This window comes from Pleurodeles waltl, chromosome 6 (assembly GCF_031143425.1).
Source record: "Pleurodeles waltl isolate 20211129_DDA chromosome 6, aPleWal1.hap1.20221129, whole genome shotgun sequence".
Classification (NCBI taxonomy): Eukaryota; Metazoa; Chordata; class Amphibia; order Caudata; family Salamandridae; genus Pleurodeles; species Pleurodeles waltl.
In genome coordinates, this window is record NC_090445.1 from 1151341092 (window position 1) to 1151413180 (window position 72089).

General features: G+C 43.6%; 1 protein-coding gene across 1 annotated transcript; it reads right to left on the minus strand.

Moving 5' to 3' along the window:
* Window positions 1-27809: 27809 nt before the first annotated feature.
* Window positions 27810-59411, minus strand: SCD (stearoyl-CoA desaturase). The gene is made up of 6 exons (XM_069240366.1): window positions 58717-59411; window positions 52677-52941; window positions 47948-48078; window positions 44779-44984; window positions 36684-36916; window positions 27810-30711 (listed from the first exon to the last, which is right to left on the minus strand). The coding sequence occupies exons 2-6, from the start codon at window positions 52921-52923 to the stop codon at window positions 30512-30514; spliced, it is 1017 nt and encodes a 338-aa protein (XP_069096467.1). The 5' UTR covers window positions 52924-52941; window positions 58717-59411; the 3' UTR covers window positions 27810-30511.
* Between the last annotated feature and the right edge of the window lie 12678 nt (window positions 59412-72089).

A 72089-nucleotide genomic window follows, 5' to 3' on the forward strand; every position in this document is an offset into this window, starting at 1 on the left:
TTTTACCAGTACCATGGGAACCATCCATTCCATGGAAGAGATGGAGAAACATTTTTACCACTTACTTATTGGCAATTGGAGGGGATAAATATAGTCCTCTTAGGAAACAAGCAATCTTACTGCATCATTTGGGAACTGAAGGCAGAAGAATTTACGACGATTTGCCAGAAGTATCCTTGGGTATTGGTGAGGGACAACCTATAAATCTTTACGATATCTCCTTACAGATGTTGGAAAAACATTTTACACCAAAAATTAGTGTCGTATTTGAACGTCATAAATTCTTTTCACGTGTTCAAGGGTTGGATGAAGATGTAATGACCTATGTGGCTGCATTAAGAGGTTTAGCAGTAACATGCAACTTTCAGGTTTGAACTGATTCTCTCATCCGCGACCAAATTGTTAGATGTACTAATAACAAAAAGGTGAAAGAGAGACTGTTATCTATTGATCCTTCATTGGAGGAGTCAGTACAAATAGCGAGGAGTATGGAGCATACCGAAACTTGGATGAAAGGTATTGAATCTAAAACACATATGAGAGAATCAGCTAAAGAAAGTGCAATAGAGGTGGAACAACTTAAAACGATAAAACATGAAAAAAGTACTACTGGTAATGTGGGAGAGAAGAAAAGTTTTCACATACTATGTTATAGGTGTGGTTGTCCAGGACACATTGCTTCTAATCCTATATGTTCTGCACGTACCATGACGTATAGAGCATGTGGTAGGCGCGGTCATTTGGCCAAAGTATGTAGAGCGAAAGGTAAGGTGTGGAACAAAAGTGTTAAATCAATAGATAATGTACGAAGTGAACTTGAAGAAGAAATTGTTTTAACTGTTAACAGCACATTGGTGAATAACTTTTGTGATGTTAGATCTGAAGACGGTGTATATCTACAATGTGAGAGCCAAGGTGAGCTATTGAAGCCCCATTGTGATGTAATACTTAAGACTGAGGTTGTGAAAATGCTGGATGATTCTGGGAGTTTATATACCTTGATATCTAAAGATGTTTATGAAGGAATTCTGTTGGAAAAAATTGAAGATTTACAAACCACGGATGTGGAAGCTGTGGGGTATGGTGGTAAAAGAATTGACATTCTAGGAATGAGATGGATGGACATCATATTTAAAGGGAATGGTGTGCATGGAAAAGTATATGTGACTCATCAAGGATCAAACTTATTAGGATGGAGACATCAGAAAGACTTAAATATTGTTCTCAATCCCAATGCAACTAATCCAGTCATAGTTATGGAGGACTCAAAGGTAGAATATATGAGAATTCAATGTACTACTGAGGAATGGAAGGAGAAGTTATTGAAGAGGTTTTCAAGAGTTTTTACTAAGAAACTTGGGAAGTTGAAGAAATTCACACATCGAATAATTTTAAAGAAGAATGCCATTCCAATTGTTCACAAAGTAAGATCTATACCGTATTTGATGAGGGAACCCCTTCAAAAAGAAATTGATAAATTGTTGCAAGAGAAAATAATTGAACCTATCGAGTCATCAGAGTGGTTGGCACCGATTGTTGTTGCGCCCAAGGAGGGAAACAAAATTCGTTTGTGCATAGACTCGAGAGATCTGAATAAGAATATTTAGGTCGACAGGCAGCCTTTACCAAACATCACGGAGATGCTAAGCATGATGGGAGGAGGCAAAATATTTAGTGTTCTGGACATGTCGGCAGCCTACCATCAAGGTAACCTACATCCAAACTTGCGTCCGTTGACTTCTTTTGTAACACCTTTAGGTGCTTATCGTTACTGTAGAATGCCATTTGGATTAGCATCAGCATCTGCTGTTTTTCAGCGTATTATGCATAATATTCTTGATGGTTTGAAGAATGTATTGTGCTTCCAGGACGATATTATAATAGTTGGGAAGTCTGTGGAAGAGCATGATGATTTGATTGTGAAAGTGTTGCAGAGGATTGAGAATCATGGGCTGACAGTAAGGATGGAGAAATGCCAATTGAGAAAGAACTGTGTGAACTATTTAGGGCATGAGGTATCTGAGGATGGTATTAAACCAAAAAAAAGTATTGTAAAGGCGATTAATGAAGCTCCAAAACCATCTAACAAAGATCAGCTCAAATCATTTTTGGGGTTAGCAGAGTACTGTTCGAAGTTTGTGCATGATTTTACTGGAGTGGTAGAGCCCATGAGATTGTTGTTAAAAAAAGGAGCAATGTTTGTGTGGACAACAGAATGTGAGTTGGCCTTTGAGAAAATTTAAAATTCTATTGCGTGTGCGCCTACACTCGGACATTTTGATGTGAGAAAGAAGACTATCTTAATGACTGATGCCAGCAACGTAGGGCTAGGTGCAGTTCTCATACAAGAGGTGGATAAGGAAGAAAGAGTAATTGGGTTTGCGTCTCGTAGGCTGCGTGGGGCAGAATGTTCGTATTCTGCAATTGAGAAGGAGGCGTTAGCTTGCTATTGGGGTATCAACCATTATAGATATTATTTATGGGGTCAACCCTTTGTACTTCGTACAGATCATAAACCACTACTTCAATTTTTCAAAAGTGGTCGGGGTTTGGAAGGTAGTATGACGCCCAGAATTTCGAGGTGGTTGGTTAATATCATTGATTTTAACTTTGTAGTGGAACACGTGAGAGGTAAGAAAAATGTTGTAGCGGACTGTTTGTCACGCATGCCGATCAATGAACATCCTGATGAAACTTCAGTGTTAGATAAGACGGAGGCAGAAATATTTTTGATACATAATGAACTTACATTGAACAAAGAAGAGTGGGAAAACGCTGTACTTGATGATAGAGAGTATAATGAACTAAAGAAATTTATAAGCGGTTCTGGTAATGTTGGTGATGGTTTACAAGATTTGAAGCAATATTTAATGGTAATAGATGAACTGAGTGTACATGATCAAAGGATATTTAGACGTGGAAGAGTGGTACCACCAACGAAACTTAGGATGAAGTTAATAAAAATTGTACATGAGGGTCATTTAGGAAGAAGTATGACAAAGAGGAGGTTAAGACAATCGTACTGGTGGCCTGGAATGGATAGGGATGTGGAACAAGTTGTAAGTGAATGTGCAGCGTGTGCTAATAGTGACAAATCTAGGATAGTTAGACAGCCACCTATGGAGTGTGTACAATTCCCTTCAAGACCATGGGAGAAATTAGCTCTAGATTTCATTGGCCCGGTAGATAAACTTGGAAGGAGAAATAGGTTCTTAGTAGTTTTGGTGGATTATCACAGCAAATGGTTTGTAGTCAGGAGCATGGAACACATAACAACTGGGAATGTTATTGAATTTCTTAAGTATACATTTTTGGAGGAAGGCACACCCAAGGTCTTAGTTACTGACAATGCGGTGCAGTTAGTTTCAGAGAAAATGTCGGAGTTTCTTACGGGATTGGGAATCAGACATGAAAAGATTGCCTTATTTAGACCACAGGCTAATGGCCTAGTAGAAAGGATTAATCGAATTGTCATGGATAATATTCAATTGTCCTTGGCTAATGGACTAGAATGGAGGAAAGAGCTAAATAAGATGGTGTGGGCGCATAGGGTGACACCGCATTCTGTGACTGGAGTAGCACCATTTGTTGCTCTCAAAGGGAGAGAGCCGGCGACGAAGGAATCTCCTTGGTGGTTGCATGAAAAGAAACAGGTGTGGGTGGATCGTGAAGGAATGAGAATGAGAGTGAAGGATCATCAAGAACGCAATAAGTTCAATTATGATATGAGAAAAAATGTGAAGGACGTTGGAATTGAGGTAGGTGATTGGGTAAGAGTAAAGAAGTATGGTTTAATAAAGAAAGGGGAGAGTAAGTTTGGTGGACCGCAAAAAGTTGTGAAAATATTTAAATCTGGAGCTAGGTTGGATGACGGAAGAGAATGGAGTATGGGAAATTTGTGCAAAATTGAATGAGCTTTCATGTGTGCAACTGGAGTTTTCCTATGTTAGTGGAAGTAGGGAAAAGAAATTTAGAAGATAGGAAAATGTTATCTGTCATAGTACATGTTTAGAAATTGGAATTTCATTTTGTTGAATTTACTTATGTTTATAGTCATTGTGATGTATGGGGGGAAGATGGTGTAGTAATGATGTAATGATCCTTGGGTTTAGATTTAGAATCTATGGAGAGTGGGGATTCTGGAATGATGGGGGAGAAGGAGTTGGAAGCTGGAGGATGAGGAGCTTATGCTGGAGGTCTTATCGTGTTACTACTTATTCCTGAATAATACTATAAATAAAGGATTATTTCTACCTACGTGCCGTGGGATTTGTACAATATCCTTAACCAAATTTTCTTTGGGCAGATATTACTTTTAAGAGGCAGATTAGTGGACATGCCCTTTGGCAGACCCTATCTTATAGGGCTTAGATGTGACACTCTCAGAAGATCCCCCCCAGCATACAAAGAACATAACATACTTGAGAGCATTGTGAGATTTCTCAGTGATTCCCGTCTTTGACGTAAACAATATACCTGAAGAGCATCCCTCAACACTTATTCGGAGACATTTGTACTAATCATTGGTGATCTCTGATGTCTACATTAGTTAGAGTCACATATTTCTGTTTCACAGATAAGCATTGTCATCTCAAGTGATTGCATTCTCTTGTGAACCGTAAACCAATAGGACGGTCTGTTGCTATCTCCCAGGAAATATGGTATCACTCGTTGCATAGTGAGTGACCTTTATGGTCTTGTATATATATTTAGCTGTATGGGTGGAAGAATGTCCCATTTACATAGAAGCATGTTAAACCATTATGTGCATGCTTCAGCCCGCCCGCTCATCAATTCAACTACCCACCCCTCAGGACAGCTACCATTTGTAACATGTTCTGTAGCTGCACACACAGTTCCAGGAGGATTGCAAAGCAGCAGGCTATCTGCAAATAGCCAGCAATTATGTTGTTACACCTTCAGCAATCTTTATACCTGCTATGTTAGATACAAATTTGTGTTTTAGTGTTAGGTGTAATTAAACTTCGTATATCATCGATGTTGTGGTTAGTGGTGTTACACACTATTAAATTGTTTTTTCATGGTTTTCGGTAAGATGCCTCCCAGTACACTTGTTGCAAAGCCTGTCTGTCATTGCCTACAGCCTGCACATTCATACAGTGTGTGTGCTTGTGATGTCAATAGAGGTGAGCAGTGGCAGATGTTACCAAAGTAACTTAAAGACAGCCCTTTGCACCCAGCACATAGGTGAAGTCGGCTATCTGATACAAGCCTTACTTCACCTGCATCTGTTCAGGCCCAGCATTTGGGAAGCAGAGGTGCTAAGCATGGTTTTCAGGATGGTGTCCGGGCTGATGGTAGGAATGGAAAGAGTGCACTCCAGGAGATACCTACCACTTTGAAACATGTGCTCTGGAATGACCCAGAAACATTTAGGTGGAGTACCACCAAGAGCTAGTCATGCACTGGTAAGTTATGTGAACTTGCTATGGTATACTCCAAATTGGGTCCAAGTTTGGCCAACAAACCCTTAATAATGTCCTTATTGAGTTTGTAAATCTTGAGGATTTGCTTATCTCTTTAATCAAGCAGCATGATCCCCTGCACGAAGATCCTTTCCTTTCTCGTTTTCTCTTAGGTTGACAAAGGTGCAGACTGTGCTAAGGATTAATAATCTGCATAGCTGTTTCCACAGTAGAGGAGAGTTGTTTTCTGCTACTTTCAATTGTGCTGGTGAGGTTAGCTCTGAAATGTGTACCTAGTCTGATCTTGTAGTATTTTTGGGCACATTTCGGCCTTTGAGCTACTTTGCAATACTTTGCCTGAAAGTAGTAGGTCACTTTGGATACGTTTTGTGATGTGTTAAGGCTGTTTCAGCATCAAGAAACCCACCTTGCATATGTTAAAAAGACTTTAGATGCACCATGGAACACAACAGTTTTTACTGACACAAAGCCATTTTTCTGTCGGTCAGTAGATGGGCTTGCATGGTGCAAGGGCTGAGTAAATCCGAACCCTTGTTTTTCAGAGATCCTTGCTCACAGCCTAGAAAAATAATCAACATTAAGCAACTTTGGACTGCATTGTGGGACTCTGGTCTGGCTGTTTTAAAGTTGAATCTTTCAGTGTATTTATGTACAGTTGCCTACCTGTTTCCTATTATGTTGTTGGAAACATATTTAGGGACTACATTTGTACTATCAAGTTTACATTCATTTCAAACTTTTAAAAGAAATGAAATAAATAAAGCCAAAGAGGATGTTTTATCTATATTTCACATGGGACATTTATCTTTGATAAGAGTGGCCAGAGCTCCCATGCACAGGCCAAGAAAATGCTCACAACTACTACTAGCCAATAACCCACTCAGCATCCAATGATCTCGAATAGTCCCCAACAACAAATGAGAATCAGTGGAAAATGTATAAATGGTACAGACTGTAGCTTTATAGTAGTTTGCCAAGGACTATCCCTTTGATTGAAGGCCTTGACTGAGGGAGGGAGACTTTAAAGACTGACCTAGCACAAGACAAAAGGCTACAATGCTATTAGAACACTCCTCTGAATGTTGAATGTACTAAATTAAACAGGGAAAAACAACAGAACATTGATATGTTTGAGGAGAAGCATGATACCAGCCATTATTGGCTTTATATTACTCTGCCATTATTGGCACTCTGTCACTCCACCATTATTGGCACTCCATTCTATTGTCTTTAACAGTGCCTCCAACTTTCTCAAGTTTTAATCCCCCTAAATCATTAGGATCCCTGCTCTCATTCACATGTGTTGAGCTCTTTGTTAGCTTCCACTAATTAACGACCATGCATGCCAGTTGCTTAATGATGTTACTTTTAGGTATTATGAAGTGTTTTGAAACTATTCAACTTTGGTTATTACTGGCAACCTGTTTAACAAATGGCATTACTATTACCAAGTGTTACAGAGCTTAAAAAAATAAAACACCCCCACACTAAACTTCAAAAGAATCGTATTGCTTAGGGAGCAGTGAATCACCAGCCTTGCAGGAGGAACTAGGCTGGGGAGTACCATAGTATTTCAAAGTGCAGGGGGGCACTCGGAAAGGCCCTTCAGTGGTTACATTCCTTTCTGACTGGAAGAACACAGAGTCAGTCACCCATCATTCCTGTCAGAACCTATGGAGATCAGCTGTGGAGTACCCCAGAGCTTGTCCCTGAGCCCCACACTCTTCAACATTTATATGGCCCCACTAGCGTCCATCATCAGGAACCATGGATTGAACATCGTCTCCTATACCGAGGACACCCAGCTGATTATCTCACTGATCGAAAACCCTACAACTGCCAAGAAGAATTTCCACAATGGGATGGAAGCCATTGCGGCCTGGATGAAGGAGAGCTGCCTCAAGCGCAACTCTGACAAGACAGAAATCTTCATCCTGGGGCCCTCCACATTAGCCTGGGATGACCCCCCACCCCAACAAACCACGCATGCAACCTCAGTTTCATCCTGAATTCATCACTCACCATGACCGCCAAGTCAACTCTGCCGCATCCTCCTGTTTACACACACTTCAACTTCACCCTAAGATCTCCAAATGGATGCAAAACAACTGCTGCAAGAGGGTAACCCATGCACTGATCACCAGCAAACTCAACTATGGCAACGCCCTCTATGCTGGCACCAACGAGAAGAACCTGAAGAAACTACAGCACATCCAAAACGCCTCCGCCAGACTCAACCTGGATGTCCCCCTCCGCGAACACATCACCAGACACGTAAGAGACCTCCACTGGCTCCCCGTTGAGAAAAGGATCAAATTCATACTCCTCGTCCAAGCATACAAAGCTCTCCATGACCGAGGACCCACCTCATCACCTTCTACTCCCCCTGCCAGACCTCTGCGCTCCACTCAACAGGCACTAGCTCCCGTATCCCACATATGGAAGACCTTGGCTGGAGGAAGATCCTTTACCTACCTTTCAGCAAAGAGCTGGAACACCTTGCCTCTTCATCTAAGGCAGTCATCATCGTTACCTCAATTCAGGAAGGACCTTAAGATCTGGCTCATTGACCCCCCTCCCCTAGCGCCTTGAGACCCTTGCGGGTGAGAAGTGCGCTCTACAAATTCTGATTGATTGATTGACTGTAGGCAGGGGAAGTGTGTGAGTGCACCCGGCTGCAAGGGAATTATATATTATTTCTTTATTTATTCTTTTTTATATAGCACAGACCTTACCCACATGTATTGGAGCGCTTTACAATAGAACTAACCGAGAGAAATTGAGAGTAAAGTGGTAGTAAGAAACAAAATGTATAGCTATATGGTTAATCATGACGAGATTTACTCATTTACATCATACCTATTAATTACAGAATACATATTTAGAGAAATTACAAATGAGCAAAGAAAGATATATGGGAGATGAGTGACAAGCTAGTAAGAGACAAAGGGGGTCATTCCTACCCTGGCGGTCCGAGACCGCCAGGGTAGGGGACAGAGGAAGCACCGCCAACAGGCTGGTGGTGCTTCTGGGGCTATTCTGACCGCGGCGGTAAAGCCGCGGTCAGAAAAGGGAAGCCGGTGGTTTCCCGCCGGCTTCCCGCTGCCCCTGTGAATCCTCCACGGCGGCGCTGCAAGCAGCGCCGCCATGGGGATTCTGACCCCCTTCCCGCCAGCCTGGTTCTGCCGGTTATCACCGCCAGAACCTGGCTGGCGGGAATGGGTGTCGTGGGGCCCCTGGGGGCCCCTGCAGTGCCCATGCCACTGGCATGGGCACTGCAGGGCCCCCCTAACAGGGCCCCACATTGATTTTCAGTGTCTGCTTGGCAGACACTGAAAATCGCGACGGGTGCAACTGCACCCGTCGCACAACAGCAACTCCGCCGGCTCCATTCGGAGCCGGCTTCCTCGTTGCTGGTGCTTTCCCGCTGGGCGGGCGGGCGGCCTTTTGGCGGTCGCCCGCCAGCCCAGCGGGAAAGTCAGAATGACCGCCGTGGTCTTTTGACCGCGGTACGGTCTTCTGGCGGTTCCCGCCAGGCGGGCGGCGACCGCCGCCCGCCAAGGTAGGAATGACCGCCAAAATGTAGAACTACTAACGTTACTCACGATGAGTGTTATGTATTTACAACTAATCAAGTAAATTACATATTTAGAGAAGATAAGGTGATACATGGTTATACAGAAGCATACTACATATTTACAGAATTAGTTTTAAGAAAAATTAAAGTAGGACACTAAAATAACGGAGTTATAACTCTTGAGATATTTAAGTCGCAGTTAGGGTTATGGCAATAATGGTGGGGGTGAATGCCTAGTATAGTTCTTGGCGAGTGGTGTTATTGCGAAAAATGGCTTTAGAAGAGAAAGGTTCTGAGGTCCATTTCGAAGGTTCTGAAGGAGGTGGTGGTGCAAAGGTTTATAGGCAGTGAGTTCCAGATTCTAGTCGAACTACCTAAGAATGACTGTGCCATAAGCCTTTCTCTTTTGAAAGTTGGAAGTTTGAGTAGCAGATTTTCCACACTTCGTGAGGGTCTGGAGCCACCAGATAACTTGAGTTTGTTTGCTAGGTAATGATGGGTCGAGGTGTGAATAGCTTTATGTGTGTTGCAAGCAGTCTTAAATATAGCCCTGGCTTCAACAGGAAGCCAGCGAAGAGTTATCAACATAGGTGTGATATGGTCATTTCTTTTGGCCCCATCAACGAAACATGTAGAAGAGTGCAGGATGGACTTTAGAGTACATTGGTGAGTCTTAGGGTGGCTAGCAAGAAGAGAGAGAGTTACAGTAATCTAGTCTGGAGAGTACCAAAGATGGGACAAGAGTTTCCCGGTCTTGCTCGGGAATTAAACATTGGATCCCCCAGAGAAGGCGCAGTTGGAATTGTGCATTTTTGGCTATGGTGTTGATTTGCGAATGGAGGTCGGAGCAGCCATTAACTTTTTGACACAGTGAAGTTGCAGAACGATGCAGTGAAATGTAGTAAATTTCACTGTGCCAGTTTTTTCCTGGGACCACCTACCTTGCATACATTATACCTGTCACAGGTATAATGTGCCACTAGGCTTTACAAACTGCTGCAATAGTCCCATTGCGCCAGTTTGTAAATGTGGCGCAGTGTAGGGGACTGCTTAGTGCCGCCGCTGCGTCAAAAGAAATTATACTATGGTAGCGCAAGTGGCTTGTAAATGATGCCCTCAGTTTCAGAGGGATTCAGCTTAAGGTGATGAGACGTCATGTATTCTTGGATGGAGGTAAGGGTGTTGGCGAGATGGGAGATGTTGTGTGCAAAGGATGCCTTGAGGTAGAGTTGGGTGTCGTCGGCATTGAGGTGATAGAACATCCCAGCTTCTTTTAAAAGGGCTCCTAGCGGTTCAGTTTAAAGATTAAATAGGGCTAGAGCAAAGACAGAGCTGAGAGACACCTTGGCCAACAGACCATGTAGTTGGGAAACTATTTTCAATTTTAAATAGCTGAGATCTTCTTGTGAGGTAAGATTCAAACCATTTAAGTACTACCCCTTCAATTCCCATTCTTTTAGTGTGTTAATTAGTGTGTGATGGTTGACAGTATCAAAGGCTGCAAAGAGGTTAGGAAAGATCAGAAGGCAGGAGCTGCCAAAGTCTAGGATTCAAAGTGCATCATCAATATTCTGTAGCAGCGCTGTTTTGGTGCTGCAGCCTTTGACTGAGGCCGGATTGAAGTCTGTCAAAAAGATTGTTGTCATCGATACATTGGGTGAGTTGCTCTGCTACACATTTTTCAGTGATTTTGGTGAGAAAAGAGAGGTTGGTGAAAGGTCGGAAGTTGTTAAGGTCAGCCATATCAGCAGAGAGTTTCCTTAGTAGTGAGGTCACTTGACCAGATTTCAGGGCATCAGGAAAGGATCCTTAGATGAGAAAGAGGTTAATCAGTTTGGTCAAGCAGGGAAACGTGAGGGTATAGAAGCCTGTTGTAATGTTGCTTGAGGTGGGGTCTACAGAGTGGTTAGAAGGGTTGGTGTTCAAGATGTGTTTTAGGAGTGAATCTTCAGTGATGAAATCAAAACAAAACCAAGAGCCTTTGGATTTCCTTACCTCACATGGGGTTGAGGGTGGGTCATGCTCAATAAGCAATTTATCTTTTGCATCAAAGAATAGTTCTAATTCTTCTGCTTTCTTTAGAGGGTCATCTAATTTGTTGGTTGAAGATGCCAGGGGGCTGTTGGTAGATTTTATGAGGTCAAGGAGTTTCTTTGGTCTGTTCTTGGCAGAGTCGAGCAGAAATCTAAAGTAATTCGATTTTTTGTTATAGATATGCTTGTGGTACCGAGATCTCACATTTTGAATGCTTGAGAGGTAGATGCCAGAGGGTGCTTGTCACCACTTCTTTTCCAGGATTCTTACATCTTTTCTCTCGTCGCAGAGGGACTTATTGAACCAAGGGGCAGAGGGTGTAGGCTTATTTCTTGTCAATCAAGACACATAGGCCCTCATTACAACATTGGTGGTAAATGCCGCTGACCGCCGTGCCGACGGCCACCAACATACCGTGTCTGCGGCGGAAATCCACTACGGGTATTATGACCCACACTGAGAAATCCTCCACAACACAGACACCCACACAAGTCCGCCACACCAAAGGTCAGTGATAAATTGGCGGAACCAAAACCCACACCGTCACGCCAACAGGAATACGCCCACACTATCACAACCCACGAATCAATGCGGCGGACATTCAACCGTGGTAAACCATTGGCGGTACACACCGCCACGCTCAAAATACATACACACTTACAAAACACAACCACATTGGACAATTCCAAATACACACACCTGACACACATACACACACCACACCCACACACAACATTATAAAACACACACCCACATTACCCACAACCCCTTACACCAAAAAAGTTTGAAGAAGCAGAGAGAAAAGCAAAGACCACACCAGCATCCAGTGGCACACAACACCATCACTCATACACCATCCACGCACAAAACACCACACACCCCAAAACATCACATCTAACATCACCTCACACATCACTCACACCACATCATGGCACCTCAAAGACACCCCAGGTTTTCTGAGGAGAAGCTCAGGGTCACGGTGGAGGAAATCATCCGGGTAGAGCCACAGCTATTCGGATCACAGGTGCAGCAGACGTCCATTGCAAGGAAGATGGAGCTATGGCGGAGAATTGTCGACAGGGTCAACGCAGTGGGACAGCATCCAAGAACACGGGATGACATCAGGAAGAGGTGGAACGACCTACGGGGGAAGGTATGTTCCGTGGTATTCAGACACCAGGTAGCCATACAGAGGACTGGCGGTGGACCCGCACCTCCTGCCCCACAACTAACAACATGGGAGGAGCAAGTCTTGGCAATTATGCATCCTGAGGGCCTTGCAGGAGTAGCAGGAGGACTGGACTATGGTAAGTCATATCTTTACTATTATATCCTCCCCGCCCTACCCGCATGCCATCACAAACTCCTACCCCTACCCTCACCCCCATCACTCCACCACCTCAGATATACCCCACCATCACAACCCACCCATCCCAATACCAAGCCCTGCATGCAACAACAATGCATGGACACCCATCACCAAGGCATGTCCAAGAGAGAGACTCACCCAGGGCACACAATTACTACTCACACAGGGGCCAAGGAGATAGTGCAAGCACAGTAATAGAGGAAAACACACCCATTGCACAAGATGGCACACACAGATATAATAACAATGCATTTACACCCCAACAGGACCCCTACCCAACGTCACCGGACTGGAGGTGCCAGCCATATCCAGTCTCCCCACAGAAGAGGCCCACAGTGATGACACCAGCTCTGCACGCCTGGATCAAGATGACCAGCCCGGCCCATTAGGGACCTCTGGACAGTTGGTTCCCCTGCCACAGTCCCAACCCACCACAGAACCTCCCCCCTCAGGAAACACCACCACAGCACCCACCCAGCGGGCCCATGCCACTGTCCCCAGGACACACCAATCAGCAGTGTGTCCACCACTACAGGAACTCCAAGCAAACCCAGTAACTCAAGACAATCAGGGGCTTGGGGTCAGTGGTAGTGGGCACACGGTTCAGGGGATGGAGGCACAGGACAACAGGGAAGCTGAGAGGACTGCTATGCGATAGGGGGAGGACAGGCCAAGGGAACCCATTCTCCACAAGGCACTCTTCAACATCATGGGAGCATACCACCATTCCCAGGAAACCATGGGCACGGTACTGGCCAAGTTTCAGGAGACCCAGCGGCTGCAGGAGGGACACTACATGGGGATCAGGGAGGACTTGAAGTCCATTAACACCACCCTGGTCACCATTGCAGGGGTGCTGGCAGACATGGCCAACACCATGAAGGAAACAGTGGCATACCACCAGGCCCCTGACACTAGCCTAACCGATGAACATCCTTCCATGTCCGCCGGTGCTAGTGGCCAGGAGGCCCCACCACAGGACCAACGGGCCACCAGTACCCCACCCCCTGCAGAAGGAGAACCACCCCGCAAATGGTCCCTGCGATCCAGGAAGAAGACAGAGAACATTGCCAAGACCTCCGCCAGGAAATAAGACTCTCCTGAATCTCACCCTCTTGTCCCACTCTGTCTCCTTCTCCATCCTTGAACTGACATTGCTCCCCTTCCTATGCCCCATTGGACAATGCACCTGTGATACCAAGAGACTGGACTCTACTATGGACCTTCCTCCACCATCACCCCAGCCCCTTCCACATACCCCTAAACACATTAGCCCATAAATAAACACCCTTGAATCACAAACCAATCTGGGGTCAGTCTGTTCCTTCACAAATGTATAATTACAACATCATCCACTAATATCAATGTAAGTGTTCATTTGCTCATACCATTGTATGACAGTTGTTGGGAGCAGTAAATATAGCAGAAGGCAGAATGAGGTTCCCAGATCTGTGAAATGGAAAGCCAAAGTGAACCGTCAGTGTCCATAGACAGAGGTTAAGAGGCATACTTATACAATGTCCTACAGTAGTCAGATATGAGAGGAGCAGTGCCAGTCTCTTACCTGTGTGTCACTGGAAGTACTGCATGATGATATTAGTTCGGTTGTCAATATCTTCTTCCTCTGCCTCCTCTTCCTCATTGTCCACAGGCTCCACAGCTGCCACAAGACCATCATCAGGCCCATCCTCCTGCAGAAAAGGCACCTGGCGTTTCAATGCCAGGTTGTGCAACATGCAGCATAGCACGATTATCTGGCACACCTTCTTCGGTGAGTAGTATAGGGAGCCACCTGTTAGATGGAAGCACCGGAATCTGGCCTTCAGGAGGCCGTACGTCCTCTCAATAATCCGCCTAGTTCGCCCATGTGCCTCATTGTAGCGTTCCTCTGCCCTTGTTCTGGGATTCCTCACAGGGGTCAGTAGCCATGAGAGGTTGGGGTAACCAGAGTCACCTGCAAATGTCGAGGGATATCTGTTGGACATACACTAACCCTTAGGGACAACCCCATACCCAGACACCTATTCATACTGTGTGGGGACCATGGGCACACCTATTAGCCACACCCGGTGCCTCTGGAGTTGGCACATCAGATACAGGATAGTGCTATTCCTCAAAATGTATTGTCATGCACAGAGCCAGGATATTTGGCATTCACATGAGAGATGTACTGGTCTGCCAAACACTCCATCTGCACATTCATAGAGTGGTAGCTTTTTCGATTTCTGTACACTTGTTCATTTCTGCGGGGTGGGACAAATGCCACATGTGTACCATCAATGGCACCTAAGATGTTGGGGATATGTCCCAGGGTATAAAAGTCAGCCTTCACTGTGGGCAAATTCTCCACCTGGGGGAAAACGATGTGGCTGTGCATGTGTTTCAGCAGGGCTGACAACACTCTGGTCAACTCGTTCGAAAACATTGGCTGAGACATCCCTGATGCCATGGCCACTGTAGTTTGAAAGGAGCCACTTGCCAGGAAATGGAGCACTGACAGGACCTACACTAGAGGGGGTATTCCTGTGGGATGGCGGATAGCTGACATCAGGTCTGGCTCCAATTGTGCACACAGTTCTTGGATTGTGGAACGACAAAGTCTGTAGGTGATAATGATGTGTCTGTCTTCCATTGTCGACAGGTCCACCAGGGGTCTGTACACTGGAGGATGACGCCATCTCATCATCTTCCCCAGCGGATGTGCCTATGGAGGAGAATGGTGAGCAGAGGGTCATGTACCACATAGTTTGCACAAGTGTGTTTTTAGTAATGTGAGTAAATCCATGTGTGTCGTTGTTTGTCCGTATATCTGTCAAATAGTGCTGTGACGCAGTTAGGTGCCATGCCATGTGCCCCCCTGAAATGGCGGCTGCCTGACCTGTAAGGAGGGACAAGGGGAAATGAGGTAACTGCGCTGGCGTTGTGAAGCATCGCAGTAGACGGTCGAAGGATGCCGCGCAACTTAGCGCTGGTTATCATTGGGCCCTATGGGTTCCAGGAGCTAATGACGATGTACGCCGGAGCTGACGGTATGCACCGCCGTGACCGTGACTGCCATTTTCTATCGCTTCACTCACTTGATACCTGACCTTCAACAGGAGAGGACCCTACACTGCAAGTGCTGCTGTGACCTGTGTCTGGGGAAAGGGCCCCTGCCTTCACCGCGGAGGAGTTGGGCAAACTGGTGGATGGGATCCTCCCCAATACACGCTACTCTACGGTCCTCCAGAAAAACAGGTGAGTACACTGTGAGCATCATGCGCGGGCAATGCCTGTTTGGAGTGGTGTGGATGGAAGATACATGTGGGTGGGAGGGAGGGGGCTGAGGCCTGCATGTGAGGATGGTGAGTGTATGTGTGTCAGGGCATTGGTGAGAACTGGTGGGCAATGAGTATGACGGCCTGGACAGGAGAGTGCTTTCCTTTCATCCTGTACCTTTCCTTTAGGTCAGCGCCCACCAGAAGAAGGGTATTTGGTGTGCCATTAGTCAAGGAAGTGCGGACCCTGGGGGTCTATCATAGACGGAGCACCCACTGCCGCAAGAGATTGGAGGATCTGCGCCGCTGGAGCAAGAAGACGGCGGAGGCCCAGCTGGGGCTGGCCTCCCAACGTGGAAGGGGAGTCCGGAGAACCATGACCCCCCTGATGTTCCGGATCCTGGCAGTGGCATATCCGGAGTTGGATGGGCGCTTGAGGGTATCACAGCAGCCACAAGGGGGTGAGTATATTGTCATTCAGCTGACTCTGAGCACTTTACGAAGTGTCTGGGTGGGGGATGTGGGCTGTGGGTTCCCCTAGACCAGGGCGAACTACGTAGGGTAGGGCCCTTGTGAGGCAGGCTCTGAGGCACTCCAACACCAATAGTGTTAGTGGGCATCTACAACTAGTCGGGCTCCTGTGGGTTCCAGGTGTGCAGCAAATGGAGTTAGGCATAGTACCTCATGGGCAGGTGATTTTCCTACTAACTGCTAGTGCATAGACTAGTGCATAGGGCTGCTCCCTGTGTGTTGTGTCCGCCAACGGTAGGGGTCTTGCTGGCATTGACCATGTGTCTCCTCTGTCTCTCCTCCCCACCTTCTTGTTTTGTCACCCTGTCCTTGTGTGTATTAGCATCATCTGGCGGAGGAGCAGAGGCACCGGCGATGGAGGGAGCTGCATCCCACATGGCCCTGTAGGGTGAATCTTCGGAGTCTGAAGGCACCAGTGGGACAGACGGTGAGGGGAGCTCCACGACAGGGACAGGAGGGGACACCAGCAACAGCGACTCCTCCTCTGATGGGAGCTCCCTTGCGGAGGCGGGCACCTCTGTGCCCACTGCAACAACAGGTACAGCTGCCACCCCCCCTACCAGCACCGCCCTCCCTGCAGCCTCTCAGCATGTTTCCTGTGTCTGCTCACTCAGGAGGGTGGGCATCTCCTTTGCCCCAGGCACATCAGCCCTGCCCCAATCAGCCCTGCTGCCCTCAGTCAGGAGGCTATTGACCTCCTGAGATCCCTCATTCTGAATGCCATCCAGGGTGTCGAGAGGCATTTGCAGCAAACAAATGCATACCTGGAGGGCATTCATTCTGGTGTGGTGGCCCAACAGAGAGCATTTCAGGCTCTGGCCTCAGCACTGATGGCAGCCATTGTCCCTGTGTCCAGCCTCCCCCCTCCAACTTCCACTACCCAGACCCAATGCCCTCTACCTCAGCCTATCCCAAGCACACCTTCCGACCAGCATGCACACACATCAACACACAAAAGTGGTCAGGAAAACATAAGTACCACACATCCCACAGGCACTCACACAAGTACCATACCCATGCAGACACACCAACATCCACTGCCTCCACTGTGTCCCCCTCCTCCACGTCGTCCAGCTCCCTCCCTCTCTCGTCTCCATTCACACCTGCATGCACTACATCATCAGCCACTACCTCCATCACATGCATGCCCTTCACTACACACCGCTCACATGCAATCACCACCCCACTACCATTCACACGTCCTGTGTGCTCTCCCAGTGTGTCTGTAAGCCCTCCTCCCAAAGTACACAAACGCAGGCACACACCCACTCAACAGCCATCCACCTCACAACAGCCTCCAACCCATGCACCTTCACCCAAACTCAGCAGACGTACACCTCCTACAACCACTACCTCTTCCTCCACTCCCAAACCCACTCCATCTTCCCGTCCCAGTGTGTCTCAAAAACTTTTCCTAGCTAACTTTGAACTCTTCCCTACACCTCCCCCCTGTCCTTCCCCTAGGGCCAGGATGTCTAGATCCCAGCCCAGCACCTCAGCCACCAAATCGGCATCCGCTGTGGTCCGTGCTACTCTAGGACGGCCTAAGGGGGTACCCGTCAGAGCTGCCAGAGTGCCACCGACAGAAAAGAAGGACCACCCTATTCCTGGTGGAAAGGGGCCGGCTTCCAGCAGGGGACAGTCACACCACCCACCCTGCAAGGCCTCACCCAAACACCGAGTAGACAGTGCCAAGGTCTCTGCAGCGACTGTCAAGACGGGGAAGGGCCACAAGCCAAAGGGCACATCACCTCTGGGCACAATGTCACCTGGTGAGGGGCTGGTGACCACCAAATCATCGGGCGTGGCAGCCACATGCACCACAGTCACCAATGCTGCTCCGACCGCCACCTGCACCGCCGCTGCCATGTCAATCTGCAGCATCCTCCCCAAGGATCAGCCATCCGAGGCTGCCGGAGACGGTATGGTGTCTCCATCTACCGCAACTGTCACTTGCACCACGGCCAGCACTGGCAGCATCTCCGCCGCAGCCACCGCCGCCTGCACCACCATCAGCACCGCCACATGCACATCCGATGCCACTCTGTCGGCTGTCAGCAACATCCCCAGTGTGCAGCCATCAACACTGCAGATGACGTCCTGGACCCTGGACACGCCACTTGAGACACCACCTCCAGCACTGACACGAACCAGCAATTGGCAGCCTAAGTCACCGCAGGATGGAGTGTGGATCTGCCTCCATGTATTATCATGCTACCTGTTCCAGGTGCATCGTGAGGCTGAGACACCCAGGTGAGACCAAGTCAACTGCCACACCCCAGGTGCAGCATCACTGGGCACAAAGCCCCCTCCAGAACCAGTGGAGAAAAGCATCCACTAACACAGTCCTTGGAAGGGTGAAGCACTCTGGGCACAAAGCCCTCTCCCGAACCAGTGGAGAAAAGCATCCACTAACACAGTCCTCGGCAGGATGAAGCACTCTGGGCAAAAAGCCCCCTCCAGAACCAGTGGAGAAGGCATCGCTAGAGAGACTGTGGCTGTGCACTCCCCAGGACCAAGCAGTGGGCAGTTAACCCACTTGAGATACTTGAGAGACTGTGGCTTTGCACTCCCCAGGACTAGGCAGTGGCAACCCACCCACTTGAGAGACTTGAGAGACTGTGGCACTCCCCAGGACCAAGCAGTGGGCAAACCACCCACTTGAGAGACTTGAGAGACTGTGGCTTTACATTAGGACCAAGCAGTGGGCATGGAGCCCCCTCGAGGAGCAGTGGTGTTGTACCATCATCCGGCTGAGGTGCCCCCCTCCCCTTCCTCCTGAGGTGCCTGTTATTTTTTTCGACCTGCAGTGTTCTCTCCGTTTTGAGGCAGGTGTCATGTGTGGGCTTCACCCATGATTTTTTTGCCCACTAGGCCATGGACATCTGCAAAGGACAGTGTACAGCCTTCTGTACATATTGTAAATATTTGTATATACTGGTTTTTCCAATCGTTTACTTTATCTACCTATTTCTAATATATGAAAGATTTGACTCAATTCCTTTTGTCCTTGTGTTCTTCCAGGGGCTTACAGGGTGTACATGTAATGTTGTTGCATGTATTTGTGTGTATGATGTTGTGGGTGAGGGTGGGGGTGGAGATGTTGCATTTTGCGTGTGTGTGTCACTCTCTTTTGCCTCCTCCCCTCCCCTGTGTGCAGTACTCACCGTCGTCGCCGCCGCCTTCTTTCCACTTTGTTGTGTATTAATAGATACAGCAACATGGGCAGGACCTGTAAATCGGGCTCCATGGCGTCCTGGTTCTTCATTGATTGTCGAGAGGTGAGTGGTTTCCCTTCTGGGTTCTGTTTCCGCAGTGCTTTTGATGGCGTTGGTACTGCCCCGGAAAAGCTGGCGGATTGGTGCCTTGTAATAATGTGGGCGATACATTGTCTTCCGCCTGTCTGTTGGCGGTGACCGCTGCGGTGCTTGTTGCTACCGCCGTGGTGGTCGGAATGTTAAAGTGGCTATCTGGGTTAGCGGTTTCCGCCATGGTCGTGATTCCATTTTTTTAACCGCCGGCCTGTCAACGGTAATACCGCCACTTTCACACCGGCCGCCACGGTTGTAATGAGGGTCATAGAGTAGAACAGCAGTGAGTGGTCAGAGCGTCGATGTTGGAACTGGGGTTGTTGTTTGGTAGTACCTTCTTAGTGCTATTGCAGAGAGTGTTGAGCTTGACGTTCTTTGTGTTGCAAAACCAAGTAGTTGCCCTTGTTGGTTGGCCCACGGTTACAGCTTGCGAGAGGTGAAGTGAGAAAGGGATGAGGAAATGGTCAGACCAGTCTACAGGTATAGTGACATCTGTTATAGTCAAGTCAGCTTTGGAATTAATGTCAAGCGTGGTTTAGAGATATGTTGAAAAAGATAATTTCCGGAGAGAAATGTGTCAAGCTGGTTGGCAGCCCAGTGAAGTGTCTCCTAGAAGGACCAATTTATCCCTTTGTGAAGATTGATCACTAATAAAGTCAATTAATTCCTCGATGAAGGTGGAGTTGTCACCTGGTGGGTAGTAAATGGTCATTAATCTTGATAGGGAAGTTGTGTTTCACATGAAGTTTCATGGGAAGGCATTCAAATGTGGAGAAAGGGCTACTAGGTAGCTCCTTGCATTGAAGGGAGTTTCTGAAGATGCCAGCGCCTCCCTCGACACTGCCTAGTCTATCATTCCTGATTCTGAAGTAATTATGGAATGAGGAAGATCAAGAAAAGTATGAGATGTGTCATTGAACCAGGTCTCAGTATGGATTAGTTGGTCAAGGTTATAGTGAGAGATGGTATAAAAGATTTCTAATTTGTGTTTTACTGCAGATCTACAGTTGTAAAGCATACAACACAGCTCTGAGGTAAGAGTTTTTTTGTACAGGGGGTGTCAGCATTTTTGATGGGTGATGGGTTTGATTTTCCTGTAGGGCCGAGTATGGGTTGTGGGTAGCTGGTGTTTGGCACTGACGAGAGAGATGGTGGGTATAGTGCGTTGTTATGTGCTGTCTTGAGGGGAAATTGTGGAGGAGGTAGGTATACTATAACTAGCAAGTAGATTATTTAGATCATTTTGGAAGAGATTGTGCACAGCTCTCTGAGGGTGCAGGAGAAGAGTACTCCTCGGGATTAAGTGATTGGGGTATTTTAATCCAGTCAAGGGGAGTAGGGAGTCAGGGTCAGTAGAAATTTTGGAATTTAAGAAGGAAATAGAGGCTTCAGGTTGGGAGATTGAGGAAATGAGGAGACCTGGTTTGTTATCATGGTCGTAAAGAGCAATGAGAGGAATGTAATGATGACCGGGAAGGGCGGCAGGAGAGAAATTCTTTGGAAACAGGGTGGTGAGCGGAGGGTGATGAAGGATCTATTAGATTGTTGAGTGAAGTGTGTAGGGTCAAGTGGTGTGGACTGGAAATATGTGTGGGAATTGTTGAGATGTATGGAAGAAACTCAGGGCATTTGTTGGGAGAAGTAAACGTTTTATGTAGTGGTTGGAGTGAGGAAGGGTGGAAGTTGTTGGGGGATGGAGGCATGTAGGAAGGAGGGGCGTGATGGGAGGAGAAGAGGGGCAGGAGGGCTGAGTAGTTATAAGAGAAGAGAGGGGAGTGAGATAACAGAATCTAAGCTAGATTTAAGATTGTGAGGGGCCAGGAGAAGTGGAGGGAGTGAGAATGTGACTGGGGGATAAATGGGGAATATAAAAAGATCCTCTTGATTAAAGAAAAGGGAGTGGTGATCTGTATAGAAAGAGTCTTAGTAGTAAGGATTAGTAAGGAGTATTTAAGCCAGTTGGGGGCAGTTTCTTCAAGGTTCGAGAAAGGCACGTAGGGTAAGATGGGAATATAGGTCGATGGTTGGGATAGAGTGTTAAGTGTAAAGTCCCAGTAGGAGAGATTGTGAGGCGAGGGTGCAAGGAGCATAGGAGGGAATGGGTGTGCCATAGAGGAATCTAGTACCTCTTGGGCACTAAGGTGTATTGGGAAAAGGGAGTGCCACAAGCGGGTGGGGTCAGCTGGCGAGACAGGAGGGATGGGTGTGTTGGGGGCATGAGCAGGGATGGAAATAGGAGGTCGAATTGAAAGAGATAGATGTCTTTAGCTTGAATCATGACCTTACCTTTGTTGTATAAGGAGACTATGCTTGTTCTATTGAAATATGCGAAAGGGGAGACTTTTAGTTGGGAGCAGTGTAGGATGCTGTGGTACTGATCAACAAACAGGGTGTCGGAAAATTGTTAAAGGGTGTAATTTTTTTGCTTTTTTCGAAGGCTTTTGAAAGATTTGGTTAGTATATGATCTTGTAGCAGTTGGCTGCAACTTTTACCCACTTGGTGGACATTGTTGTATGGTAGTGGGGATGTGGAGTGGGAGAGGGTGAAGGAGTGGAGAGGGTGACGTATTCAGCGGTAGTGTGGGGAAGAGGAAGCAAAGACACATCATTCACAGGTGTCAGCCGAAGCAGACAAAATAGAGGAATGAGTGAGAAGTTATCTCTGCCTTAGGTTTAGGCTCCAGACCAATTTGAAGGCAGTGCACTGCAGTAACTAGGTCTTGTTCTGAGGTAGAATCTCCTTCTGTTGGAACTATCACATATGCAATGTGTCTAAGTGCCTGATCTCTAGTTAATGCTAATATGAACAGTCAAATCTGCCTCAAAGTCTCAAGGAACGTTGCATTATGGAATTCATAGTTTTTGTAGGAGGATGTAAGTTGCTTTTTAATTTTAATGTTTAAGTGTATATTCAGTGACCCATCAGGTACTTAGCTATGGACTAAAAGATGTGGGTGGGTGAGGGTATCTAGGACACGTACCAGATAACGGGACAGCAGCACAAGCTTTCAAACTTTCAAGTCTACTCTGCATGCAGGCAGCCAGAGAAGTCATGGATGAGCTTTTCAGTCAGCAGGTAGGGTTATAATCACAAACAATATAACATGATGCGCCAGAGTCAGGAACATTGAGTCCTTCTTCAATGGCAGTGGTCAGTGTTGAGGGTGAATCTTTCTTTTGTGTCAGTGATCCTCACGTAAAGGTAGTGGAGGTAGGGGAGAGTCCCCAAAATGGAGGGCTAATCAAGAGACCAAAATGGAGATAACGGGAGACCCCAAAATTGAGGGCTAATCAAACCCAGTAATTCATCCTCAAGATTTAATAGAGGTTTGAACCAAAATGTGCTTAGCCAGCACAGAGCAAACAGACTGCGAAGCCGATGACGAGCAACATTTAAGCCCCAGAACTCAGCACATAGGAGGGGAGAACCAGGAGCCACTGGTAAAATACCACCAGTCACCAAATGTTTCTAGACTCCTAAGACAAGATTTTAGACCGGCTGCAGTGCCTGGGCGCAAGCTGCTTGTGATACCCAAGCTCTCAGCTAGAACAGGCCGGCTTCGGGAGTGGGTGATGGCAACCATCAAAAGGCAAGAGCTGTCCCACACCAGGAGCTAGGATTCCCCCGAAGGATAGGAACACAAACCCACCTGAAACTTATGGACGATTCACAGGAGCAATGGGCAGATACTAAAATTCCTACTGGGATAGACGTCAAAGATGAGGGGCATCAGGCGGGTCTGCTGCCAGAGCATTGTGAGGGACATCAGGAAGGTCAGTCGCACCCAGCAAGGCACTGCACGGCAAAACCCTCGCCTTCTTTATTGCGCTAAGCCAGGTGCCCAGAGAGATCAATTGAAAGTACGGAGCTGGAGGTTCAGCGGCTGGAAACAGACCTTACTCGGCAAACTTCCCTGGAGAAGAGCAACTCCTGCATCCTTCAACGGTGCGATGAGGGGAGCAAGCAGAGCTGGCAGCAGGAAATAACTCACTCGACGTACCATACTCCTTCCAGAGAGCTGCCATCAGGGGGAGCACTGACAGTGCGCCAACTTTTATGTGGTACACGTGCAGTGTGCCTTCTGACAACTTCTTTACCTCTGCGCCGACATTTTTAATCCAGCGCGGGCACAGAGGCAAAGGAATTCACTTATTTGCATGGGTCCATGACCCTATAGGAATGAGGGAACACCCTTTGGTGACAGCACTGGTACTATATGTGCAACAGTACTGTAGGTATTACAAAAGGGGTCATACAAGTGTCTGCCGCCCCTTATGTAATGCAAAAGTGCCCTGGGGGCACACAAAGTGGGCACATATGCCCGTTGCGTACCAAGGGCACTTCCATAATATGGCCCCTGATGCTTGCATCTGTATTGCTTCAATGAACTTCTTAGGAGCACGATCATCAGTAACTTTTTCTTAGGGAAATGCTTCCCAAATTAACTAGGGTTCCACTCCAGGCAGTTTGCATCAATCATTCCATGATTTACTACTGAAAATACCCGTCACACCAACAACAGTGAGGTCACAATGAGCAGAAATTATTTGAAAGTTATATTTCAAAACACAATATTGATACAACGCAAAATAAGCTTCTAATAAACATTTTCATCCTCACAGTTCAATAGCAACGAAATTTAATTTAAATACATACAAAGTAATTCTTTTTAAAACTGTCACTGTAAAGAAAGCAGTAGTCCACCTTGGTAAACATATGTTTTCAACTAAGGGAAGCCCTGCCACAAATGACGATTTTGGGCTAGTATTATTGTGTTGTTCCATAGCGGATCTATAACTTGGGACGCACTTTGTTTTCAACACATAAAACAAAAGCGAACTTAGTTTGAACAGACTTCACAATCGAACATTCCAGGTTTTCCAGATAACAATGTAGAACAATAAACTAATTTGCGCCTAGGACCTTTTTGATACTGTTTCTTAGTAGCTACTACTTTGCACAACAGCGTTTGGTTTTCGGAGCAGCAGAGCTAGCATGGTCAGAAGCTGTGTAGCATTTTTTTTTTAAATTAGCCTCTGGTCTGTTTACTTCAATGCATGACATGGCTCTTTCGTACAAATATATCATTAAAGAGCATTGTGGAATATATCTGCCAGTGTACAACTCTTGCTCAGCGAAACCGAGCTTACCATTTCTTTTTTAAACACATAATATCAATTAAGTTTAACACGATCAAAGCAACAATAAAAAAGTTTGTGGTGGTGAAATTCCACTCCCACTATCAGCACTTTCTCTGGATTGGCTATGGAGGAAGGTTGTATGGATTTAATTTTATAAGCAGTATTTCCATCATCTTTTACATTATACAAGACCTGTTGTTTCAGCTCAGTTTGAAATATACTTTTATGGCCATAACTTGTATTTATTGAAGTTTTTTTTTTTTTAATTTATCACAGGAGAAGTGTGTCCAGCCGGAATATGGTCTCATTTTTAGTCTCTGTTTGAATTTCATGCAAAGGGGTCAGGTTCATGGACTGAAAGCTACATTCTTCCCAGCAACAAGTGTTTCTGTTTTCGGTTTTTTAAATTGTTCCAGCAGGAGAGCAAATGTAAAAAATGAATTATAGCCCTGTTAGGTCACCCAATGTTCACATAAAACAGCGAAACACTAAATAGCTATCGTTTTGCAGTAATAAAAGATGGGCCTGTCAACACTTTTTTACCTGTAGCTTAAATGAATGATTTGGGGTATTGGGGAATAAGAAGCCATAGTAAAAAATATTGCAAAAAGTGATGAAGGGGCAAGCTTAATGGAAAACAACTGCAGCAAATGTGTAAAATAGGAAGATGGACGCAGGTTACAATTGAACAATGGAGAAAAAATTGTTCAGCAGTGAATATTTGGATGATAAACAGCTTGCTAAAAGAAGGTTGAGACAAGTGTTTGTGATACTGTGTTAGTGAGACCTCTTGAAAAAACTAACATGCATTTTTCAATCTGTGCAAAAATGCAGTGAATTAATTTTGTACCATTTTTTCCACCTGCCTCGTGATAAATGGCGCATGCACAAGGTTTACGCAAAGGTTAAAGACCAGGGTAAACAGCTTATCAAACTAGTGTTGTATTTTTGTTGCCGAGAGTACATAAGAGGAAATAGAGTAAAAACATTTTGCAACACTTGAAATGTGATAGATTTGAGGAAAAGTTCATTTGGAACATTATTAATTATGTGAACTTCAAATGTAGTGCAAATCACTTTGATCCAATGCTGCATTTACAGTCAAGCGTCGAAAGTTGTGCAAAACATATTGCATTATTTTTTAACAAATGCTATTGGTGCATAAGTTTTTGAAAAACAGTTGCACAACAAAATGAAACAATAAATGAATGTGTGTTTTTCTCAATGGTTTCACAAACCTTCACCTCTCTCTGAGACTTAATGCAAACATAACGGAGCAACATCTGCTTGCTCAATTCCCAATTAAGGAGAGTCAAAATGGATTACCCCTCTTTTCTGTTTTTTTATCGCTGCACAATTTACCTAATGTACCACTTGCAGTTAAAGACGAAATTACAAACGCAGGCAATTCAAACATCTTAAAACACTACAGTTGTTGAATTTCAATAGATTTAGCGTCTATTACAGAAAGCTACACTTTCAGAACATCGCTATCTTATAGGAACATACTCCAAATTATGTGCATCACATTACTTATCTGACCATACATCTTGAGTGTATATTACCTTGCTTACGCTGACATGGCTGCATTTTACCTATAACAATGAGCTGGTATTTGGCTATGTCGCAGAGTGTTTTTTATGGAAACTTAGAGCAGCACACATAAAGAAATCTGCCCAACAGTTTTAATAAGTTTTCAAGTTCAGAGGCTCAAGTAATGTCAAGAAAAGAGAGAGATCCGACATACTCTGCACCAATGCTTTGTTTGGGGTTTAAATGAGTCTCTGCCCATTTGTGCGTTTTCATAACAATACTAAGCAGGTGATAATTGCTGATGAAATTATAGAATCAATCCTTTCTAAAAAACGTACTAGCAAGGCAAGAAAAATCATTTTAAACACCACACAAACACGATCTAGGCTAATGGGACCTTCGCTTTATAGGTAGCTATTAATCAAGGCATAGTGCCTCTGTTGTCATGTGAAAAATATTGACATTTCGGTTCCTAACTACAATTTCTAAACACACATCTGAACTTAGAAACTTAAAGTAAGCCATGGTCAACCACTGTTTAATTAAGCATCCATAAGAAATAAATAACACATGAAGACACTTTAGTGCCTTGGCTTGCTGTTCATCTTCTGAAGTCACATGCACTTATATGGACTCAACTGAACAGAGAACGATGAAAAACAAATATTAAATTTATTCAGGCATCTCTGTAATAAACATCACCAATCCTCACCAGGGTTCTTTTTGGTTCTTTTTAAAAAAAAACTAGAAAGGATTCAGTTATGTGTAAAAGTGCATGCCAGCTACGTCATTCATTGAAATAACCACCAAATAAATGGTTATAAGAAGGTAGATAATATGTGTATGCATTTGCATGTAATCACACAGGTACGGTTCCCAACTCAATTTTAGTAGTAGAAAACATCACCAGGTTACATCCCGAAAATGAAAGGGATGAAAAAACAAGACATCTCTTATGGAAGCATGGAATGCAACCATGGCAATGACTGGGGAAGAGAAGGAAAGATTTAATGAAACACTACTGTATAAAGAAACAGGAAAGCCTCATTAGAAATGTAGAATATATTTTAAAGTTTCCTAACACCCATTCTGTGCGTGTTGAGTAAATGTCCTCAACTAATACACTCTTCAGCACCAAAGAGTATTCTGCAATTAAAGTAATTGCTAAATTGCCCTGGCTAACTAAATTCTGAGTAGACTAGCCCATGATGGTTTTATCAAAATTATTTGTACATCAAGTCTTCCGTTGGACATATGTTGTGTTGCCTGGTTTTATCTTAACAGTTTTAATTTAAAATCACTTGGAATGGAGCTTCTGGCAGGACAACACCACTACTAGCTGGTCAGCTTATGAAGGATTGCTAGAAAAATGTGTTAAATCACTCAGGATAGCTAGAAGAAACCCTGGTGAGATTGGTTTGAATTTCATTCCAGGGTAACATTTTGGTACTCATTCTTGGATGCTGAACAAAGCTACTTTCTCAAAAGAATGTTTTATGATGCTAATAGGAGCCTATCCTGTCAGAACTTAATATACATGACCAAATATAAATATGGAATAATGCACACACATATGTAAAGTAACAGGGAAACAGAAAGATACCTAAGGAGGTTAAGGCTGAGTGCTTAAAGCACCCAGGAAGTGCTTAAGTTTATTTTCACGTAGCACACAATAGTGTGTAATTACATTTATAAAAACGATAACACATCATTCTTTTTCTATTGGTACATACTACATGGAGTAAGCAGTGGAATTGAAACTAGAGGGCGAAACAAGGTGGTTTGTCAACATTTACAATGGGGCAAAACTATAGTGTGCATAACGAAAAATACCACTGCAATAATTAGATACATTTTCCAAACATTTTTCACTTATGCGACACGCTGTCTCAGATTTCCAGTTTAGTAAAAACGTATCTGAATCATGTTTTCCTACTATAAATCTTGTATTAATGCGAGACAAAGTGTTTTGCGTTTTTCTGTAAGAGTCAGGAATAACGCTGACTCTTAGAAACAGAAACACAAGCAAGTGCAAGACTGTCTGCATCAAATGGAACAAACCTCTGGTCCTTTCCTGTGACATATTTCACACATATCACATTTTACACTAAAAATAAAGAGCAATAATTAGTCTTTTTCAATTCAAGTGATTAACAACCAAATGTGATTTGGTTTATTTGGAGCCTGTCACTAATTTCCATGCTATTATTACACTGAACATTGTCCTCATATTTAGTGCAAACCCAGGTCTATTTAATATATTAATACATACATCACCACTGAAATGAATTTCTTATATTGCTTGTAAGTTGTGGACTAATCAGGGATTTGATACACCTGTTATAAGAAAATAAATGTAGCTGGAAGGCACACAAACAGCTCTGCAGGCAATGGGCCTTTATTGAAGGTAGGGGCCAAAGAGATCTTTGGGAACTGATGAAAGTGTCCTGCTCCACAAGTTGAATGTTCCTGTGAAAGATCACCATCAGTGCAATGCTCATTATGAGCTACAGGAGAACTTTAATTTTATACTAAGAACAAAATAAATGTGCCTTATAATTCTACATTAGAAGTTTATTTTGAAGGACCTTTCTTCCCAATAAAGCCTGGGCAGTTCTCTTACAAAGAAATCTCATAGGGCGATAAGAACAAAGGTAAGATGTTCCTTGTATGTTCACTCAGAATATCAAAATAATAACCACATCTATGATTGGGTTATATTGGTAGGATTAATTTATTTGAAGTGCTTCTAAAAGAAGATGGATATTGATGATAGCATGCAGCTACCCATACGATGAGACACTGTCTTAAGAACGTTTTAACTTTTGTCCCCTAAAAGAAAGCTTGTGGTATAATAAATAAAGATCAAAACTATTTTCATGTGTCATGTTAATAACTACGGCACTGAGGGTACTCAATCCACTGTATCAGGAAGTGCCGGGTAATTGACTGAGGAGTAGAATGAAAGTAAATGTATATGGGTGACACTGACAGGTCTTTGTAAATGTAATATGAGATTCTAGGTGTTCATATCCCACCTTAGATTTCTCACATTCATTGGGCACCCCTGTGAAGATCGATAATTCTATACTATATTATCTACACATACCTTTCAAAGTAAAGCATTCAATCACGGGTACCCTGCTGTTGCCTTAATAACTCACATGTTCAGAAACATCACATTTTTCATCAAAGGGTAGTTAAAAGTAAAAATATTTTTATGTGCACTAACCACATCAGAGACAATTAAAAAATAAAAGAAAATCCAAAGTGAATGAAAAACAGTTTACCTACTTTTGAAGCGCACTATACCTGCAGATCTAAACGTCTAATAATGAAGCACCTCTTAATAACATAGGAGCTGTTTTCAGTTCATGCAAAGTAAATGTAGATTTCTGCTTCAGTGGCCGATTTCTTTCAGGACATTATATAACCCGATTTATTTGCCACTTTTGTATTTAAAAAAGCTTATCTTTTCCTTCTTCCAATCTCTCTGTGGTATAATCCGAACCCATGAATAGTATCTTGTGATGTGGAAATCACCATCACAAACCCCATTAAGCAAAATACCCGAATAGGACTGCCTATCTTTTACTAATAGCACGTGCAACATTCTCGTGTCCAGACTTACTGGTTCAAGGCCCAAAGTACAGAGGGCAAAACATGTAACTTTTTTTGGTTAGACGAAAACTCAATAAGGGCTCAGTGAGTTTCTTTTCCTTCGTATCAATGCTTCCTTTAACAAATTCCGTTATAAATGGCACTTCAAAGTTGTCTGTATTTTCATTAATTACGTCAACTTTTAAGCAGAGTAGGAGGACCTGAGTTCAGTCAATAAATGATGCTGAGAAAAGGCTCACTTTCACTTGCTCAATCAAATAAACCTCTCCACTGTAGTCGGAGATCTGCCAATAGCTGTTTCACAGAAAGAGATATAGAGAAAAGGGTTGAGAGAAACAGAGAAGTACTCAGAAAGTCAAAGTAAAAGTATCGGAATGAAAATGTCATGGAAGGAAATGAAGAGCAACGTACAATGGTGAGTGTGCAAGAAAATAAGAGCAAATAGCAAATAAAGACACGAAACAAAGAGATGAATGCAGAGGAATCGACATAAATACAGAAAAGGAGAAGGGATGAGTGAACAGATCAGCTTTCTTAATGTCACAATTATGGAGTTATAATTATATTAAATACAAAATTAACGAAATACTGTTCTGGAACATGTTAAAGTCATCATCTTTAGCATCGTGGTAGCTTTTTCTTATTGTTCAGTAGTTCAAAATTCAACATCGAAAACAGTCGGCTCTAATTCAGCCAGTTCTGTGGCTTCCATCACCGGTACGTTGCATGCGTGCACGAATGACTTCCTTAGGCACCTTTTTGCAGTCCGTGGCAAGGCCAAAGTAACACATGAGATCAATAAAGCTTGTGGTGAGATTGAAGCTCCTACCAAATTCACTAGTTGCATAATCAAAGGGAAACGTGTGGTGGTAATTGTGAAATCCTTCACCTAAAAATAGAAATGAGAAAGAGCATGAATAACAGTAATTTAAAATAGATAGTATCTTGTCAGAGACACATATAGTTTTCTTTGTATTAAGTTATATTATGTCACCAATAGTCGTTATCCCTGTCGTTAAGGATTATATCATAGACGACCCACCATTTTATTCATAAAATACATTTTCTTTTGACTTCTCCCTACCACACCCCATCCATTTCTTGCTGACTTAGCAATTTAAATCACGAAGACCAGGATATACACTGGTCGGTAAATAGTTCAGTCATATTTGCCATCAGCTTTGCCTGGATCTTGCCAGCGGTATTTGTAAAGAAAAAAGTGATGTATTCCTTTTACATTTACTAACTTTAGATCTACTTATTCATAAGCATAAATAGTATTTTTTTCTGTGGCTTTGCCATTTTATGTACACACATATAATTCAAAAAGCTTTAGTCTCTTTCCAAAATATATCTGTCTGTTTGAAATTAGTCTTTGTAAGGATATCTGCTCCAAGAAGACTCTCTTGCCTCAGATTTGATAGCGGTTGTTTCTATCATCTTGGCAGAGAAATGTTTGAACAGTTTTGTAATCCTTACCAAAAATAGCTTCTTAAGGTTGAAAGGTATTCTTTTTATTAATCACCTCTTCTGCAGGGGTTTCAGAGGCAAAGATGGCGACGGTACCTTCCCTTTTGGGATCGTTTTCCAATACCTGGAACTGCTCAGCCAAAATATCTTTGTTGTAAATCCTTTGGTGATTTCAGTAAGCGATGAATGCTACCACAGTTTAATATATCCTGGTGACCATGTATTCTGCAATGTAGAATACCTTGAATTTTCCTTAATTCCTTCCTAGATCATCGAAGTGGGAATACGTTTCACAAGTGGCAATGATGGAAGTGGCTTGAATATAAGTGCATCTCTCGGCTCTTTGATGTTGATTGAAACTCTGAAACTGAGACAGCAGCATGGTCTGCTCTATATTGATTGGTCTCCCATAATCTATACAATAATTGTGTCCTTTCATATAGCTCTCATCTTTGAAATCCATTCTGTAGTTAATTTCTAAATTAAAATGTGGTTGATTTTGGATGTCTGGCAAATGGAGCTAGCCATTGCCTGCAAACGCTGACATATCAGAGTCAAGAGGGCACTGGTTATCATGGTCAAAAGGCATTAGTGATGATGTTGCAAGCTTTCAATTGTGAGTGGGAGCGAGGCAGAGTGAAGGAACAACTGGTTATTTTGTTTGGGAGTTTCCAAAGTGCTGATACTGACAGCTTTTGTTCCAGAGAGGCCTAGAGACACTTCTTTGTTTTCCATGACTACTTGAGATCAGTTGGGTCCCTATTGAGGCATTTCTGATTCAATTGTGTTCTCTGAAACCATTATGTTATCACTTAATAAAGCACCCCAAGTTATGTGTTTATTATTTCAACGATTACTGAAACCTGTGGGTTACTATACTTGCTTCCCATTTAAGTATTTTTCCCATACAGCCCGTGAGTAAGCTGATTGAGAATGATGGTAATAGTTCTTACGTATTGACACTCAGCTGACCTTATCTTGACACTTAGATTCAGATTTACTAAGCATCAATGCAATGCAGCACAGTATCCAAATTTTCTGCACTATGGGCCCTATAATTACGAACACATTTTCCCATTGACACAGAATGGGAAAAACCCTTTGCTACATCTGGCCCTATGTTCCTTGAAGGAGAAAACTCAACGTAGTGTCATATTTGAAAATAATGGCCTGCTGCTGCTATCTTCTCCACTAATGCACATACAGCCTTTTGTGATGCGAGGCTTTGCACCACAACTCAGAAGACAGTATTCATTGCCGTGCTTAGGATTTGACCTAAAGGCATCTCCTTCCAATATAAATTTATGTGTAGACACAATGGTTGTGTGCTGCACACTGTGGAACACATGAAATGAGTCGGTTTCTGGTGGAAATAAAAACATTCTCCCTTGTTTTCCCCTGCTTCCACTAGACAATAGTTTTTGACTCCAAGACCGGTCAGGCTATCGTAGTTGATCAGGATTTGAGTAAAAAAAAACAAGGGTGTTTGCACTATTCTGCCTCACATAATGTCCCCATACTGAAAGTGGCGCATTGTGGAATTTGCACTGTGAAAAAGTACACCATTCCAAAACATCTTTTGAGCTGGCAAGTAAATCAATGGTGCCTCTTTGCACTACCAAGCCTTAGTAAATCTGGGCCCTAGAATTAGCCTTCACCAGAACGGCCTACATGGTTTGATGCTGCTAGCTGACGGTATGACTTGAACACAATTAGCAATCTTAGTATTTTCCAGTAACCTCCTCTAGCATTTTAAGGGCCTGATTTATGATAAGTTAGCGCCGCTTTGCGTCATGTTTTGACGCAAAGTAGCGCAAAATAATATTTTGTAAGTTTGCGCCGATTTTGCGTAAAGAAATTACACAAGAGCAGCGCTAACTTTTCATAAATCAGGCCCTTAGTTTCATCCAGGTAAACGTTTTATGTCAGGGCCTCTCTGTGTTTTGCTTCGCTAATCTTACTATGAAGTCTCACTTATTCCATCTGTTTCGGCAAGTTTGAGCTGCTGAAATTTAACAATGGGTGAGGTCCGTTTCTCACCTTGTAATTACTGGTGCGGTAAATACATTCAGACCCTGCTGTCTAGAGTAACAACATACTCAGATGTTTGCAGCTGTAACTGTACTTCCAATATTTCAGACAGCTAGTTAAAGGACAGGAAGTAACAGCTTGGCAGGGCAGACCCCTCCGAAGTTTGCAGAATTTATAAGACCGTTGCACGACAGAATGGTTTATTATTACCCCACCCCACATTCAATGACACTTCGAACTCATAAAGGCTCTGATCCAAACCCGTCTCTCACAGCAGACATATTATTCGCGTTGAAGCAAGTGACTCTAAACTGTAGACTGGAAAGCGGATGGCTTAATTGACAATGCAGACGCCTCGTTATTGACACTGGGATGGATCAGATGTATCATCAACGCTCAGATTACCCTTTGGTCACTTCCATTTTATCAGTGGCTCAGTCTTATATCTTCTTTGGAATCCTTGCCTAATTTTTGTACTTTATCCCTCTGTGTTGGATGCCAAAGTTAGAAAAATGTTGTAAACTTGGGAACACCTATTCATATGTACAACTGACAAGGGGCCACTTGAATTCGAGTGCTCTGACGACACAGTTGGGCAATTCATCCTAGCTCTCCAACGACAAAATACTTGTGGCTAATTTCCACCAAATCATGATAAGGTGAGGCTTGAGGAGGGAAGAACGAGCACTTGTACAGTGAGCTAAATGTAAATCATGGTCGGATTTAAAGTTAACAAGTACTGGTTTCAATTTCGAACTAAATCAATTGCGGTTGTCGTCACTTTTGTATTGATTAATTTAATAAATTATATGGGTGATTTCTTATTCAAATTGTCCATCTGGGTACCTTGGTAAACACTGGGCCCCATGAAAAAGAGCACACAAGAATAAGTGGATCTATAAATACATGACTTCACAAGTCATAAACTGATGTAACTTATCATCTTAGAACGATCTTTTGACTGTTTTGTGAGGCGCCATTATTCACTGCTCTGGAGAAGACGCCACTTTTCAGATACTTTTCTGTTGTCTGATTATATGTTTGTAATTCTTAGATAAGAGGGCAAAATGTAAATGCAGTCATTCTGAGGTAACCCTTCACCTTCTTTTTTGTTGGTTTGAGCCTGACAACATTGACTCATATTGTCATTGGTGGTTTCCCAAAAATTCAGGGCAGATCTGAGGGTTAGTGTCCCTTTGTTGCATAGTGGAGTGGTGAGCTTATGCCTCTAGAATGAAATGTTGTGTTGGGGTTAGTGCCCTGTGGTTTAATTTTATTGTGATAAATGACTGCCCCTTTGAAACCGCATCAATGGGTTGGTGTCTATAGAATGCATTGAAAAGTGGTGGAGAAAAACCCCTACAATATAGTGCAATCTAGTGGCTTTGTATTCTTAGTATGCAGTACAGTATGATGATTTACTGTCTCTATGTTTCTAGGACATGGGTTACTGTCCCTGCATGTAGTGTAATGTGGTGCATTTGTGTTCTTCAAAAGCAGTATGGTGAGGTGGGGAGGATCTCTGTGGTGTTATGGATCATTGGATCTAAGATGCTATGCAGTATGGTGAGTTAGATAACACCATAACTCAGGACAGTATGATCAATGAATCTCCCTGGCATGCAGTGAAGAACTGAGAGCTGATGTACCCAAGATGCAGTGTTGGGGTTTAGTATTCCAGTGATGCAGCGCAGTTTGTGTACTGGCATCAGTGGTGTGCAGCATATTGAGTTAGTTCCTCTAGGATGCTGTAAAAGGTAGTGCGCGAGAACCCGCAAGATTAGTGAAGTGTAGACCCGATAGGTCGCAGTGTAGTGGGCTAGTGTCCCTATGATGGATTGAAGTTGACGTCTTAGTGTCACACTTGGTGCCTTTCAGATCCAGTGCTGTGTCATTAATGTTTCTCTTCAATGATAAATGTTGTGGAACCTCTTGGATGGTTAGTGTCCGAAGTTTGTAGCACTGTTTTGCAGGCTAATAATTCTATGATGCCAAGTAGTGAGCTAATATCAACATGTTATAAAGCAATATGGTGGGTAAGTGTGTCGTTGTGTAGCTGGTTAATGTTTGGAGGAATAATATTATAAATGTACTGACCCTACGGGATAGTATAGTGTACAGAGTTGGACTCCCTACAATTTTCTGCAGTATGGTGGATTAGGGTTCCCAGGAAGCAGACCAATGTAGCTGGCTGGGGTTCTCAGGGTGCACAAAAGTGTTGCTTAGCTGCATTAAAGAATTGGGGGGTATGTGTGTGTGTGTGTGTGTAGTACGCAGTCTGATGAGGTATTTTCTGTTGCGTACAATCTAGTGTCATTACATGCACGGTTTGACCACATGCAAAATATACTTGGTCCCGTCCAAAAAACAGGACTGTTCAGCCTAAAGTACTAAGCCATGGTCCCTCTAAATGGGAACCAAAGCAACCCAAGACACATTTCAGCTTGCTGGCCTCATGAAAGGTGAAACTTTAGCCCCTATCGCACTTCAAACTTGGGACCCACTTCTGGAAACACCAGGGCCACTTAGAGACACTCACTCAGTGGAAAAGTGATATGTGTGTGTGTTTGAGGTAGTTTGTTTAGCTGTTTCGAAGGGACATGACCTAGCAGAGACGTGACTGTTCCATTTGATGTAGGGCTAATAGTAATTTACATGTGGTTGGTCCCTGTCTGTAGTGGCACACAACACGAACAAATAATAGTATAGAATATGCCCAGAAAGATTTAGATTGACGTAAGGATTATCCTTCATCACTCTAATTGACAAGTGTCTGCCCAGACATTGGTATGAAGCCCACTACTGCATGCGTTACAAGGGAGACCTCGCTAATGAGATCTAGAAAGGTCAATAATGGGTATTTCTTGGGTTCCCATTCAGAGTGGTATGATCCAACAGTTGAAATTAGACTGTCCCTTCTAAGATGGATCCGATAACTATTTTTATATGTTTGAAGGCTTTCTCTAATTGCATGAAAGCGCTGAAAACAATGTAATCAAATGACCTAGAGTAATTATCAGTGGATCAACCAGTGGTTAGATTGATTACATTTTCTCTATCTATCATTAGTGCATTGTCTATTGCACATATCTGCCACTAGTCAAGATGCTAATCTGTAATTAATGTAATCAAACTTCTGACTATAATTTTTTTTTTTACTTTTATAGTCGATACTCAGTTTAATAAAGATTGGGGGTCTAATGTCAACGACCTTTGCATCGAGTTGGAGAACATCTTAGTGATGATACAAAGTTCGACTTTCAAAACCAAAAGAAACAAATGTACTTTTTGCAGAAACTGCTGTACTAAACAACACATTTGTAGATGGGTTAAACAAACAATAGTAGTTTTGTAACTTACCAACAGCGCTGAAAGCGACAAAGCGATTCTCACGAGGGTTGATGGTTTTATCATAAGGCCGATTCCCATACATGTGTGCTGCGCTGTTCACTAGCCATGAGGCATTAAGCACCAAGGCATAGCGAAGGATGGAAGATATAAAATAAGCATTTTGGAAAGACTCTCCCCAGAAGTACCATGGAATAATAGTTGGTACCAAGAAGCACATCACGATCACAGTTGTCTTGTAATACCTTATGAGGGCAAAATAAAAATAGCACAACTTTAAAACTATCAGGGTTGTTTCATGTTAAAAAAATCATTGCATTTGTGCACTGTTAACCTTTACACTGAAAGAAGTTACGGACCATTAAATTCTACAGCTGTTATTATTAAGATTGTGTACATTTGCGATATATCAATTACTATTCTCTCATTTTTCTTCAATAAGTATTCTTTTTAAAAACACTATATTCAAATATTAACCAAATTAGGAAAACAACAAAAATGTATCTAGTGTTGAGGAAATGCCAGATGTAATAGGCAGAATATCACATATATGTGCACTTCAACCCAGTCAACCCACAGACAGGCAAACACTAAAAACTGAGCATTGAACAAACCTAAGAGATTCATAACCAATTGTAAAGCCTTGCATTCACACCTCTCCCATACCAAAATTATACACCTTTTTAAGTGAGTGTGATCCTGTTAGAAATAGGGTTACTGGTTTATTGGGGTGTGAGCTCTGGTTATCCAGTAACCAGAATCCTAGTCAGGGTACGGCACAAGCAGACCCCAAATAACCTGTGCTTACATCCGTTGTAGCTTCGGACAGAGCCAACCTTATCTTAGAGGCAATGTGTAAAGTATTTGTGCAACAATTTAAACAGTAAAACAGTGAAAACACCAGGTTAGAAAAATGGAGAATACTTTACTAAATAAAATAAGACTACAATGACAACATTGCAATAAGTAGAATTGAAGTTATGAATTTTTAAAGCATAAACTGCAAAGTAGCACCTAAAAGCAGAAAGCACCAACTGCAGCTATCTGGTTGCGCTGGACCGGGTCAAAGTCAAAAGATCAGGCTGACTGTGATGGAGAGTGAGTCAGATAGTGTCCCAGATTAGTCCCGCTGAAGTTTTACTTTCTCACATTTTGTGCCTCAAGTCCTGTTCGTATTGGAGAGGGTCACAGGAAGCAAAGAGAGCGCCGGGGGTGGGGGCACCAAGAACTGGAAGGGCATCATAGAAGGGCAGACTGGAGCTTCACTTTGGCGGTCCCCCATGGACTGTCAATGCTTCTTTGCGAGACTGGCTAGCAGCAGCTCATGCAGAATTTTGGTATGAGTGTTATGGTTCTGGTGCGAACTGGCCCAGTCACAGTCGTAAAAAGCTGAAAAACTCGATTTTAAGAGCCTTTGAGCCATAAAAAGGGTCTAAGACCTGAAAGGCACCACTTGGGGTACAGGAACTCGCTGCGGCTGGGACCAGGGGCTAGTATGGAAGCCTTTTATGACCCTGAGTCTCAGATCAGGAGGCCAGCAGACTAGCCCTCTGAGTCTCTCTAGTGTCCTGGGTTCAAGAGGAAGTTGCAGATCTAGTTTTTCTTCCCCAGGTAACAGGGCAGCAGGTCAGCAGTTCTTTTAGAGCGGCAGTCCAGCAGAGTGGCAGTCTTTGTAGAAGTGCAGCAGTTCTTCTTACTGGCAGAGTATGCTCAGGTAGCAGCGGCTCCTCCGCTATGGTGGAGGAGCGTCGCCCTCCCGCCAGCAGCAGCTGTTTATTATCGTTTTATTTTTAAAGGGGGGCATGGGGGATGACAGGGACGGAGGGGGAGTGCTGTGCGCATGTGTGTTTGGCTGGCCGTCTCAGGTCGGCCAAACACACATGCACACTGACGCCTCTCCAACCCAGCACTGTGTTGCCTTGTTGGAGAGAGCCGGCACAGGCTCCCAGTCTGCCTGGGAGCACCAAGTCAGGGCACTCCAGCAAATCCTAACGCTGCTCTCAGCAGCGTTGCGACTGGCTGCAGGGCAGGCTGGGAGCCTGTGCCTGCAGTGCAGCATGAAGACCAGTGTTGCGCCGGAAACTCAGGGCTCAGGTAATTTTTTTTATTTTTATTTTATTTAATGTTTGTTGTTTATTTTGAGGTCTCCCCGCCGTCCCAACCGTGCGCCGCCCCACTCCTTCACTGTGCAGCTAGCCACAACTGTCCACAGGTCCAGAAGTGTACTAAAGAGTTGTGCCCATATTTATACTTTTTTAGCGCCACATTTGCGTAATTTTTTTACGCGGAAACGGCGCAAACTTGCAAAATACAATTGTATTTTGTAAGTTTGCGCCGTTTTTGCGTCAAAAAGCGGCGCAAATGCGGCGCCAAAAAAGTATAAATATGGGCCTTGGAGTCTAAAGTCATTCTTTTATACACAGTTTTGCCTCTGAAGGGAGGAGAGGCTTCTAAAGGCATGCCTTTGAAGTGCACAGATGCCCTACCTTTCCTGCCCTGGCTCCAGACTAACTACAGGGGGAATGCAGCCCTGTGTGTGGAGACAGGACACACCCTATTTAGGTTTAAGTGGAGTGTGTTTCCTGCTCCTTCCTCCCATCTTGACAGTGATGGCCCATCCAGTCACACTTAAGTTCCCATTGTCTGTGGATGCCTAGGAGCCCCAATATCACAAACACCCAGTCATGTGACCCAGAGACTAGCTGCAGGCACCAAGGGCCAGATGTATCATGAAGGCCTTTTGCGATTCGGAAATAGCGATTTTTAAGAAATCGCTATTTCCGACTCGCAAAATGCCATGTATCACATTTGCGAATCGGTAATAGCGATTTCTTAAAAATCGCAAATGCTATTACCGAATCGCAAATTGCGATACCGGCCCCATTCGCACCTATGGGCCCATATCTGCGAAATTTTTGCATTTCCAAAATTGCGATTTCTTAACTAGAAATCGCAATTTTGGAAATGCAAAACCCCAGGGTGCTGGGGGTCTAATACCCCATCTGCTGCACCCCAAAATTATTTTTTTCACCATGTAAGGTGCGCACATGCCAAAAGGGCATGTGTCCATTACATGTAAATTTTAAAAATGCATTAAATTTGCACATGGTTACCACCAAGATCAACTTGGTGGTAAATAGCGATTCCTAAATGCCCAAATCGCATTTAGCAATTGCTTCATACATGTGCTAAGGAATCGCAAATAAGGACCTTATTTGCGATTTCTTATTTCTTATTTAGAGAGTCGCAATTCGCGACTCTCTAAACAGGGTCGCAATTTTAAGGAATCGCTATTTTAGCGATCCCTGAAAATTGAGTTCAGAATGTCTTTCATACATTCTGAAATGGCATTTTGCATTCGCAAACGGGCATTCGCACCGTTTGCGAATGCAAAATGCTTTCATGCATCTGGCCCCAAATGGCTAAATCAAGAAAATGCCAACTTTCTAAAAGTGGCATTTTCAGAATGGCAGTTTAAAATCAGACTTCTATATAGGCCAGGATTTTTAATTGTGACTCCAGAGACATAAAAATAAACTGATTATTTATTCCCATTTGCAAATTACACTTATAACATGTAATAAGGCAACTCTAATGTTATTCTATGGGAGAAATATGCCTTGCAGTAGTGAAAAGCGAACTTAAGAGTTTTTCACTACCAGGACTTGTAAAACCTAAAAGTACATATTCTACTTTTTAAATACATTGCACCCTGCCCTCTGGACTGTCCAGTGCCGACCCTAGTTGTGACTGATATGTATTAAAAAGGAGGGTTTGGGCCTGGCGAAACGTCTATTTTGCTAGGTTGAAATGGCAGGCCTGAGACATGTTTAAAGGGCTATTTAAGTGGGTGGCGCAATCAGTGCTGCAGACTGACTAACAACATTTAATTTACAAGCCATAGCACATATAGTGCCACTTTACTAGGGACTTATAAGTAAAATAAATGTGCTGTTGGGTGTAAGCCAGTTCCACCATGTTTTAGGGAGAGAGCATAGGCTCTATCTAAAAAACAAAAAAACAATGACTTTTTGAGATGTATAGCTAACAACACCATTGAGCAGTCAATAGTGTGTTCAAAGTTCCCTTGTGGCCTCTTTTTTCTTCTCTGTAGATAAACTTAACACAGTCACTGCCTTCATAATAGCCTCCAGCATTAAGGGAGGACCTTCAAGAATGAACATTTCTTATTTACAAACAAGCTTTAGGTATTACAAGGCAACCAATCTCTAAGGATATCCTCTGTCTTTTCAGACTTCATCTAAGTCCTCTAAGATTCATATGGTTTCTGGAAAGCTCTGTATTAATAGTTGAATACCATAGTGGCTTTTCTATTGAGGTTTCGTTTCAAGTCCATATACAAATGGCAAAATCAAATAACAGGACTTGTAAAGTGGCTCTTTTCTGACGATTAAACCGCTACAAAGCTTGTAAAATGTCTGATTTGGTCATCGTTTAACCATATAATTTTGTTCAAAAACAATGCAGTCTAAACATTTTTAAGGGAAGCCCTTGAAACCACCCCATTAAGTGTTCTTCATAACCCTTCAGTTTACTTTTGATGTGTTGCGTAAAAACCATCATATACTTTGGAGTGTTGAGTAAAAACCATGAGTCATAACTCGGGGCCATTGAGGTCACAGTTGCTTGTACAGTGGTTCTGTTTTCTATTATACACGTTTATAGGTAACAGCAAGGAAATGTGCGCCTACCAAGTAAAGGCAGTACAATCTGTCTTATAAAAGATGCAGTGCAGGTTATTATGGGTTTGAACAAATATGGGTAGCCCACTGACTGATATTTCTTTTATATTGAGTTTCTTCTTTGAGGCTTTACTGTAAAATATGAAAGTTATTTTTCACTTGTTCCTGATCCCACCGCTATTCTTTATTTTGCACAAAAAAGCATTATGTATTTCTGAACAACTCACATTTTACAAAAAAATATATTAGCAACCATCATTTTACAAAAAACTCTATTATTTTTTTGAGAAAATTTGCATTCAGTGGGTGTTCTCCTTTTACTCTTCTCCATAATTAAACATCTAGATATTATGTTCATTTATTTTAAACCAGACAACCATTACAATAATGGAAAAAATGTTTTCACAGTGAAAATGCCACTTCTCCTAGTAGGCACGATGTCCTTTGTAGTTTTTGACTTTGATTATTTTACATTTCCAATTTAGCATGATGGTTTATATAGCCAACGGCGAGCTTAGAGAAGCCTAGGGTTCAAATGGCCAACATGTGTAGGCTTTCAGAGGTAAGCTCATCTAGTACAAGACACATTTCTTTCCTGCAAAATTCCCAGCTTTGGGCTATGTAACCCAGGTGAACACAGAAAGTAAGACATTGTCCCTCTAGTCAGTGTCAAAGCAGTAGAAATCTTCACAGACATCTATTGCGTACGACATGACCCAGATTAGGGTCTGAACTGGGAATCTGTACATGACATTCATGGATAGGAAAACAAAAGACACTCAACCATGTTTTTAGCAACGAATGACAAGATAGAGTTAATGACAACTAAACATTTAAGATGGTTTGGGTGGACATTTATTGATCTGAGAACAATGTTGTCCTTAAGTTTTTTTTTTCTTAAGTTCCTTATATGTTAAGGACTTTCATATTATTACCTGCAAGATAAAGAAGGCACTGTGTGTGATCTCCACAATACAATAAGATTATTAAACAACTGTTGAGCGTTAAATACAGTCGGTCTTCAACATGAAAGAGTGTCAGAATTAAGTGGAGCTATTCTCATCAAGCACCAGCATACCAAGTCCAGGGGCACCTGGACGTGGTAGAGAATCTTCCTTTTTGTCCGTTTAGCATTTATTTAGGGAAATTAATATAATTTTATATATTTAGGGGCATATTTATACTATGCTTGCGTTGACTTTGCCTAATTTTGTTTGACACTAATTCGGCACAAACTTAACTCCACATTTATATTTTGACGCTTGGAGTTAGCACCATTTTCTGGATGCATGCACCTACCTTGCGTCAATGAGGTGCAAGGTAGGCATTCCCATCTAAAAAATGGTGTTACCCCCATAGCCCCATTTTTATCCCCTCTAGCTAAAATAACGCACATGTGGGAGGAAGGGCTCAATAATGGTGCAAAGCTTGCTTTGCCCCATTATTTAACGCCTGGGTCAGACTAGGCGTTAGGGGACCTGTGGACCGATTTCCATGGTTAACCGCCCACAGATGCCCACCCCAAGTCCCAGGAACACCCCCACCCACACCAGAGGGACACCAGAGGATGGGGGACCCCACTGACTTCAATTAAACTTGTCTTCCCCATTAGAAACAACCTTTTTTATTCAACTGAATACCCCAAAACAGGACTTTGTTGCGACTCTGATGGTTTTCAAAACCTGAAGGTAAACATAAATGCACCTACAGTTAAGACAAAGAAAGTGATGAAAAATGTATCCATGAAAAACGTTTTCTGAGAGGGTGCGAACATGACCATAACAACAGATCCCCAGAAACCTAAAAAGTAGGTCCAAGAATGACGGCTAGTGCCAGAGAGTTTATGATAATATTCTATTTGTAATTCAATTGCATTTTGATCAGTTGTTACATACTATCTCCATGGAGAAGGTGATTTTAACAAAAGTTCCAAAATTCTCATACGAATGATGGACCAAAGGCCTAGTTGCTTATCACTTATTCATTAGGCACTGCAGGTTGAGTTCCATCATTTCAGTGTACATTAGTTTTGTTGAAAAGATCTTTTTGAAATCAAATGTAAGGCAAGGTAGCTTTTGATTGAATTTAGGTGACACTCTGTTCCTATTTTCTTCAACTGTAAACCCTATTTTCTCTGGGTATCACTCAGTGGCGGCTGGCAGTTTTTGGGGGGAGAGGGGTGAGCGGGAAGCACTCTCACACTCATTCTTTCACACACACACACGCACGCACATCCATTAACAACACTCATCAACATTCAAACATACATGCATGCACCAAACATTCATTTAAAAAGATCACACACTTACCTTCAGTCTCGGAGGTCCTACGAGGGTTGGGACTGCTGCCTTCCCACGCTGGGTGACCTTAGGTCAGCCAATGAGGGAAGGCAGCAGTCCTAACTTCGTCACAGAGTGGGATCGGGTCAGTGAAACTGCTGATCCCACCCCACTCTGTGACAAGGTGTCATTGATTAACACTCACCCTGGGCGCTTCAGGGCTTAAGCCTGAGGCGCACAGGTCGAAGTCAATGGGTGACGCTTCCCTTGTCACTCAGGGAGGGCCTTGAGGCACCTTTGCTGAGCCGAGGAGGTCACGCCCACAGGAGCTGTGACCTCTTCAGCCCAGCAAAGTTCAGCTTAGGCAGCCAGGAGTCTCCACAAATCGCGCATGTCTGCTCCTGGCTGCCTGACTTGAACATGAAGAGTGTCTGTCAGGCTGACCTTTGTTCAGCCTGACCGACACTCTTCATGAGGTGCAAAAGGTGAGGGGGCGAGGCCACTCCGCCCTAAAGGACTACTTTTCAACTGGGAAAAAGAGCCAAAACATGTCTCAACTTTCAAATGCAGAACCTACCCAATATGAATATTAGCAACTTTGGCACAGCTATGAAGGCACGGTAGTCACCTTATGGGGCAATGTGAGTTAGGATCCAGGACTGGAAACGTCACATCACTGATTAACTTTGAAAAGGCTTCATCCCACGCCAGCATTTACATCCGAAATGTCCACAACAGTAGAGGTCAACAAGGCAGGACAAGTTTCTTTCCCTCATTGTGTCATTGATGGCCTTTGGTGACAGACGGAGCCTGAACCAGCAGTTTTGGGCAAGTTATGGGGAAAATTGGAAAGGCAATCTTTACCAAGGACCCTTCTTTGGAACAAGCCAGACACCTCACTGGCCCCTGTACTCATCTGAGTTCGATGTGACAATGTTTATGCTTTTATCCAACTTTACATATATATAGAAATATAACAAAGTGGAACAAAACAAATTCACAATAAGGGCATGCTTAATGGAGTCATAGTTTTTTATCTAAGTCATAGATATCACTCTAATTCTAAGTTTACCCAGTTAGAGTTTTATGCGAACTTGAACATTAGTATCATAATTTATTACTCACTTTCTCTGGAACATTATGACTTTATCAGCCTTCAGGTCACTGAGATCTAACCTCTGCCCTTTTTCAATGACATCTGGGTGCTTACGCAGTAGGAGCCAGCCGATGTGTGAAAAGAAGAATCCACGTTTGGCATTGTGAGGGTCCGCATCTGTTTCTGAGTATTTATGGTGGACACGATGATCTCTGGCCCACTCAAAAATATCATTCTGTAACAGATAAAAAGAACAGTGTGGCAATGGTGACCACATTCTAAGCTTTCCTTTTACATAATTTCCATGAAAGCATGTTTTGTTGGTGATAAGCATGGAACAGTTATGTCTAAAGTAGGACAGAACTAAATAAGGGATGTTTTAAAACATTACATTTACAGTGATTTAATGTTCAATTACAATGAATATTGAACAATACTAATGCAGAAATCATTGATCTATGTAGGACTCCTTTGTAGTGTGTGTCACTTTGAAGTAAGACAAGACCTTTTAACACTATGATGAGCTATTTGCTATATTTTACCCCTAAAATTAGTATTCTCTCAAACGATTAATATAATACTTTCAAAAACTTGTAAAAGCTGAGTAATCAAACATGTACATCTGTTAGAAATGATTTATGTTATTCTGAAGAACACAATGGTGACCTGTCAAAAAATGAACGTTGACAGAAAACAGTGTTAACATTACATTTGTCAAACTACCAGAGACAGAAAGTGACTTCCTACCCTCTCCACTGTTTCATCCCAACCACATTCCTTTCTTGTTCCCAACTTTTTACCTCCTCCTTCAGCAGCTTTTTAACTGCGTTGGGTAGACCCTTGCATTCCACCATGTTTTGTTCCACCACACCAACCTTGGGTATCGCAGTTATTAGCCCCTACCTCAGCATTGCTCCTGCCACCCTTTTACCATCTTCCCTTTGCTCCATCATGTCTGTGTTGGGGGGCCTCAATGGAAATTTCTGATTCAACAATTGTTCCACAAATAGGATACAACTACATCTCATCCTGACAAATTGTAATTTCTGTTGTAGTAACATGTTTTCATATAGCGTAAACATGCATTTTTTATGCTAATGTTGAATCAGAATTGAAATTCATCACTGTATCATAGTTAGAACTAATTTTATCAGTTGAAAATTTGAAAGACCGACCGAATGCCATTTGAACAGAAAATAGCTCTGCAATTTTCTGTTACAAACATTTTTATAAGGGTTAACTTCACCACCTTCAAAGATAAAATTCTATTGTGAACAAGATACCTACAGAGCTGCAGCAAACTCATAAAAAGCACAATAAAACCAAAAGTGCAAAACAACAGACAGACATATTATTGACTATATGAGTGTCATGGTTTCCATTTAGTTATCACAGACTGAGTATATAGAATATATCTTTCTTTATTGATTTTGTTGTATGCCAGAATATCGTGTATTAAATATTGCATTGTAAACATGTTTTACCAAGAACACTGGCAACCAAAATATTGTGTAGGTAAGTATAGACAGGAATGTATAGAATTTCTACTCCTGACTCCACTTCTACTTACCTTAAAATATATATGTTGTCAAAACACATATACATGGAGTCAAATCCGGTAAATCTCAACTTGACTATGTATACTTACCTTCACAATATTTTCATAGTTGATAGTCTGGCTATAACATGGTTGTACGACGACAATTAATAAATAAAATTATAATAGAATTCCACTGATTTATATGTAATGTAATTGATTTTTGGTGCCTCCACTTCACAAAGCTCAGCGTTATCACAAATGGTCACTACAATGCCTTCGTTCTAACCTTGTCCTACAAGTATTGACTTTCACTATGTAGACAATGACATGGTCCGAAGTACAAGGAGTGACTTGTCGATTGATGGCTCTATACGCACCTGCCTCTAATCTTACTTCTCTTATAGTTGTAGTTCAGTAGCACGGTTTCAATGACCTCTGTATCCATCAATCTCCGCAGCCTCACTCCACTTGCTTTTGGATTACACAACGCATCCTCTTTTTACCTCCTCTCCACCTTCACCTCTCTGTGACTACACCCAAATCATCTTTTTGTTGCTCACAGTTTACACCCACACCTGTAGCACAGGCTGGGCGATTGTAAACTTGACCACTGACAAGCATATTACTATTACTTTTTCAGTTCACTGAAGAATCAATGATCATAAAAGTAACTTTATCTGTGACACTAATTATAATCATGCTAGCTCACATATTGGGAAACAGCACATTTCTTAGTGTCCGAACATGTGTATGGCTGCTTCTGTACATATATTTCTTGCAACACAATATAAACTGTTGATAACATAAGAGTGCTTCAAACATAAGTGAGTCAAACCGTGCTGTGAAAATATATGTTTTGTGCTTTACTTTGTGAACCTACTCAGCTATGTCTATGAGTATTGCATCATGGCAATCTTACTTTTACTTTTCTAATGGTTTCCAAACTCTTTCACGCAATACTATTTCTTTACATGAAAACTCTTGAGAACCACTACACCAGTCTCAAGTCCCAGTGTGTCCCTGGGCCTGATAGCACATCAAGGTCCTCTGTATCAAGCTAGTCGCGTTGCCTCTTTAGCTGGTCAACCGGGTAAAGTGTGCCGTAATGGCATATCAGGCATCTACCTACACATCCCCTTGCCCTCAGTTCTAGCTAGTCCTAGTTGTTCACCCCGCTTTTTTTATTCTGGGTGTGGGAAGCTGTCTGTATGAGTGCTGCACTGAAGAAAAAACATCTGTCCTTCCCCAAACACAAGTTGTAAACAACCTGAGGTATCTCCCTTAAGAAACTGCACCTGGCTTTGGCCCAGCGCTCAAAGAGCTCTGTTATACAGAGGCAGATCCACCAATAAATTACAAATGTCTCATAATTATGTGGCCCATCACCCTCCCAGGTACACCTGTTCTCTCAGAGTAGTGGGACAGATTGCACCTATACAACGTTGTTTTTTTTCAGTCTTCAAGAGCACCAATGACATGCCAAAAATCCTATCAATAGTTTGTATCTCTGTTGCTCTCTCAAATCACTTTACACCTTTTAATCCCATAGTTTGAAGATCATTACTCTGTTTGACAGAGTAAGCTCCCCAAGCCACTTGAAGCCTACCACAACCACTTAGACTTCATATTTGTAGACCTTGAACAATTAGCTTTTTTACCTGAAATGCCATGGAGTTTGCAACAGTCAGGAATACTCTCAGGGGCAACTTGGCTTTATAGGATCGGTGACTCCAGAGGCGATGAGCTCCAGCAGTCACACCCAGAGCACTGATTATGAAACAGACCACCGCTGTAAAAAAAATATGAAACAGAAATCAGACAAAGGCACTGTATACTCCGCTCATTTGTGTTGGCTGGTTCAACTGCTCCCACTCAATCTAGACCCTATTATGAAAATGTGAAGTTTGGGTATTCTAGCAACATGCAGAAGAAATGAGTAAAATATGCTTTACTCTATTATAGTGAAAATCCTTTCTGATTGCATGATGAAACGTCCCCTCTCGCCTACATTTGTGTTACACATCACACAACATAAGAGTGTGCTGCAGCACTGAAGCTCACGTTGTATGCATCAAAATGCTGCTTCTCAAGAGCGGAAAGTAGAACTCACAGGCACTCAGCATTTTGGCCTCTATTACAGAAGGTTAACGCAAAGGCGAAAAAAGGGCAAATCCAATTCTATTTGCCAATTTGTATCATTATGAAGGTAGCTTACAAACTCTGCCCCGTTCAATATTACTGAAAGATTTTTGTAACAGGGTAAAAATGTGAAAACTGTTGTGGAACCATAACTTGTGCAGTCAAGATTACAACTATAGATGGACTGGTCTTCAATGCTGGGTTCCAAGTAATCCCAAAGAGACATTGAGAACTAAGCTCGAGTGGTGTTTGGTCTCACTTGGAATCTCAAGGTTTTTCTGGACTGACAGCAGTTAATGAAACAACCATTTGTCCAGTCAAAGCCATCCTGAGGCCCACGGGGAAGTTATTTCACTGGCTAATGCTGCCATCTGTCAGCCTCAGCCAATGAAGGAAGGAAGCAAGGACAGCAAGTGATTCCAGTCTCTGCCAGTTCTCATATCAGCCATCCATAGTTGCTGCTTCACCTGTAATGCAGTTCCATTTGCGGCCTAGCCATTATCACTGGTTCAGAACTGGAGTCTGTAATGGTGTACTGAGTGGCCAGCCACCACTAAATCTTAGCAGCCCCAATTTAGCAGTAGGTCTGGACCTGTCATTGAGAGCGCAGTTGCTTTAGACAACATGTGACAAATTCAACACGGCAGTTTGAGTGCTGGTACATATCTATGTGTGTGTGCCTCGATATGACAAGCGATAAGTGCTTAAGCCTGGTGGACCTGACTGACATCTGGAAAGGACAGGGGTACATCATTGTATGGGCAAGAGTGACCATGCATGATCAATGGAATGCATGGCCTACAGGAGAACAACGGCAAATAATAAATATCTGGCAGAGAGGAAACAGGCACATCATGGCATGGATGGAATATGGGGTTACAAGGGCACACCTTGGAACGGCTTGCATATTGGAGGAACAGAAGCAAATAATGGCATATAGGCATATCTCGAGTACATGATGCAGATGATTGCTATTTGGTGGGGCATTGATCACAAGATGGCAATGACTGAAATATAGAAAATGAAGCCTCATATAAGTAGGAACATATAAATACACTAACAATGAAAAACTGGTATTGCGGATAAACTATGTATTTCAGGGAAATGAAACACTGATGGAGGACAGAATGGTCTTGTTCCTTACTTTAAATGAAAGCTATCATTTAGGAACAATCTGACTTTTTAGAAAAATAACAACCTGATATTCTTAATTAGACAACCAAATATTTCAACATTATATTTGACTTTCTGCTAGTATTGTGGCATATGTACCACTAAATATGGTCGCAATTATTATATGACTTGTGTAGCACGGTTTTGTGAAAAAAAATGAACTGGTGTAAAAACTGAAATATAGTTGAAGGCATACATCAACGGGATTGCTTTATGCATTTAGATAATACAAAGGAAGTTATCAGGTATGTGACATTTGCTTTTTAGCCACTGCTACTCACAAATAAACTTTGTTTAAAAAGCTCTAAGTTTTTCCACTAAAAAGAAAGAACTGTACCAGAGTCCTGCCCGTCTCTATTGTCAGATTAAGGAAGCAACGTCACATTTGTCCTCACTTTTTTGCCCCACTTTAGCACACTGTACTGCACTTTCCTCTAACTTATGCTTTTCCAAAACATCGGGAAAGGCAGAAGATATAACGTAAATATGTGGGATGTAAAACTAGAAAGACAACTGCTGTTTAGAAGTGGGCCTATTACATTTTCCCAACACCACCTTACGTTTTCCCCACTCTTCTCTGTGGACCCCAATTCCCGCAAATAATTCTCTTTTATTTATTGCAGCCCATGTCTGAGAAGCTTCTGCTGCTAAAAACGTCCCGCCCTTCACTGGCTAGGCGTGAACCATATCAATAGACCTAAAGTAAAAGAAAACACATACACTAAATATACAGGGTCAGAGATGGGCTGCTTACTTTGGCCCTCACTCCAAGTACACCTTACTTCCTATATCCTCAAACTTCCTCGCATTTCCCTAAGGTGCTTCTGTACTCTAACACACACAATAGACACAATTATTGTCCTGTCCCACCAAACCCAGGCCACACACACATATCTGCCATTTGGGGACGCTCTCTGACCCCCATTAGTTCACCAAGCAGGAGTTCTGCCCTTCTGAGAAAATATAATGTTCCCTTGACAGAGATATATTTGCCATTGGGTCCTTTCAGCCTTTTGAGATACTCCCCAGACATGGAGCCATGACCCAACATACAAATGGTTTGCTGACCTTCACCCTAAATGCATACACCTAGCAGCCTACTGTTTTACCCTCTACAACCAAGACCACAAACCTCACAGTAATTCCCATTAGGCACTATCTTATGCATCTCTTCTGTATTCTCTCACGTCCCTATGCAACCATACATGATAACTGATGACCCAAGTCTGGTCAGGGATGAAAGGGCTGCAGTGACTGGCCAAGCAGCTGCTTTATCTGTCCAATGTGATGCACGTTGACACCTGGCATTCAGTATGGTGCCCTTCAGGCATAAAGGCTATAAACCAGGAGCAGCTCATCCATTAAGACAGAGGAGTATCCCCCTCTGCCTAAAATGCCCTCCAGGGATGAATAACAAAATGGTGATAAAGTTAATTTATTACCATTTTATTTTCCATCCTGTTGTCCTGAACGGATTGTCAGGACGGTGTGGGGCCACTGCTGCTGAGTGGTAGCAGTGTGCTGTGAACAGTTTAAAGTACGCATGTCTTTTTGGCAGGCTTTCTTGCGACGGCCAGCCAGACATGCTCATTTTAAACTTCTCTAACCCAGCTGTCTTAAGACAGAGAAAGCACAAGCCTACAGTGCTCTTAAAGTCGCTGAGAGACGCCGCTCCCTCCAATCCTGGTGCTTCTCCCATGCTGTTACTAGCATGAGAGAAGCGTCAGGATTGTTTAAGGGAATTTGCTGGTGCCCAAGGAGACCAGAGCTAGGAAGACGTCAGACGACATGCAGTAAGCAAGGTAAGTGTTTTCTTCTTTTTATTTACACACACCACTCACCTTGCATGCATGCACGCACCAATACCACTTTTGCCTGCCCCCCCCCCCCCACTCTGCCTTCATGCCAGACGCTGCTGCTATAAACTCTTGCAAAGTGTAGTCTGTTTTGTGTGTTTTTATGGGCGAGCGCAAAGCGCTCCGTCCCATTCTGTGATCTCTCTTTGGGCTTTCAACCACGCCCATGTCACATCAGTCACTTACATTGGTTTGTGAGCTTGCCTTTTATAATCCGCTTGCTTTCATTTGTGAAAGGCATGCATACGTCATGCCTTTTCTGGTGTTTAGCCCACTTACACAGCACCGGTAAGCTACTAAAAACATACGAGGCCGATAAACTACTAAAAACATACGAGTCTTTGTGTTTTCAGCATGGTGTCTAGACTACTTTATCTGTTTATTTTCCACGCAGTGCGATAGCCCTGCAGTTTTTTTCTTTACACCGCTAATAGCTCTAACTCAAGCAAATGCGAGACCCGTTGCATTGAAAATGCTTGTTTCTTTTTTGTGCTTTACTATAATTGCTACAGCAAATTTAATTTTCGTCCTTTTTACTTTTTATAGCATTTGGAAAGTCACCCTAACTTTGAAGGTCTATCTAAACCAGTATCAAGAGTAAACTCATAAAAAATAGAGTTGAGTGTATTTTTACCAGAAATATATTCACAGCCAGATTAGCTGTACAAAGCAATGAAAGAAACTATATGTCACATGCACCAAGCTAGAGTAATGAATATCATATAAAAAGTATATGCACAATTGTTTACAAACTTCTCCTCAGAACAGAGGCATTGCTTTAAGTCCTTGGATATCTGTAGTTGTATCAAGCGCAAGAGATTTATTTAAGTTCTGTTTTAGGATAACAGGTTAAAAATATACATGCTTATCTACCCTCGAAATTTTACTAGGGGTAAAATGAAGCAGAAAGTGCAAATATAGTTCAACATGTGAAATTCCAGCAAGTTTCAACAAGTGCGTGGCTTGGTGAAATTTGGCAAGCAATATAGAAACTTCTAGGATTAGCTGCAAGTCAACAGCTATCACGTCGCTATGCAACCTACACATTAAGCCTTTCACAAGTTGTATCCTTTAATTTAGGTTATGATTTGAAATATTTTTCAAGGTGCGATTAACGAAACAAAGTTGTGAAATACTTTTACTACCCACACACACTGTCTACATTAAAACCGACACAAATTAGGAGTTAAAGATAGCGTTGGAATATTAAAACACTTACTCCATGCCAAGGTGACGTACATTGCTGACGGTACAAGCACACATCCATACAAAGCAGCCAGATGTAGAAATCCCATGAGTATTACATTCCTCCACACAATTATTTTAGGTGGCTTGGGACCTTCTTTTTCTCGGTAGCTGTCATCAAACATGTCATCTGTCATAACCCTCTCGACTCCCCCATCCGTGGGAACAGGTGATGCTTTTGCTGTACATGGCTCGGTAGCATGATTTCCTCTGTTGGTCATCTTAAAATCTTTCAAGTGCTGGAAGCAGAAAGGTAGAGAATAATCAAGCCATCCTTCCAGTGCAGTATGCTGAACTGGTACAAAAGAAATCACATGTTTTGTCTGTTCCTTCAATGTATACAAACAGATAGCTGTCATGCAAACTAATCATCTCCTGGCATCATAAGATTTATATGGGGGTGTATCCCTCATGCAAATAAAGAATCAGTTTGCCTCTATCACTACACTCTATTAAGAGTTGTGGGGCGTACAGACGAACAAGTCCTTATGAGGCACACTGATAGTATGCCACAAAGAGGTGGTGCACTGTCAGTGTACCCCATGAGGGAAAACCTCTGGAAAGGACTCAGATGGGTGTGGTCACAGTGCTCCTGCCTGCACGATGCTCTCTGTTCCTTCTTTAAAGTGAAGGCGAGGGTAGTCTGCACAGAGGACGTAGCCGCAGTGGTGGCTCCTACATGAGGGCGGAGGAGCGTCATCCCTCATCAGCAGTGGCAGCTGCAAAACTTTACAAGGAAACGATATATTATCGTTTCCTTGTAAAGGGACGGGGCCACAGGGGTGACGAGTGTGAGGGTAAGTGCTCAGCACTCCCCCTCAGAATTCATGTGTGTTTGGCCGGCCATCTCGGGCTGGCCAAACACACATACGCACAGGGCTTTCTCCAGCTTAGTAACAAAGTTTCTCGGCTGGAGAGAGCCTGCACAGGCTCCCAGCCAATCCTGATGCTGCTCTGAGCAGCTTAAGGATTGGCTGCAAAAATGTAAGATCTTCCCAGTGGAATTAAACATGTGCAGGTGCGATTATACAATCTTGAAGTGAAAGGACTGATGGAGAAGTTTCATTAGGGTGGTGTAGGAATCAGTAGTTGACCTTGAAATCTGAATTGAGCTGAAGGAAAACCTTGCAAGCTATATTTTGTCGTAAAGGGGTTATACTGAATTTCATTACTGGGAGGTCCCTTTTAGGATTGCTGAGGGGACTGAAACCTACTACGTTGTTAGTGCCATGGTAGTTGATCAGGCAACATGAAGAGAAAGGCAAGTTGGGCATGAATGTAGAGGTGAAAGAGAGAAGAGGGAGCAAGAAAAATATAGCAATTACATTAACAAAAGAGTTCTTTTAGAGACAAGCAGCAAGTGGTCATATTGTTCAGATCTGAGAACCAGATGCAGTGAGTAAAGGTGCAACTTGTTGGTCAGATCCACAAAATGTGTCACACATATTGGGATTAGCATTGATGGTCGAAGATGGTAAACTTTAGATTGTAACTGCAGCTTTGTGCTTAGCTGGATGTATAGGTGAGGACACAACAGTGGGTGAGGAGAGTAATGTGCTTTAGGATGTTTAAGTGCTGTGGGCCCACTAGTAGCACTGAATTTACAGGCCCTCGGTACATGTAGTACCACTTTACTAGAGACTTACAAGTAAATTCTACCATGTTTAAAGGAGAGGGCACAAGCACTTTATCACTGGTTAGCAGTGGTCAAGTGTGCAGGGTCCTAAGGCCAACAACAATGACATCTGTAAAACAGGAGGAGTGAAGGCAAAATGTTTGAGGGAAGACCACTCTAAGACTAACAAGTCTAACAAGAGCCATGCCATATGCATTTGTTTCTAATTTCCTGCTTATTATTCTTTTAGTTGAGGGGGAAGTGTTCATTCTCTGTTTTGTTCTTGCTCGCCTCACTTTCCTGTTCCTTCTTTACTCTTTTCGCAGCTAGTTCCTGATATGTGTGTGTTCTATAGCCATCACATCTTTCAGAGTTAGAATGCTGGATAATGGATGGTCTATGGATCAACTGTGTTACCAGTCTTCATCTGGATGCCGGCCCATCTTGTATGAACTGTGCTGCATCTTAATGAATTTTCAACTATTTTGAGTTCTGATACTATAACAGTATCGCAGTTTACTTCTGGGTATTCTGGTAATCAGCAATTTCAGCCGTAGCGGATGTATGACGCAACAACTAAAGGGGAGTCCCGACGCCTTTTACAACGAACCATTACAACGAAACTGGCACTATCACGCCAATTTCTATAACGAAGGCAAAAAAACACGCTGTCACATACAGAACCATAAAAAATGGTACTACGAATGCCATGTTAACGCGTTTTTTTAACGGTTAACTTTTTAACTCCAAATATTATTTACACGCCAGGTATCGTTCAAAAATAACGTGCATGCAAACATTTCCACTTCTTCACATTGGGGAAGGGTTGAAATGAGGCAATTATATTTGCCGCTTTATGGGGAATTGCACTGACTAGTGTATTCTGCCCATAAGGTGTAAATTAATTGACTTGTAGTCCTTCCTTATCATTTAGTTAAATTGCCCAAGGTTCAGAGACCGCTGGAACTGTTAGTCAGACAGTACGGGCTGTCACAAAACTGAGACATTAATCATAACAGTCACCATATTTGCATGTATGACTCGTATTTTCTTGTCAAAATGGCAGTTTGCCACACACATAATCCTGTATGAAGACGGCTTATGTCATCGATCAACAACGATAATTATTCAAGTATGTACACATATTGATGGGTATTATTTTGGAAAATACCCACACACATTAGGAACAGACTGCAAGGACAAACTGTGAATTATGTGGGAGCAGGTGTCCTTTCTTGAGGGCACTGCACATATTACTAATATTGTTTACCCAAAAAGGGAGGCGCTGAACTGCAATGGACCCTTGAAGGTTCCGAGCTCGTTTCCAAACCTTATCGACGGTCTAACTGGTAGATTGTATTGCATGATGGATATTTTATTTCACTTCCCTTCAGCTAAATCAGGGATGTCATACACCTCGAATCCGGTGAGCAGGCGAAAGAATAGCAACCGAGTGACGATTTGAGATGTAGAGGGTGATAAATAATGGATGATGTGGGAATCGGAAACCAGCTTCAGCCAAGAGAGGCCTGCATTATAAAATTATGCGTCGAACTCACTCTCGGCGCATCACAGGAGCGTGGAAAGCCCTGGAATGTGAACCTGGCCATTACCTGCATTTTATCAACACCGGAAACAGAACAAATACAAGGCACGTGCATTAGGTGTGGCGTGCATTAGGTATAACTAAAATAAAAATCGTGACGCACACCTGAGGTAAACTGCCATACTGCAGACTTGAAATTCCAAAATAGGCCACTGCCTCCCAAATGTCTGGGAGACCTGGAATATTGGGCAGAGCCCGATATGCTGCTGTTTCTGTCACAGCTTGTCGTTTTGTCCAAGACCCAAGCCCATCACAAAACCTCACCATTTCCTCCTACAGCCTTGAGCAGCCGTTTATCTTTAATGTTAATTGGAACATCTTAGCAGGCTCCACTATCCAACATGTCATAGTCATAAGAGAACACCAAACACTGAGTGCTACTGAAGACATTTGTTTTCAGAGTCCAGCATAGTGGGGAGCTATGTTCCATGAAGCCATTCATGAAGCAAGAAGGAAACTAAGGTGGTCATTATGTACATGACGGTGTGGCCCGCCAGCCGCATGGCAGGCCACACCGCCACATAAAGAACCCCATGAGGGCCGCCATCAGCAGCCCTCACTCACTGCCAGGCTGCCTACGTCAGGCAGCCTGGCAGCGGTCGGAATCATTACTCGGATAATGATTCCTCAGCCACCAGCCTTTCCCTGACGGGCTTCCCCGCCAGGGAAAGGCTGGCGGAAGGGGTGCACCGGGCACACCTGGGGGCCCCTACACTGCCCATGCACTTGGCATGGGCAGTGTAGGGGCCCCGGTGCAGTGCCCCATCGCGCAGGTAGTGATCTGCGCGACGGGTGCAGCAGCATCTGCCGCACAGAGGCATTGGCGGCGGCTCCAATGTCCCGGCCAGGCATTCCTGTGGGGCGGCGTTCTTTATGCGGACGACGGAGATCCGGGGACGCTGGCGGTCAGTAATTTGACCGCCAGCATGAACACGCGGTTTCGAACGCAGTGTTCATAATGAGGGCCTAAATTATGTGATGTCTAAATAGAGATTGAGCTTTAGGGTGATTAGGAACATAGGGCCAGATGTAGCAAAGGGTTTTACCCATTCTGTGTCTATGGGAAAATTCGTTGGTACATATGGCCCATAATGATCTATTTTAAGTTGGCTTGGAATTACAATCATAAAAGGTTAACCTGTGGAAGGTGGGCATTAATCTCTGTAATTTAAACAGAACAGGGCATTTAAAACTGGCTAGTTGTATGCAAGACTGCAGGGGGGATTCATTGAAGGGCATCAACCCAACAACCCCTGTAGTTGGTGGTCAACTTACAAGTTATAAGCCTAAGAACTGTAGTGCCCAGAGTAAGCAGAACAGAAAAGAGGTTCATTCCTACATCTAAGGATCTTCTGGACGCTAGAACGCCATAAAAACGGGTTAACCAAGAATAGTGTATCATGTTGGTGCTACCAGCACATGCTCAGTTGATGAAACTGCAGTGGGTGTTGATATTTGGAGTGATGAAGGCATAGGTTGGGAGATAAACCTATCATAGAAATTGAGGATTTTTCAATGTGCGAGGAAGGGTATATAATGGTGACATACTAAGGTGGGAGTGGCACGAATTAAATATCAATGTATTTTCAGTGCTGACTGAAAAGTGAGACAGGGCTCCTGAGTTCTACAGCTACAGGTGACACAGCTGCACTCTGTCGCAACAATGTCATAGTAGGCAGACTGATGAAAGGAGTAATGTTATTGGCAGATTTCGAAACAAAGGTGTAAAGAGAGGCCAAAATTAGAAAAAAACCTGCCCGTGATTACAATGTTAATGTGGTATATAATGTATTCTTTAAACAATAACATGTTTATTTCACGGTGCACAAGTGTGTTATAACAATGTCCTTCCTCCCTGAGCAGTGAAATTTAATATTAAACCGTCCACTGGTGTGCCATAACCTTCGTGATTACATAGTGAAATAAATAAAATATTAAATGATCGACTGCTTTACCACTGCCTCCATTCACTAAGTGCAATACATGCTGCCATTAACGTATGCGGTACCATGACACTCCAATCACTAAAAAATTGAATATACGTGAAAATGCGCAGTATTCTCTTTATCTATGCACACCTCATGGAACAGTGAACTAAACGGCACATATTGGTCATATATATGCACCCACTAGTCCCACTGCAAACGTGAAAACACTGAACCCAAAGGTACTGGCTTATATATGTTGTCAGAAAAGTGAGAGTTTTATTTTATTTTACAAGTACAATGAAACCATTTTTCACGGGATGCCTGAACAAACGCAAAAATCCACAATTCAGAAGTATGACTGTATTATCTTAAACTGTTGGTTTAATTATTGGTTGTTATAGGTTAGAATACACTCTAAACTGCAATATCAATAGTCACACACACGCACACGCACAAGGAACTAATGAGACGGTGCACATATTGTTTTTTGTGGAATACAGATGCAAATGCCGCCGTGCACTCCAATCACTGGGCAGCTGTACACTTGCATAATCGTGGTTTAATGCGCCTTACCGGTGCAAATATATGCATGCCAGGCCCTATTATTAATAATAAGAGGTAGTGCATCACGTTTACCACAATTCTATTGCAAGTTAATGCCATGCGATCCGGGTCATTCATTCATAAACATATCACAAATACGAGAACAGGTTCCTCTGCCTCTTCTGCTGGAACATGCGAGGCACACACAGTGTGTGCGCGTGAGAGAGAGAGCGCGAGAGAAAGAGGCGTCACATGGGGCCTACATGTTAAGTGGTAAACATGATGATATAAGGCACATATACATGAGAACGATTTCACCTACCTTAGAAAATGAGTCGACCAAATCCGGGAGCTAGGGATAAAATACTGTTTTTCAGTTTTTATCCCCAAGGGAGTCTATGTCCTTTTGCTCTTCACCTGTGCCTTGTGTTGGGTTCGTTCGCAGCAGTGATGGTGGGGTTTGTCCGTTGCTGCAGTGATAGTGGGGTGAGAGGCAGGACACTAAGGACGTCGCTTGCCGCGGTGCTGTTATATGCACTGCCGTTGGAGGCTGAGGATGGCTGGGCGCGTCTGGGGATGCTCCTGCCCTGCGCTGTACACTCAGCTGCGACGAGCGCCCACGGCCTCCCATTGGCTGCTCAGAATTTGGTGCCACTCGTGGCCGCCTGCCTATTGGTTAAGAGCAATCTGCTGTTGGCCGGGGAAGAACTCGCCTGCCTCCTCTGTCGAACGACGGCGTGTCCTCATCCCTGAATAACATTTCACAACGACTGTGCCGTTTTTTTTTTTTTTTTAATTTCCTCCATGTACAACTCAGCCGAGAGGCAATAACCTACAGTTACCTTTTAAAAAAACTAGGTCAACAATCACAAAAGTCCGGTCATCGCATAGGAAGACACGCAGTTGGAAATATTATCTCGCTTAACAATAAACGTTCAGTAATTATGACCACGTGCAAAAGATCCACTGTGCATGTCAGAAAAAATACCTTTCTTTCTACATACGGCGTGAAAGACTGAGATGTCGCGTCATCGAGGCAAAGTATCATAACCTCGTCACAAGGGAGGGGGCGGGGAGGGGTGGCGGTGGCCTGACGCTCACAAGCAGGCGCCATGATTCCTTGCAATGTGAAGCGTCTCCAGCTTACCGATCTTTATTTTTTTTTAATACTGTACAATACTTAGGGTTTCTTTTAAATCACCGATCGCTTCCATAAACCACCGCTATTCCGTGAAAAGCAACTGTCAACCTTCAGATCCCAAGTAACCCCTTTATGTTCAGGTACATAGTGATTGAACATTCTGAAAAATATACGTATCTGCCTAGCGGTGGCTTTCAGGTTGATGCGTATTGTTTTCATCATTTCTGAATACTTGTACGTTTCATGAAAAATGGACTATCGAGGGGATACTTGTAGTGTATATATGTACTGCATATAGTGACAGTGTTAGCTGGACAGCGAATTATCTCTCATGTTTTTTAGTCTTCCGGGCTCCGCTGCTTATTTTCTGTTCTCGGTATGCACACGGCATTTTGGCAGTCGTTTCTTTCCAGGATGTGCATCTGAGCTCGCTGTCCAAGAGCATACTAGTCAGGTGATCACCGTAGTTATAGAGCACAATGTGCATTTTGAATAGAAACTCGGTGTTCCGATGCTTGGTTACGTTTCATTTGTGTCAACGGCCGAAACAATCTTCTACAACGTTGGCTCTGCTCATGAGAAGTGAGCATCTCTAATTCGTTTAATCGTTCAGTGAATTTATACAAGTCCCTTGTCACATATTATTAACCTTCAGCTTTTGTAAACGTGATTGTAATGAATAGAGGTGTGTAGTTTTTTGTAATTCCTTTAACCTTTTCTTTTAATAGGGTCTCACCACTTTTTTTCTTTAGCATGGGAAAGTGTAAGATTGCAAACACACATCAAGACTACATTACATTATGTAACTATATTACTTCAAGTCCATCATTCCTCGTTCCAATCATAACGCTGTGAGCAGGCAATCCCCTTACCCAATCCCCATGTCTGAAACAAAATTGACGCCACCCTGGAAAGTGTATCCAGGTCACCTAAACAAAAGACATACTGTAATGTAGTCAAGCCGTGCCCTGACCACTTGGCCAGACAATGCTTTAACCAGGCGTCGAAGAGGGCATTTGATTGGAAAGAGGAATAATGGATTCAGAGTAATGGAATTACGTAAAATAATGTTGTCATGTTTAATTTATTTCCGTTTTATTATTTTTTAAAGATTGTTACAGAAGGAAAAAAAAGAAAACATACAGTTTTAATAACAGTAACAGCTCAGGATTCAAGGCATCTATTATGTCTGAATAACATTGTTACATGCAGTGTACAAGGAGTCAGAGTATTAAATCATTTTTTGTCACATGGGCTCTCATTATCCTAATTAGGCTCCTAGATCCGGGCGGCACCATCACCTGAATTGTATGGAACTGAGGCCAATCCCACACGTGACAACTGTCGACCTGGTCTGTTTCCAGCTGACTAGCAGCGCTTAATCTCTGCCCAAGAGAAGGGATGATTTGTGGCAACTGTGCGCATGACCTAATGACTTCTCAGGAAAATCATGGTGTATCAGATCTAATCCTTTTCTGCCAGTTACATTAGTCTCACACATGCAAAGTCAAACAGAGGCAGAAAATGGTTCAATAAGGTTTATTGAATCAACTGCATCTTAGTAAGAATTGCATGAATTGCAATAATTAGAATGATGAAACATGCTAGAAGCAAAGTGGTGACAAGAAAACCGAAACACAGAAAAAGTCCTACCATACTGTCAGTATGTATATAATATATGTGATTCCTACCTAAGCTATGTTAGAGCATAGCATGATAAGCCCTAATCCACCCTTCAGGACCCCCAGGAAGACATAATTCCCCATACCCGAACAAGGAAGCCTGTTGTCTACATAGACACCATCCCCATGTAGGCCATGGAACCAGTAGTCTTAGCAAGCAGCTGTAGTAAAGTCAATCAGCATGTGGTTATGGTCATCTGGCTGGAATCTTCCTCTGATGTTCATGGGACAGGAACATGATTTTATAATAAAACAGCTGATGTTCTGAGAAAATGTCCCTACATAAGGATTTGTGTTTTTCTGTGACATTAGATATGCGGTTTACCTCTTGTGCTGGCAACACTATCTTGCGGTAGCCTTGAGGAAAGCACAAAGTGAAAAGAATGTTTTGCTAAGAAATGTAATGCTTTCCTAGGCGAAAGAACAACTAGATAAAGAAATAAAACATCACCACGAATGTGGTTGATTCAAAAATAATAAAATGAGGCAGAATAAAATGTAACTAGTCAAAAGGGCACAAGCAGGAGGCCTAATTGCTAAAATAATGTGCCCATAGACAGCTCTAAAAATGGCTATACAACACCCTCCCCTTGTCGGTTCAGAAGTGGCAAAGCAATCTAGTTCCTAATTAACCCCTTTGCCTCCACAGACGTAATGGTTGCGTCCATGGCTGCGCCTCCCCCAGAGGGCCGCCACCGCCCACCCCCCCAGGTCAGAGCTGGAAGGGGAATTGCTTCCCCTTCCACCCCTGACCCCCCCGAGTGACGTCTGATGACGTCAGCACGCAAAAGCCAGGGGTTGGCAGAAACCTATAGATACCAGGGATATATATATATTTTTTTATTTACTTTATGTTTTTATGTATGGGGAGCGAACCCCTAGGCAAGGGTCGCTCCCTTAGGGGGAAAATTGTATTTAGGACATTTCTGCCCCCCTTGGGGGCAGATCAGGCTATTTTAGTTAGGCCAATCTGCCCCCCAAGGGGTGCAGAAATCACTAGACACCATGGAAGGGTGTGTGTGTATGTGTGTGTTTTGTTTGGGGGGACTGCCCCTTGGGCAAGGGTCGCTCCCCATGGGGGCACATTACTGTTGGCCATATCTGCCTATTTTTGGAAGGCCCATCTATCCTACCAGAGACTAGGGAAGATTTTGTTTCAAAATGAGAGGGTGGGGGTATGGTCATACCACACCCCAAATAAATGGGGCCAAAGTTGTTCTGCCCACCAGTGGGGGGGGGGCGAAAGTCTACTAAATGGCATGGAATAAAAAAATAAATTGTGAGGTGGTGGCTACCAACCAGTATGGGCCTGGTTATGCCCCCACCACAACTGAAGTAGGTAACAGTCTTTCAGCTCTCCCCCGCACAAAAAAAACATTTTATCCCATGGCAAGCAAGAAAACATTTGATTATTTTGGGTTTTGGTTTTACATTTGGGCCATGAGAGCTTGGTAACTCTCAAAATCATCCAACTTGGAATGGTGGGGGCTGCACTTTTTTGACTTTGGGACGCTGCTATGTAGACAAAAACCACAAGACCCAGACACATCTGAAAACTAAACATCTGGTTGATTCCAGGGTGGTGTGCTTCACATGCACCCGCACCATTTCCTTACCCACAATGCCCTGCAAACCTCCAACTTTGCAGAAAATCACAAATTTTTCCCACATTTTTGTGATGGAACCTTCCGGAATCTGCTGGAATCCACAACATTCCTACCACCCAGCATTGTCCCATCTACACCGATAAAAATTCTGCTGCACTTGTCAGCCTAAAAATGTTTTTTTTCAAACTGCCCCTTTGGACCCCCTTTGGTTCCCCCTCAATTTCGACATGTTTTTGGCTCTTCCCTGTCACAGACACTTGGCCCACCTACACAAGTGAGGTATCATTTTTACTGGGAGACTGAGGGGAACGTTGGGTGGTAGGAAATTTGTCCCGGTGCGACGATCCCACACAGAAATGTGGGAAAAAAGTGATTTTTCAGCTAAATTTGAGGTTTGCTGAGGCTTCTGGGTAAGAAATCATTGGGGGATCCACGCAAGTCACACCTCCCTGGACTCCCTCGGGTGTCTAGTTTTCAGAAATGTCTGGGTTTGGTGGGTTTCCCTAGATTGCTGCTGAGCCCAGGACCAAAAACACAGGTTGCCCCCCTCCAAAAACAGGTAGTTTTGTATTTGATAATTTTGATGTGTCCAGATAGTGTTTTGGGGCATTTCCTGACGCGGGCACTATGCATACCCACACAAGTGAGGGATCATTTTTATGGGGAGACTTGGGGGCACGCTGGGTAGAAGGAAATTTGTGGCTCCTCTTAGATACCAGAACTTTCTGTCTCCGAAATGTGGGGAAAATGTTTTTTTAGCCAAATTTTGAGGTTTGCAAAGGTTTCTGGGTAACAGAACCTGGTGAGAGCCCCACAAGTCACCTCATCTTGGATTTTCCTAGGTCTCTAGTTTAAAAAAATGCATGGGTTTGGTAGGTTTCCCTAGGTGCTGGCTGAGCTAGAGGCCAAATTCCACAGGTAGGCACTTTGCAAAAAACACCTTGTTTTCTTTGGGAAAATGTGATGTGTCCACGTTGTGTTTTGGGGCATTTCCTGTCACGGGCGCTAGGCCTACCCACACAAGTGAGGTACCATTTTTATCGGGAGACTAGGGGGAACGCTGGTTGCACGAAAATTTGTGGCTCCTCTCAGATTCCAAAACTTTCTTTCACCGAAATGTGAGGAAAAAGTATTTATTTGGCCAAATTTTGAGGTTTGCAAAGGACTCTGGGTAACAGAACCTGGTGAGAGCCCCACAAGTCACCCCATCTTGGATTCCCCTAGGTGTCTAGTTTTCAGAAATGCATGGGTTTGGTAGGTTTCCCTAGGTGCTGGCTGAGCTAGAGGCCAAATTCCACAGGTAGGCACTTTGCAAAAAAACACCTTGTTTTCTTTGGGAAAATGTGATGTGTCCACGTTGTGTTTTGGGGTATTTCCTGTTGCGGGCGCTAGGCCTACCCACACATGTGAGGTACCATTTTTATTGGGAGACTAGGGGGAATGCTGGGTGGAAGGAAATTTGTGGCTCCTCTCAGATTCCAGAACTTTCTGTCACCGAAATTAGAGGAAAATGCGTTTTTTTTGCAAATTTTTAGGTTTGCAAAGGATTCTGGGTAAAAGACCCTGGTAAGAGCCCCACAAGTCACCCCATCTTGGATTCCCCTAGGTCTCTAGTTTTCAAAAATGCACAAGTGTGGTAGGTTTCCCTAGGTGCCGGCTGAGCTAGAGGCCAAAATCCACAGGTAAGCACTTTGCAAAAAACACCTCTGTTTTCTGTGGAAAAATGTGATGTGTCCACGTTGTGTTTTGGGGCGTTTCCTGTCGCGGGCAATAGGCCTACCCACACAAATGAGGTATCATTTCTATTGGGAGACTTTGGGAAACGCTGGGTGGAACGAAATTTGTGGCTCCTCTCAGATTGCAGAACTTTCTTTCACCGAAATGTGAGGGAAAAGTATTTCTTTAGCCAAATTTTGAGGTTTGCAAAGGATTCTGAGTAACAGAACCTGGTGAGAGCCCCACAAGTCACCCCATCTTGGATTCCCCTAGGTGTCTAATTTTCAAAAATGCATGGGTTTGGTAGGTTTCCCTAGGTGCTGGCTGAGCTAGAGGCCAAATTCCACAGATAGGCACTTTGCAAAAAACACCTTGTTTTCTTTGGGAAAATGTGATGTGTCCACGTTGTGTTTTGGGGCATTTCCTGTCACGGGCGCTAGGCCTACCCACACAAGTGGGGTACCATTTTTATTGGGAGACTAGGGGGAATGCTGGGTGGAAGGAAATTTGTGGCTCCTCTCAGATTCCAGCACTTTCTGTCACCGAAATGAGAGAAAAATTTGTTTTTTTGCCAAAGTTTGAGGTTTGCAAAGGATTTTGGGTAAAAGGGCCTGGTAAGAGCCCCACAAGTCACCCCATTTTGGATTCCCCTAGCTCTCTAGTTTTCAAAAATGCACAAGTGTGGTAGGTTTCCCTAGGTGCCGGCTGCGCTAGAGGCCAAAATCCACAGGTAAGCACTTTGCAAAAAACACCTCTGTTTTCTGTGGAAAAATGTGATGTGTCCACATTGTGTTTTGGGGCATTTCCTGTGCCGGGCAATAGGCCTACCCACACAAATGAGGTATCATTTTTATTGGGAGACTTGGGGGAACGCTGGTTGGAACGAAATGTGTGGCTCCTCTGAGATTGCAGAACTTTCTTTCACCGAAATGTGAGGAAAAAGTATTTGTTTAGCCAAATTTTGAGGTTTGCAAAGGATTCTGAGTAACAGAACCTGGTGAGAGCCCCACAAGTCACCCCATCTTGGATTCCCCTAGGTCTCTAGTTTTCAAAAATGCACAAGTGTGGTAGGTTTCCCTAGGTGCCGGCTGAGCTAGAGGCCAAATTCCACAGGTAGGCACTTTGCAAAAAACACCTTGCTTTCTGTAGAAAAATGTGATGTGTCCACGTTGTGTTTTGGGGCATTTCCTGTCACGGACGCTAGGCCTACCCACACAAGTGAGGTACCATTTTTATCGGGAGACTAGGGGGAACGCTGGGTGGAACGACATTTGTGGCTCCTCTCAGATTCCAAAACTTTCTTTCACCGAAATGTGAGGAAAAAGTATTTATTTGGCCAATTTTGAGGTTTGTAAAGGATTCTGGGTAACAGAACCTGGTGAGAGCCCCACAAGTCACCCCATCTTGGATTCCCCTAGGTGTCTAGTTTAAAAAAATGCATGGGTTTGGTAGGTTTCCCTAGGTGCTGGCTGAGCTAGAGGCCAAATTCCACAGGTAGGCACTTTGCAAAAAAACACCTTGTTTTCTTTGGGAAAATGTGATGTGTCCACGTTGTGTTTTGGGGCATTTCCTGTTGCGGGCGCTAGGCCTACCCACACAAGTGAGGTACCATTTTTCTCGCGAGACTAGGGGGAACGCTGGGTAGAAGGAAATTTGTGGCTCCTCTCAGATTCCAGAACTTTCTGTCACCGAAATGAGAGGAAAATGTGTTTTATTTGCCAAATTTTGAGGTTTGCAAAGGATTCTGGGTAAAAGACCCTGGTGAGAGCCCCACAAGTCATCCCATCTTGGATTCCCCTAGGTGTCTAGTTTTCAAAATTGCATGGGTTTGGTAGGTTTCCCTAGGTGCTGGCTGAGCTAGAGGCCAAATTCCACAGGTAGGCACTTTGCAAAAAAAACCTTGTTTTCTTTGGGAAAATGTGATGTGTCCACGTTGCTTTTTGAGGCATTTCATGACGCGGTCGCTAGGCCTACCCACACAAGTGAGGTACCATTTTTATCAGTAGACTAGGGGGAACGCTGGGTGGAAGGAAATTTGTGGCTCCTCTCAGATTCCAGATCTTTCTGTCACCGAAATGAGAGGAACATGTGTTTTTTTGGGCCAAATTTTGAGGTTTCCAAAGGATTCTGGGTGAAAGACCCTGGTAAGAGCCCTACAAGTCACCCCATCAGGATTCCCCTAGGTCTCTAGTTTTAAAAAATGCACAAGTTTGGTAGGTTTCCCTAGGTGCCGGCTGAGCTAGAGGCCAAACTCCATAGGTAAGCACTTTGCGAAAAAATCCTCTGTTTTCTGTGGAAAAATGTGATGTGTCCACGTTGTGTTTTGGGGCATTTCCTGTTGCGGGCACTCTGCCTACCCTCACAAATGAGGTATCATTTTTATTGGGAGACTAGGGGGAATGCTGGGTGGAAGGAAATTCGTGGCTCCTCTCAGATTCCAGAATTTTCTGTCACCGAAATGAGAGGAAAATTTGTTTTTATTTGCCAAATTTTGAGGTTTGCAAAGGATTCTGGGTAACAGAACCTGGTGAGAGCCCCACAAGTCACCCCATCTTGGATTCCCCTAGGTCTCTAGTTTTCAAAAATGCACAAGTTTGGTAGGTTTCCCTAGGTGCCGGCTGAGCTAGAGGCCAAACTCCATAGGTAAGCACTTTGCGAAAAAATCCTCTGTTTTCTGTGGAAAAATGTGATGTGTCCACGTTGTGTTTTGGGGCATTTCCTGTCACGGGCGCTAGGCCTACCCACACAAGTGAGGTACCATTTTTATCGGGAGACTAGGGGGAACGCTGGTTGCACGAAAATTTGTGGCTCCTCTCAGATTCCAAAACTTTCTTTCACCGAAATGTGAGGAAAAAGTATTTATTTGGCCAAATTTTGAGGTTTGCAAAGGACTCTGGGTAACAGAACCTGGTGAGAGCCCCACAAGTCACCCCATCTTGGATTCCCCTAGGTGTCTAGTTTTCAGAAATGCATGGGTTTGGTAGGTTTCCCTAGGTGCTGGCTGAGCTAGAGGCCAAATTCCACAGGTAGGCACTTTGCAAAAAAACACCTTGTTTTCTTTGGGAAAATGTGATGTGTCCACGTTGTGTTTTGGGGTATTTCCTGTTGCGGGCGCTAGGCCTACCCACACATGTGAGGTACCATTTTTATTGGGAGACTAGGGGGAATGCTGGGTGGAAGGAAATTTGTGGCTCCTCTCAGATTCCAGAACTTTCTGTCACCGAAATTAGAGGAAAATGCGTTTTTTTTGCAAATTTTTAGGTTTGCAAAGGATTCTGGGTAAAAGACCCTGGTAAGAGCCCCACAAGTCACCCCATCTTGGATTCCCCTAGGTCTCTAGTTTTCAAAAATGCACAAGTGTGGTAGGTTTCCCTAGGTGCCGGCTGAGCTAGAGGCCAAAATCCACAGGTAAGCACTTTGCAAAAAACACCTCTGTTTTCTGTGGAAAAATGTGATGTGTCCACGTTGTGTTTTGGGGCGTTTCCTGTCGCGGGCAATAGGCCTACCCACACAAATGAGGTATCATTTCTATTGGGAGACTTTGGGAAACGCTGGGTGGAACGAAATTTGTGGCTCCTCTCAGATTGCAGAACTTTCTTTCACCGAAATGTGAGGGAAAAGTATTTCTTTAGCCAAATTTTGAGGTTTGCAAAGGATTCTGAGTAACAGAACCTGGTGAGAGCCCCACAAGTCACCCCATCTTGGATTCCCCTAGGTGTCTAATTTTCAAAAATGCATGGGTTTGGTAGGTTTCCCTAGGTGCTGGCTGAGCTAGAGGCCAAATTCCACAGATAGGCACTTTGCAAAAAACACCTTGTTTTCTTTGGGAAAATGTGATGTGTCCACGTTGTGTTTTGGGGCATTTCCTGTCACGGGCGCTAGGCCTACCCACACTAGTGGGGTACCATTTTTATTGGGAGACTAGGGGGAATGCTGGGTGGAAGGAAATTTGTGGCTCCTCTCAGATTCCAGCACTTTCTGTCACCGAAATGAGAGAAAAATGTGTTTTTTTGCCAAAGTTTGAGGTTTGCAAAGGATTTTGGGTAAAAGGGCCTGGTAAGAGCCCCACAAGTCACCCCATTTTGGATTCCCCTAGCTCTCTAGTTTTCAAAAATGCACAAGTGTGGTAGGTTTCCCTAGGTGCCGGCTGCGCTAGAGGCCAAAATCCACAGGTAAGCACTTTGCAAAAAACACCTCTGTTTTCTGTGGAAAAATGTGATGTGTCCACATTGTGTTTTGGGGCATTTCCTGTGCCGGGCAATAGGCCTACCCACACAAATGAGGTATCATTTTTATTGGGAGACTTGGGGGAACGCTGGTTGGAACGAAATGTGTGGCTCCTCTGAGATTGCAGAACTTTCTTTCACCGAAATGTGAGGAAAAAGTATTTGTTTAGCCAAATTTTGAGGTTTGCAAAGGATTCTGAGTAACAGAACCTGGTGAGAGCCCCACAAGTCACCCCATCTTGGATTCCCCTAGGTCTCTAGTTTTCAAAAATGCACAAGTGTGGTAGGTTTCCCTAGGTGCCGGCTGAGCTAGAGGCCAAATTCCACAGGTAGGCACTTTGCAAAAAACACCTTGCTTTCTGTAGAAAAATGTGATGTGTCCACGTTGTGTTTTGGGGCATTTCCTGTCACGGACGCTAGGCCTACCCACACAAGTGAGGTACCATTTTTATCGGGAGACTAGGGGGAACGCTGGGTGGAACGACATTTGTGGCTCCTCTCAGATTCCAAAACTTTCTTTCACCGAAATGTGAGGAAAAAGTATTTATTTGGCCAATTTTGAGGTTTGTAAAGGATTCTGGGTAACAGAACCTGGTGAGAGCCCCACAAGTCACCCCATCTTGGATTCCCCTAGGTGTCTAGTTTAAAAAAATGCATGGGTTTGGTAGGTTTCCCTAGGTGCTGGCTGAGCTAGAGGCCAAATTCCACAGGTAGGCACTTTGCAAAAAAACACCTTGTTTTCTTTGGGAAAATGTGATGTGTCCACGTTGTGTTTTGGGGCATTTCCTGTTGCGGGCGCTAGGCCTACCCACACAAGTGAGGTACCATTTTTCTCGCGAGACTAGGGGGAACGCTGGGTAGAAGGAAATTTGTGGCTCCTCTCAGATTCCAGAACTTTCTGTCACCGAAATGAGAGGAAAATGTGTTTTATTTGCCAAATTTTGAGGTTTGCAAAGGATTCTGGGTAAAAGACCCTGGTGAGAGCCCCACAAGTCATCCCATCTTGGATTCCCCTAGGTGTCTAGTTTTCAAAATTGCATGGGTTTGGTAGGTTTCCCTAGGTGCTGGCTGAGCTAGAGGCCAAATTCCACAGGTAGGCACTTTGCAAAAAAAACCTTGTTTTCTTTGGGAAAATGTGATGTGTCCACGTTGCTTTTTGAGGCATTTCATGACGCGGTCGCTAGGCCTACCCACACAAGTGAGGTACCATTTTTATCAGTAGACTAGGGGGAACGCTGGGTGGAAGGAAATTTGTGGCTCCTCTCAGATTCCAGATCTTTCTGTCACCGAAATGAGAGGAACATGTGTTTTTTTGGGCCAAATTTTGAGGTTTCCAAAGGATTCTGGGTGAAAGACCCTGGTAAGAGCCCTACAAGTCACCCCATCAGGATTCCCCTAGGTCTCTAGTTTTAAAAAATGCACAAGTTTGGTAGGTTTCCCTAGGTGCCGGCTGAGCTAGAGGCCAAACTCCATAGGTAAGCACTTTGCGAAAAAATCCTCTGTTTTCTGTGGAAAAATGTGATGTGTCCACGTTGTGTTTTGGGGCATTTCCTGTTGCGGGCACTCTGCCTACCCTCACAAATGAGGTATCATTTTTATTGGGAGACTAGGGGGAATGCTGGGTGGAAGGAAATTCGTGGCTCCTCTCAGATTCCAGAATTTTCTGTCACCGAAATGAGAGGAAAATTTGTTTTTATTTGCCAAATTTTGAGGTTTGCAAAGGATTCTGGGTAACAGAACCTGGTGAGAGCCCCACAAGTCACCCCATCTTGGATTCCCCTAGGTCTCTAGTTTTCAAAAATGCACAAGTTTGGTAGGTTTCCCTAGGTGCCGGCTGAGCTAGAGGCCAAACTCCATAGGTAAGCACTTTGCGAAAAAATCCTCTGTTTTCTGTGGAAAAATGTGATGTGTCCACGTTGTGTTTTGGGGCATTTCCTGTCACGGGCGCTAGGCCTACCCACACAAGTGAGGTACCATTTTTCTCGCGAGACTAGGGGGAACGCTGGGTAGAAGGAAATTTGGGGCCCCTCTCAGATTCCAGAACTTTCTTTCACTGAAATGTGAGGAAAAAGTATTTTTGTAACCAAATCTTCAGGTTTGCAAAGGATTCTGAGTAACAGAACCTGGTGAGAGCCCCTCAATTCACCCCATCTTTGATTCCCCTAGGTGTCTAGTTTTAAAAAATGCATGGGTTTGGCGGGTTTCCCTAGGTGCTGGCTGAGCTAGAGGCCAAATTCCACAGGTAGGCACTTTTGCAAAAAAGACCTTGTTTTCTTTGGGAAAATGTGATGTGTCCACGTTGTGTTTTGGGGCATTTCCTGTTGCGGGCGCTAGGCCTACCCACACAAGTGAGGTACCATTTTTCTCGCGAGACTAGGGGGAACGCTGGGTAGAAGGAAATTTGTGGCTCCTCTCAGATTCCAGAACTTTCTGTCACCGAAATGAGAGGAAAATGTGTTTTATTTGCAAATTTTTGAGGTTTGCAAAGGATTCTGGGTAAAAGACCCTGGTAAGAGCCCCACAAGTCACCCCATCTTGGATTCCCCTAGGTCTCTAGTTTTCAAAAATGCACAAGTGTGGTAGGTTTCCCTAGGTGCCGGCTGAGCTAGAGGCCAAATTCCACAGGTAGGCACTTTGCAAAAAACACCTTGTTTTCTGTAGAAAAATGTGATGTGTCCACGTTGTGTTTTGGGGCATTTCCTGTCACGGACGCTAGGCCTACCCACACAAGTGAGGTACCATTTTTATCGGGAGACTAGGGGGAACGCTGGGTGGAACGACATTTGTGGCTCCTCTCAGATTCCAAAACTTTCTTTCACCGAAATGTGAGGAAAAATTATTTATTTGGCCAAATTTTGAGGTTTGCAAAGGATTCTGGGTAACAGAACCTGGTGAGAGCCCCACAAGTCACCCCATCTTGGATTCCCCTAGGTGTCTAGTTTTAAAGAATGCATGGGTTTGGTAGGTTTCCCTAGGTGCTGGCTGAGCTAGAGGCCAAATTCCACAGGTAGGCACTTTGCAAAAAAACACCTTGTTTTCTTTGGGAAAATGTGATGTGTCCACGTTGTGTTTTGGGGTATTTCCTGTTGCGGGCGCTAGGCCTACCCACACATGTGAGGTACCATTTTTATTGGGAGACTAGGGGGAATGCTGGGTGGAAGGAAATTTGTGGCTCCTCTCAGATTCCAGAACTTTCTGTCACCGAAATTAGAGGAAAATACGTATTTTTTGCAAATTTTTAGGTTTCCAAAGGATTCTGGGTAAAAGACCCTGGTAAGAGCCCCACAAGTCACCCCATCTTGGATTCCCCTAGGTCTCTAGTT

Coding starts and splice junctions, on each gene's coding strand:
- SCD (XM_069240366.1), bottom strand. CDS start 52,923: ATGACCAACAGAGGAAATCATGCTACCGAGCCATGTACAGCAAAAGCA. Junction 44,985..47,947: donor CAAACTCCATGGCATTTCAG/GTAAAAAAGCTA, acceptor TATCTGTTACAG/AATGATATTTTTGAGTGGGC. Junction 36,917..44,778: donor GTCATAATGTTCCAGAGAAA/GTGAGTAATAAA, acceptor TGCCCTCATAAG/GTATTACAAGACAACTGTGA.